At 34.7% G+C, this 63364-nt stretch overlaps 6 protein-coding genes and 1 pseudogene across 7 annotated transcripts in view; 4 read left to right on the top strand and 3 right to left on the bottom strand.

The window, feature by feature from the left end:
* The window catches only part of LOC25488173 (cysteine-tryptophan domain-containing zinc finger protein 3), a 9632-nt gene extending 2657 nt beyond the window's left edge, over positions 1 to 6975 (top strand). For both annotated transcript variants that reach the window (XM_013607840.3, XM_039830447.1), the window contains 8 exons: positions 1 to 20; positions 101 to 1371; positions 1758 to 2167; positions 2276 to 4164; positions 4261 to 4418; positions 5149 to 5309; positions 5434 to 5591; positions 6264 to 6975. The exon at positions 1 to 20 is cut by the window's left edge. In XM_013607840.3, coding sequence (XP_013463294.1) covers positions 1 to 20; positions 101 to 1371; positions 1758 to 2167; positions 2276 to 4164; positions 4261 to 4418; positions 5149 to 5309; positions 5434 to 5591; positions 6264 to 6482 — 4286 coding nt within the window. In that variant the 3' untranslated portion in view covers positions 6483 to 6975. The remainder of the gene's footprint in view (positions 21 to 100; positions 1372 to 1757; positions 2168 to 2275; positions 4165 to 4260; positions 4419 to 5148; positions 5310 to 5433; positions 5592 to 6263) is intronic.
* Positions 6976 to 11152: 4177 nt separating this feature from the next.
* LOC112419349 (uncharacterized) lies at positions 11153 to 11785 on the bottom strand. Its single transcript, XM_024776947.1, has one exon. The coding sequence runs from the start codon at positions 11783 to 11785 to the stop codon at positions 11153 to 11155; it is 633 nt and encodes a 210-aa protein (XP_024632715.1).
* A 5431-nt stretch (positions 11786 to 17216) lies between these two features.
* LOC25488174 (cysteine-tryptophan domain-containing zinc finger protein 3) lies at positions 17217 to 18709 on the top strand. The gene is made up of 2 exons (XM_013607843.3): positions 17217 to 17629; positions 17983 to 18709. Exons 1-2 carry the CDS (start codon positions 17565 to 17567, stop codon positions 18425 to 18427), a joined length of 510 nt encoding a protein of 169 aa, XP_013463297.1. The 5' UTR covers positions 17217 to 17564; the 3' UTR covers positions 18428 to 18709.
* A 3475-nt stretch (positions 18710 to 22184) lies between these two features.
* On the top strand, positions 22185 to 24494 carry LOC25488175 (protein SRG1). Its single transcript, XM_013607844.3, has 4 exons — positions 22185 to 22524; positions 22940 to 23187; positions 23381 to 23708; positions 23950 to 24494. The coding sequence occupies exons 1-4, from the start codon at positions 22273 to 22275 to the stop codon at positions 24211 to 24213; spliced, it is 1092 nt and encodes a 363-aa protein (XP_013463298.1). The 5' UTR covers positions 22185 to 22272; the 3' UTR covers positions 24214 to 24494.
* A 3814-nt stretch (positions 24495 to 28308) lies between these two features.
* LOC25488176 (cullin-1) lies at positions 28309 to 43730 on the bottom strand. Its single transcript, XM_013607846.3, has 20 exons — positions 43575 to 43730; positions 42886 to 43047; positions 42698 to 42797; positions 38849 to 39034; positions 38693 to 38740; positions 38408 to 38611; positions 38257 to 38334; positions 37992 to 38081; positions 37822 to 37902; positions 37654 to 37716; positions 31584 to 31619; positions 31383 to 31469; positions 31161 to 31310; positions 31012 to 31067; positions 30077 to 30197; positions 29816 to 29977; positions 29566 to 29709; positions 29235 to 29453; positions 28956 to 29123; positions 28309 to 28866 (listed from the first exon to the last, which is right to left on the bottom strand). Exons 2-20 carry the CDS (start codon positions 43017 to 43019, stop codon positions 28765 to 28767), a joined length of 2229 nt encoding a protein of 742 aa, XP_013463300.1. The 5' UTR covers positions 43020 to 43047; positions 43575 to 43730; the 3' UTR covers positions 28309 to 28764.
* Positions 43731 to 44337: 607 nt separating this feature from the next.
* Positions 44338 to 44955, top strand: LOC112419350 (uncharacterized). The gene has a single exon (XM_024776948.1). The coding sequence runs from the start codon at positions 44338 to 44340 to the stop codon at positions 44953 to 44955; it is 618 nt and encodes a 205-aa protein (XP_024632716.1).
* A 13332-nt stretch (positions 44956 to 58287) lies between these two features.
* Positions 58288 to 61894, bottom strand: LOC25488178 (heat shock cognate 70 kDa protein-like; annotated as a pseudogene).
* Positions 61895 to 63364: the final 1470 nt, after the last annotated feature.

A 63364-nucleotide genomic window follows, 5' to 3' on the forward strand; every position in this document is an offset into this window, starting at 1 on the left:
CCGAAATCGGCATTATTCAGGTAGAGGACCTTTTCTATTTCTACTGTATAGTTCTGTTAGATAAATTAAATTATTTACTTTTTATTAAATGGTTATGTAGGTTATGACTTCCTTTCCGTTCCCTGGAGGTATCATAACATCACCTCTTCATGAAAGTTTGCTATCCTCAATGAAAAACGAAAAAATCATTGGAGACAGAAGATATATGTCTTCTCGTAATTGTCATCAAGAACCTCGTTCCATGTCTACTGATGAATCAGATTCTTTTGTTGCGGACGGCCATTTGAAGAAGAGGATAGTGAGAATAGTGAGACAAAAGGAAAAGAAGTTGGAAGAGAAGCAAGTGAATGGCACCCTTCCTGAGAAAGATATTGCATTGCATACGAAGAAAAGGTTGGGGAGCAGGACACCAGATTGCAAGGAATTTCTCTCTAATGAATTGAAATCGACACCTATGTCAAGTTCAATTTGTGATGTGGGTGAAACTGCCGAAGTGACTGCTAAAGCTTCTAATGTCTCCAAAAAGTTTAGTGATAATGGGGTGCAAGGCAGAATGGTTTCTGTTGAAGCATTGAAGGAGGAATCATTGGAGTCTATATCTGGTCATGATTTTAAAAAGACTGAAAAGCAAAATGCTGGCAATGGATTAAGGAAAAATGTTTTAGAAGACAAACTGGAAAGTTCCAAAAAGGATAGTTCTACTGACCCTAATAATGACGACAAGTGTAATAATGCTTACATGATTTCCAAAAATGTTGAGCGTGATGCAGTCAAGTGTAAGATTGACAAAATGTATGAGACCCCTCAGAGAGTAAAGGTTGTATCTGATGGGAAGAACAAGTCCAAAGGTGACCGAAGTCCTGGGAAACCTGAGGTTGTTGCAAGAGAAGATAGCGTTGGTGGTACTAATAATCCAACAGTAACTGATAAAGGGAGTGCTGGGTTTAACACAGATAGTAAAAGTAAAATGATCAAAACAAAGTCAGTGAAGGATAATAAGGTCAGACATGGTAGCAAAGGTTCATTGAAAGCAAAACACTTAGATCAGAAAATTGAAGCTTTTCCTGGTAATAGTGCTGTAAAATCTTCTAAGTCCAACGAAAAACAGATTCCATTTGGGGCTAAAGTAAAGGAAAGACCAAGTGGCAATAAAGTGGTAGCCAGGCCATTCCAGACAGATACTTTGGGTTTATCTCCTATGGCTGAAAATAACCCTGCTCCGGAGATGATTCCAACAGCAGTAGCAGCACCTCAACTTATTAATGAAGACTGGGTAGCTTGCGACAGTTGCCAGAAATGGCGGCTTCTACCTACCGGTGTAACACCCGATCAACTGCCAGAGAAATGGTTATGTAGCATGCTTTATTGGCTGTAAGTTGCTTCTTTATGTTGGTTGAAATTATGCAGATCATATTATTTTAGATGTCTATATTGCACCAACACTTCACATTGAAGCCGTGTTCGGTGTCTGACATGTAACACTGACACGGCATTGTCACACATGGTTACATTCAAATAATTTCTTGCCTGAAAATATGACTGTTGTCGGCGTCAGTGTCGTGTCCGATGTTCTTGTTTGTGTCGGTGCTTCCTAGCTGGATGTCCAGTTAGTATGATGTTGTATTATCAACAATAGTTAAGGACTATCTTGAATGATATACCAGTTACCATTTTTTTTCCTTCCATTCTCTCCATTTGTGCTTACTTTTGAGTGCGCTCTATGTTTCATTGCCTCATTGCTCTCCTGAATTTGTTAGGCCTGGGATGAATTCTTGTGACATCAGTGAGGATGAGACAACAAAGGCACTGTATGCTTTATATCAAATGCCAATGTCTGAGGGTCAAAATAATTTGCAAACGCATGCCTCTGAAACAGCATTTGGTGTAAGCTTTACTGATGCTTTGAAGTTTGGACTGAATCAGAAAAATTCCAGTTCTGATGTATTGCCTGATCGAGGAACGAAAAAACATGTTTTTAAGGAAAAGATGATGTCAGGAAAGATCAATGCTCAAGCATCCGGAAAAAATAGAAGCATGAATGACGTGAATCAACATCCTACGGATTCAAAACCAATGAAGACAATGAGTTCTAAACATTCTAGCAGGTTTGACAACATGATCGAAGATAAACATGTGTCTGAAGAGAAAGAAATGCAAATAAGTGGAGGTACCTCATTTAATTTAGAGTTAATATATTGTTATTTCAGATTAATATTTTTGTTTGAAAATTGAAAGTTTATTTAAATATTCCCGTGGTTTCTTCAAACATGCGCAGGTAGTAGAAAGCCTATTAAGTTGAAACGTAAGATGGATGCTGATCAATCTAGTTCGGGAACTCCCAAGAAATCAAAAACTGAACATGTGCCCTATGCTGATAGACAATCAGATCCTGGCATGGGCCTTGGGAAAGTTGTTCTAAATGCAAGAAACAGTGTACCAACAAAAGCTAGCAGGAAGGATGTGGGAAAGTATGATGAGTTTGGTTTACCCGATGATGATGACGAGGACAGCTTACTAGCTCCTGTAAAGAAAGAGAGAGATCAGGTTGAGGTCACTTCTGGTGTTTGCTCCTTGGATGCGAAGAATACCAGTAAAAATGGTGGTTTAACGAGGAAACGGAAATTCAAGGACTGTCCGGATGATGAGACTGAGAAGCATAACAGGTCATCCTCTTTGCATGGTGATAAGCAATGCGGTGGAGGGGGAAACACAAGTAAACTTCGGATGGAAAGTCAGCATAAAATTTTGAAACAAGAGGCAAAATCAGTAGCTGAAGGTGATGATAAATTGAGGAAAGGTGAGATGAGGCGAGTTTCCTTACCAGGCAATCAAGACCAACTGACGGTTGAGACAGAAGGAAGATACACTGACAAAGACCGCCAGCCAATGAAGCGCAGAAAAAATGTTGCATCTCATCAAGCTTTGGACGGTATTTCTCCATTGGGCTTTGGAGGACAACTAGCATTTGCAGCAACTTCAAGCTCTTCAAAGGTTTCAGGTTCTCATAAAGCTAGAACCAACTTCGATGATGTGAAAGGTTCTCCTGTGGAATCTGTTACTTCGTCACCTTTGAGGTCCTCTAACCTAGATAAACGTGTTTCAGCAGCAAGAGACATTTCAGTGAAGGATGATTCTGTAAAAGTCAGTCTGTCTTCAAGGAGAAGTGCAAATAATGGGGAGGGGAAGTTATCATTAAGGTTGAAGGGGAACAAGATTCTGTCTAATGCACATCCTGCGCCACATAAATTATCTTCAGAGTACCAGATTAAGGAAGCTAAAGACAAAATCAGGGTCCAAGCGAAAACTTCCTCTGAAATTAAGGGTAATCGTTTGCTTGGTGTTCCCGTTGAAGAGCATGGCAATTGTGCTAATAGCATGCGTCATGCCGAGAAAGTAAACAAGAACAACCAGAACGAACTTTCTGGGAAGAAACCTGACAAGGTTACATCATTGCACAGCATGGAAATGAACAGAAGGTCCGGTTCTCAGGTTGGTACAGATAAGATGAAGGTTTTGGCATCAGAGAATTGTTATTCCAAGAATGGTGGAAGGCATGATTCAGAAGTTGACCCTAGTCATCGTTCATTTGGTACCGAGACAAGAAATGATGCTAAATACTGTTCTCCTATGTCTAAATGTGAGATTGACAATATAAGTCAGAAGAGTGCTTTAAGACATGGGTCAATCGAAACTGGAAAGCAAACCGAGGTGAAACAAAAAAACTTCGAGAAACCAGTAATGAATATGGATAGTCAACATAGTACTGGTGGTACTAGAAAGACTATCTCCCAGCAGAACGTGACTCAGGATGTTGAGGAACAAAACAAAGTTAATCATGTAAGCACAGAATCAAGAGACAGGAAATCCAAAGCTCTTGGATCTGCTGATGCTGAAATAAAAAGGGAAACATTAACTTTACCTCGGTATCAAAAGGGAGACATGTCTAATGAACATCCAGTCCATGCTGGCAACAGTGGTTTGACCAAGTTAGCGAGATTATCTGCTGATTCTAGCAGCAATGTCTTAGTTAATTGTAGTTCTGGAAGTGTTCCACCTGGTCAACAACTCACTGTGTCAAGTCCTGTGAGAACAAATGCTAACCAAACTTCCGTTGACATTCTGGAAGAAGCCTCAAAGCTAAAAGTCAAAGCAGATACTTATAAGGTTAATTGGATCATTTCAAGATTTTACTTCTTATCTTTGGTTGGATCTACCACCTTTCTTTTTCTAACTGATGATGTAATACTGTTTATTTCATAGAACTCTGGATTTGATTTTGAAAGTAATGAGACCTACTTTGAAGCTGGTTTGAAGTTTCTGCATGGAGCATCTCTTGTAGAAAGTTGTCACAATGAGATTAGCAAGCATGTGGAGATGAGTCAAATGCAAATTTATGCCACTGCAGCCAAACTTTTCAAGTATGCGAAAATATTATGAAGCTATAAGTAAATTTATCATTTTATTTAGATTTGTGGTTAATTTAGTTATTGGTCAAAGTAAATTTTGGAAAAAAAGGTTTGTCAACAAATAAGGTTGAAAGTGACAGATAAGGCTTGGAAGTAATTTGGTTGTGATAGAAGAATGGATTTTAACTTGTTATAGTTATAGATTTTAGTCTATATGCTGAATATAGTAAATTGTATTAAAATATTGGGAAATTATATAGTAGTGAATGTCACTTTTTCTCACTGTATTCTCCTGTCTTTTTAGTGTATTTTAGGATTCTTCTTTTGCAGACAATATGCTCTATAAAATATATGGCAACAATAGTTGCATGATCCTGTGTTAGCAAAATGCTCCTACTTTGCCTAGTTGTTACAATTACTGGAGTGTAAAACTACATTGATTGCTTGTGAAGTTGTGTTTAGTTTTCATTATCTTTAGGTTAGGGAGGGGGTCATATTCATATCTCATTTCGGGAATCACAAAAGCCAATCATCATTTTCAATATGCTTTTCTCAATTTTTATAGAATTGCCTGCTTAGGTCAATTGTTTTTGCTGTTTTCTACTTCTCACAGACTTGCTGTTATTTCATTTGCTTGTCTTGACAACTTGTATAAAATTGTTTCATTATGACATAAAAGTCTGAGTTGGAGCTATTGTCTCAGCATGCCTTCATTCGTAAAATACCTTGTAATGTTTTTCAGGTCATGTGCCTTTGAATATGAAAGTCGTAAGGAAATGGCAGCAGCTGCTTTAGCATATAAATGCATGGAGGTGGCATACATGAGAGTGGTTTACTGTAAACATTCTAGTACAAACAGAGATAGGTGTGAGTTGCAATCAACTCTTCAAATGGTTTCTCAAGGTAACGAAACACGGTTTGATGTCAATATATGCATCTTGAGGCTTATCAGTCAGCATTGTGTGTTTTGTCATCTTCAAGCAATGAATAAACAAAATTAGTGCACTGTTTTTTTTGTTTTTTTTAGGTGAATCTCCTTCATCTTCGGCATCTGATGTTGATAACTTAAACAATCAAGTTGCAATGGATAAGGCTACTTTGCCCAAGGGTACTAACGCCAATGTTGCTAGTAACCATGTCATTTCTGTTCGAACTCGTCCAAGTTTGGTCAGGCTTCTTGATTTTGTAAGTTTAACTTTTTATATACCTCGTGTTTTTATTTGGAAGCCCCATGGATTTCTTGGTTTATCGATAGAAGATATCAGTTGGAAATTTCGTTGTCTTAGATAGAATACAATAACAACCAAGCCTTTTGCCATTAGTTCTTTCCTTGATGAAATGTTTGAGAAAAACAAGTATGATTTGATTGTTAACTGATTTTTCTATGCAAGAGAAGTTCAAAATTGATCCTTGGACAATTTTCTATTGCATGCAAGATCATTGCTAATACTTGAGAATTGAGATTCCTCGAAAGCAATAAGGATAGTTGTCAGGAAAGATATGTAGTGTTGGGTTCAAGTGGTTAATACCTTAAGGTCGAATTGTTTGGGAGAACCCGAGTTCAAATCTGACTAGAGCACTCATTAGTGAGTCTTTACTTACCTCCTTACCGAACTCCAGATTACTAGCCCCCTTTCTCAGGAATTGAAGGGTTTTAGGACAGTAAATAAGGCATGTAGTGTTGAATGTCACTGAAAACTTGTAATGCATGCTTCTTCCCACTTCACCTCAATACTTTGCCGTTAGCATGTACAGTTATTGAGTTTCACTATAGACACTAAAGGTGTATCTTAAGGACTTACTGTGTATCTATATTATTTTATGGAATATTGGGTGATAGTTTTTGTGATATTGCAGACTCAGGATATAAATTTTGCAATGGAGGCTGCTACAAAATGTCAGTGCACATTCGGTGCTGCCAATGCGATGATGGAAGAAACACGGAATAGGGACTGTATAACTTCTATTAGGAGGGTTATTGATTTCAGCTTCCAGGATGTAGATGAGCTTGTACGCCTGGTTCGGAATGCGACAAAAGCCATAAGTGGTGCTGGTCTTGGTGGTGCTAGAGATTAACTTGATCATCATGTATATAATGTATTTTTCTAAGTTGTGCTTCTCCACTGAGATGGCATTCTGAAAGGAAGAGGAAATCTGCTAAGTTGGCTGGTTGCTGGGATATGTTACCTTTGTGTACATTTGTACAAAAAAAATGTGATTGCTCAGAAATTTTGTAAGGAGATTTTAATTAAGGGTTCTTAGTAGGGGCATAACACACCCTTATATTATGAGTTAGAAAGAGGGAAGGGATAATGCATTAGAGTTCAGTGCTACATTCTTTGCTCCACTTAATTGGAGCCCTAGAAAAAAGAATAGAATATGGAGATGTTAGGAGGAAGCAACCATTTTTGAGGGCGTTGAATACTGATATAGTTATAGTAGGTCCAATTTTTTTATGATAAACTCTTTGGTGTTTATGATATCAAAAATTTTGAATGAATAGAAATCCTTGCAGAAAATTAATTTCCTTGTGCTGTGTATGTCATCTAATATAATTCGATGTTAAACATATATTCCGGAGTTGAATATCATTAGCTGGGTTATAATGGTTGTTCTACAATAAACTTTTGATCCTATTTACGATTTTTGTCTTTCTATTTTTAAATTTGAAAATGTAGTTTCCAAGTTTTTTAAGAGATTTTTTTTCACTGCAGAATTTGTGGTTTAGTTTGCAGATGTATCAAGTTAAATAATGAGTTTCTTTCAACAAAAAATGAAAACGGTAAATAATGAGTTGGATAATTAAAAAGAGTTAGATGCTGATTTGAAAATAAAATAGTGTGAGAACCAGTTGATTTGTACACAAAACCATACTATATGATGCTTGAATTTCAAGCCTTCTGCATTTAAAAATTCAAAGCCCTTCTGTTGGCAGGATAAACACGTATAGGTAGACACCACCTAGCATCTCTAGATACTAGTATAACTTATTTCTTTAGGGATATTATCACAAATAACTTCACTTTTAAAAGTTTTGATTTTATGCCACATTGACCTAAATTCGACATTCCATTTATCAATTTTTTTTGGAGAAGGGACAATTATTATTAATAACGGAGACACTAATGATCATTTTACTACTATTTAAGGTGAGATTTGGACCACATTTCTTGAAGTTACAAAGTCAAATTTTATCACTAAGAGCATGATTATCGTCTGTGACATTTTTTTTTTTGGTTACAAAAGCTAAAAAGAAGAGAAAAAAAACAAGACAGGAAAGAAAAAAAACACGCCTAAGCTCTAGGAAACGCAGTTCCCATGGCGTCTAATCTTATCAAAGGAAGAAGATCATAAGGAGGGGCTGTATGTCTTGCAAACTCACCGTTTGAATTTGCACCAATCTTTGCCATGAAATCCGCACATTGATTTCCTTCTCTAAGACAATGTTGTATGGAGAAGTTTGTTGAGAATAGCAAGTCTTGAATGTCTTGAATTAAAACAGCATAAGCATGGAAGCGGAAGCTACTGTTAGTGAGCAGCTTGACTGATAGCAGCGAATCTGTATAGCAGACCATTTCTTCAATTCCATTTTCGATTGCCATGAGTAAGCCTCTGTGAATTGCCGTAAGTTCAGCGAACAAGATGTCCGTGGTTGCTTCGATAAATCCGGAGAAACCTTGAAGGAAAAAGCCTGCTGAGTTACGTAATATACCTCCGTAACCGGCTCGAACTGGAGAACCCAAGCAGCTGCCATCCACATTTAACACGGCACCAGTGTAGTTGGTATTGTTCCAGCGAATCATTCTTTCTGAGAACTGGACAGGCGCGGCTTGGTATGATGCGTTAATAGCAGAGACTGAACTGTGAATATTAAACATAATCCGATGGAGAGACCAAAATTCATGGTTAAGGCACATTAAATTGCGGTGTCTCCACGTCCACCAGAGTGCGGCAAGGAAGAGGGAAGAATGGATTCCAGCAGCGTGCTTTTTAATCCAGTTATGTGGTATAGCTTCATTGAGAAAAACGTTATCAGTAAAACCGAGCTGGTACCAAATAATGGAGGAGAAGCGACAATCCCGAAGGCAATGCATTATGGTTTCTTCGTCTTCTCCACATCTCGAACAGGTAGAAGAGGGAGCCATATGTCGGTGTTGGAGAAGAGATAGAGTCGGGATCGCGTTATGGCAAGCCAGCCAAATCAACAGTTTGAATTTTTCGGGGGATTTTAGCTTCCATATCCAAGACCAAGAGTGGGTAGATGGCGGGTTGATGTCAGTATCCGAGTTGCAAAGTAGCCAAGAATAGCCGCTGTTTGCTGTGTATACCCCATTAATATTGTGTCTCCATATGGTGGTATCTTCAACTCTGTCATTAAATCTGAAGTTGGTGTTATTGATGTAATCTGCAATTGCTGGAGGCAGATTAGTGTAGAGAGCATGAGTGTGTTGGCCGTTATGGGTGAAAACATCTTTAACTGTGAGTTGAATATCATGTATGTCAATGATGGGAACCAGTGAACCAATCAGTCCGTGGGGGCTCCAATTATGAAACCAAAAAGAGGAGTTACCTGAGCCAGCACGCCATAGATAACCATTACGGAGAATATTTTTTGCTTTGATGATGGAAGACCAAGTGGGTGAACTGTTACTACTGCAGGTGGCTTGAAGGATGTTTGACCCTGTGGCGTATTTGTTAGATAGCATGTTAACCCATAATTTGTTTGTTGATTGAACCATGTCCCAAACAAGTTTTCCAAGGAGACAAGTGTTTGCTTCTCTAGCTCTCCTAATTCCCAATCCTCCAGACCGTTTTGGGGTAGTTACTTTCTTCCACTTTACCAAGTTAACTCCTTTGTTGTTTGTGTCTTTCCAAAAGAAATTCCTGGTTGTCTGATCAATACTATCACAAATACTCTGAGGAAGCCAATTAATCTGCATATAGTAAGTGGGTATGGAGGATAAAACATATGTTGCTAAAGTCAGTCTACCTGTTTTATTGAGTAGCCTGTTCTTCCAAGTTGCCAAGCGAGATTTCATTTTTTCAATGATGAAGTTGAAATCGTTCCTCTTGGGGCGTCTATGGAGCATAGGGAAACCCAAATACTTGCCAAGTGAGGTTGTGCTTTGGATTCCGGATATGGCGGTGAGGCTGGTGATTTTTCCATGAGGAGTGCTTGACGAGTAAAAAGCTCTTGACTTAGCAATGTTGATTCTCAACCCCGAGGCTTGACTGAATCTTTCAAACAAATCATGAATAAGATGAACCTGAGAGGTCTTTGCTTCAGTAAAGAGAAGGACATCATCTGCAAATAGGAGATGGGATAAATGCGGCCCCGTAGGAGTGATTTGGATGGGTGCCCATCTTCCTTGGGCAACTGCTGAGTTTATAGCAGCGGATAGCTTTTCCATGCAAAGGATGAAAAAATAAGGGGACAACGGATCACCTTGTTGGAGGCCATGAGAAGGCTTGAAAGGCGGCAACTTGTTCCCATTCCAAAGTATAGAGTAACTCGGAGAAGCTACGCAATGCATGATGAGCTTGATGGTGATGTTAGGAAATCCAAAATCATGGAGGCAGTTGTTTAGGAATTCCCAGTTGACGTTGTCGAATGCTTTCTCCAAATCAAGCTTGAAAGCTACGTATCCCTTCTTCCTCTTAGATCGCTTCATGAAATGAATAATTTCCTGCAAAACAATAGAGTTATCTGCAGTGCCCCTACCAGGCAGAAAACTGCTTTGATAGGGACCAATAATGTTAGTAAGAATAGGCCGAAGCCTGTGAACCAGTACCTTTGTAATAATTTTGTAAGTAATATTACAAAGGCTGATGGGCCTGAAGTCTTTGTAAGTGGTGGGTGGGTCAATTTTTGGGATAAGTGCAATGAGAGTGTTTGAAATCTCTGGATCAAAGTAACCTGTTTGGAAAGCTGTTTGGACCATATGGAAAATGTCATTGCCAATAATATGCTAGTACTGCTTGAAGAAGATGCAATGGAAACCATCTGGACCAGGGGCTTTGTAGGGCTTCATGGAGTTAAGGGCAGCATAAACTTCATTTTTGGTGATTGGTGCGGTTAGGGAGATTTTTCCCTCTTCATCAATGGAAAGGTGGGTACCTTCAGTAAAAGTTCGGTCACAGTTGGCTTGGCTAGCAGTGAAGAAAAGCTTGAAGTAATTTTGTGCTTCTTGCTGGAGAGTATCACTATCGGAGGACCAAGTGCCACAGGGGAGCTGAAGTCTATGTATCCGATTTCTCTTTCTTCTAATTATGGTTTGAGTGTGGAAGAAAGCGGTGTTTTTATCCCCAAATTTCACCCATTTTTCTCTTGATTTTTGGTACCAAAGCATTTCTTCTTGGAAAAGAATATGATTGTATTCTTTTTGGAGCTCTTTTTCAAGGTGGGAGTGCCGGATGGAATCAACCCTTTCAAGATAATTTTGAATTCCTTTGAGTCGGTTTTCAATATGCTTTTTTCTTTGGAAAATGTTGCCGAAGACTTCATGATTGAAAATGGTGGAATTATCTTTGACTTTGTTCAAGGCCGAAATGATGTTTTGGTTGCGGGGTTGCCAAGAATTTTTTACCAATCTCTCGTAGTCGACATGATCAATCCAAGCTGCTTCAAAACGAAAAGGCCGCTCACCTCTAGATAAAGGTAGGCCCCCAAAACGAAGGAGAAGAGGATTGTGGTCAGAATGGAGCCTACAAAGAACCTCAACGAAAGCTTCTGGGAAGTTCATGTGTCAGTTAACATTAGCCAAACCTCTATCAAGCTTTTTGGAGAGAATGCGGATGCCATTATTGTTTCTATGCCAAGTAAACTTTCCGCCCGTGGTTGTGAGGTCAAGGAGATTGCAAGAATTCATAAAATTTGAGAAGGAGGCAGCTCGGCTATGGTTGAAAACGCCACCTCTTTGTTCACTTGGTAGGAGAGTTTCGTTGAAATCACCTATGATCATCCATGGCGCATCAATGGAGTGGTTGAGATTTATTAAATGAGTCCAAAGGGTGGGGCGTTGGGTTGGGTTAGGGCTTGCATAGATGCAAGTGCAAAAGGAGGAAGCATTGCCACGGTTAATGGTGAAGGTTAGGGAGTGATGGTTAGAATCAGTGATAGTAGTTAAAATGTTTGTAGCGGAGTGTTTTAGAAGCCAAATTCCTCCAGAATGGCCATTGGCTTCTATGATGTGAACGGGGGTATAATCAGTGTTAGCCCAGAAAGTGGATAGTCTAAGATAAGGAACATGAGTCTCATAAATTGCTATGAAGGTTGGGTTGTGTTTTCTCATCAAATCTTTAAGGTTTCTTCTTGCATTGTTATTGTGAGCCCCTCTAATATTCCAAGAGAGGATGGTAATATCAAGGAGAGCTTCCATAACAACGTAATCTGAAAAGAACAAGAGAAAAATGATGCTACGTGACCATGTCTTCCTCTTGTGCTTCGTGAGTATCCAGGTTCTGTTGAACAACATCATCATGGTGGTCATCTTCGATGGTTTCACAAGTTTGGTATTTTAAGGAGTTGTTGGCTTCGTGTTCAGTTTGAATGGAGGGAGTAGTGAGCATGAAACTAGGATTGGCCTCAGGTGTTTGATTATTGATAACAATGGGAACATTTTTTTGAGCTTCATTAGTGGTAGTTTGTTTATTTGGTAATTGTTGAGTTGTTTTAGGCACGTGCGGTTCAGGAGTGGCCTTGCGGTTGAGTGGGGGCGACAACATTAAAGGGTTGACATGGGAGAAGTCAAAAATCGGCTCATCAGTGGTGATGTCGTCATGCCTGCGACGTTTTGTGTCTTTAGGAACTTGATGGGTGCGTGTTTGGTCAGTAGTGGGGTAAGGGCGTGGCTGGTTGTTAGGATTGAGTGGGCCAGCTTTGTTTCTAATAGTTAGACTGTTAAGGGCATTGAATTTGTTAATTTTTTATGTAACGGTTTTTTGTGGATTTATGATGGGGTTTTTTGTTGGTTTCTTTTTTCTATTGACAAGTAACCACTCCCCATGTAGCACATGATTATCTCCATCAATGCCAATTAATTGGTCATCATTAGGTAATGATTCTTTAGGAAAAGTAGTAACTGCTTTACCTTTTTGTGCGTTATGAATTAAATGCTCATCGGAGGTGGCTGTTGGCCGTGTTTGCTGGCTGTCGGCGGCTGGTTGGTGGCGTGTTGGTTCGCCGGGGGTGGGTTGTGCCGAATTTGTTGAGCAGTTCCTTCCCAAGTGACCATAGCATCCGCAGTTGGTGCAAATTAGGTGGAGACCCTCATACTGAACTTTGTACCAAAGTCCGTTGACCCAAATTTTCCCTACCACCGGCACAGTCAGATCAATTTCCACACAGACTCTGGCGAATTTACCTCTTTCAATTTTCAGGGTGTTTGTGTCAACTTTGATGGGGCGGCCAAGAGCAGAAGCCATAGCTAACAAGAAACTCTCATCATAGTACACTAAGTTCAGACCTGGGAATCTAACCCAAACAATTGTTTTGTCCACTTTAGCATTCGGAGATGCAAATTCAGGCGACCAGTGGGTGACTGTGAGGCAGTGATCAAAGATTAACCAAGGGCCTCCCGTGATGACTTTTTCTTTGTCTGCAGCTTGATCAAATTTCACCATGTAGAAACCGTTATCATTGTCCATGATTTCAAAACCCCCTTGTGGTCTCCATGTTCGTTGTAGCCTTTCTCTCATGGTGTGGTAGCCGAGATTTTTCCCCAGCAACTTGACAACAATAGCGTCCTTCCATGGCGTGCATAATTCTTGGAAGACAGATGGTTCAAGGTAAACCTTTGGAAGGAGTCGGTTACCATTCTCGTGTTCAATACGAACAAGATTTTTCTCGATCATGTCTTCCTTTTCACGGAACATTGGTTCTTGAGAGGGTCCTAGGAGTTTGTCACGGAAAAAGATCTTTGGGGATGGTGGCTTGTGTGGATCGGGTGGTTTTTTGGTGGCTTGAAGGTTGTGGTCACTCAGAGCAGAGAAAACGAACTCAAAGCTCATTACACTATCCTTCTTCCTATTGGTCGGTTTCCAATAAATTTTGTCAGTATGGCTTTGATATTTGGTATTTATGAGAGTGGCTCTTCTTTGCGTGGTATCTGTGCATTGCAACCGTGTTTTATAGCTTTTCTTTGGCACTTGCTCTTTTTAAATCAATATATATGTCCTTTTATAATTAGAATGAGTGTTATATTATAAGATAGGTGAAGCCCATTTTAGAGTTTTGGAGCAGTGATATGAATATTTAGAAAATGTAGTTGAGTGGTTTAAATAATTGGAAAGTGTGAAATAATATAATGTATTATGTGTGACCATTTATACCACCCATATAGATGCCATAGATGTGGATGCTCTAAGTTAACACCTCTTGAACAACCCTTAAAAATGAGTAAGATGTCATTTTTTTCATTTGGTAACAACTCTGTTGTGCTACCAATCTGCCACTTTGAAATATCGACCACCTCCCATGTGGTATCTCTTTCTCCTCCCACAAGGATTTGAAACCATGACCAAAGGCTTAGTACATGGAACCATACTTATGTTTCACCACGTGAGTTATAAGTGCAATTCAGAAGGTAACAAACTGAGAGGATATTTGATATATTGGAGCGTGCATTTGAACTTGCAATACACTTCTTTATATTTAGTGTGTGTAAGTTTTACCGTTAGATCTGTTGGCAAAAAAATAAGAGTAAGAGAGAACAAAATAAAAGAATTTTCTTTTTAAGAATACGACAGTTGGATGTAGAACCTCATTTCATATTTATTTGGATTTTTTTAAAGATGAAGAATATCAGTGCAAAGTCATTCAAATGCTTGTTAGACTCGAGGGATTATCATGCATAGTAAAGGATTTGGTCGTAGTGAAGTTTAAACTAAAAAGATTCCACAACCACTAACATATGACTAAGAACCAATATGTATTTTTTTTAAGTGTCTTCTTTATGTCTCCTCTCATAAAAATTAAAAAGGGAGCCTTGAAGGATACTACTCATAAAATCAATCTCTTGTATAAAATAAAAAATAGGATTGTCTATAATAAATTCATTAGAGTACTGATATTAAGTGGAACTTCATTGGATTTTTTTTTTTAAGAAAGTCTCAGATTTGAGTTTTGTAGATGAAAAACGTGGTTTGGATATGAGACTTTTTTTAAAAAGGATCGGTCAGAGACTTGGATGAAAATTAGTCATCGACAAAGTTAATAGATACTTCATACGTATAACATAATTCTAAATAAAAAATACAAAATTAGTATGATTTTTCTAGAATTTCCACCGTGGTCAGAATTTCATGACAGCATGTTATTATTATTTTTTCCTTCTCTTTTTGAGGTCAACACATTTCTCCAACCAGTGTTGTTAGAAACAAAGGGCACATATTCGATGATCATAGTACTAAGTTACTTTTGACCTAATTGATATTCTTTTTAGCTAAAAATCATTATGTATGCTTATAAATTTGATTTTGCATGATCTTGATTCTACAAAATTGATTTCAGTATAAATACATTTACATTGTTGCTGGTTACTCTTGGGTCACATTATTGGAGAGTTTCACATAAGAAGTAAGACTTGTAAGTCTAGGATTCTTAAATGCGAAATATTATTATTAAGGAGCTGCCATGCAAATTTTATTAGAATTGATGAGTCATATATTGGATTCTTTCACATAAGAAGTAGAAATTTATGACTTTCCCTTAAGAAGTATGACTTATTAGGTGCCATTTAGCTTGGATCAATTGAAGAATTGGTCCATGATGGATCAATTTTTTTAATGTTTAGATTAGACTATCCATGAAATCTTATCATACTCTATCCACACTAAATCTTAGCCATCATCAACTCTATCTCTTTCATTGTTCTCTCTCTCAACCGGATCCAATCTCTCTACTTCCTCAATTACCCATTCCACTCCTTCAATTCCCCGTCCTTTCACTCTTTAGTATTTTTTCATTTGCTTGTTATTATTTCAAATTTCAAATTAATGAAACGGCAATTTTTATATCAATATTATTCAAGAACTCCCTCTAGTTCCATTGAAATGGCGTAGGTTCAAGATTAGCCGTAGCAATATATAACCAAATCAAAAAATTATTATGGTGATGGATTTAAAGTTGAAATTGATCCCAAGCTTAAATAGAGGAATTTCTTTCTCATGGATTATTCTTCTCACAGTGTAACTTTGATGTTTAAATTGATCTCACAATGCAACTTTGATGTTGATCTCATTAAGGGAAGAAAGTTACCAATACTTAGGAAGGAACTGGTGGTTCAAAAAGTTTATTTTATGTTTTATATGTGAATATGAGCTTCTTCCCAATTTGATAGTGTGTGCAGAGAGATAAAATTGATGTGTTAGATATAATATAAATAGACCATGATAAGTTTATCTGGAGTGCTCTAATCTAACGTTGAAATAAATGGGTCCATTATAGACCAACTTTCCACTTTCTTATGGATTCATTTTATACTCAACCGACTTATTATCCTAGGATTCTTTCACCCAATATACTAATCTTTTGTATATATTCTCCCTTTGGACTTGTGCACAGTGCACATAACAAATTTCATCAGTCATATTATAACACTATTATAGACTCAAACTTATGCGCATTAATTAATATAGTGTTAAACGCGTTGATAAATCATTGGGTTATTTAAATGGACTAATTAATATAGTGTTACACTATTATATTCTGCTCAACGTTTTATGTTCGATTTCCTCTAATGTCAATTTAAGTGGACTAATTTAACTTCTTAAAAAACAAAAAAAAAAATTGAAAAAAAAAGTATGTGCCACTTTTCTTTAAAAAAAGTAAATCATACGTGGTTTGGGTGTTCCTAATAATTTAAGGAGGCATTGAAATATATTCGATGAAATATGAGGAGTTGAGATATTTTAGATTTGGGTCTGTTTGTTTTAGATTATAAAAAAATGAACTTTCCTTTGTATTTTGAAAAATGGTTTTTTTTTATTTTATTTTAAATTTATTCAAAATTAGTAAAAGTTATTTTAAACTCATTTGATATAAGTTAAAAAAGAGATTTTGATATTTACTAACTTAAATATTTATTGTTCGAGATTTTATTTAGTAAAAATCACATATTTTTTCAAAATGATATCTTTTAAAAATGATTTTTATGGAAAGCTATTTGAAACGTTTTTTCTAGATTGCCTTTGAAGAATGGTGGGTAATTTACCCACCAACCAATGAAAATGAGCAATTTGTTGGTGGGGTCAAGATAGTTCATGGATACCACTTAAAAATGTGCTTATGTGGCTAATGTGTATTGGTTGGTGTAAATTACCCACCATTCTTCCATGAGTACCCTAGTTGTCACCTATTTAAAATAGTTTTTTTAGAAATTTTTTCAAAATTTTAGTATAAAAAATTATAACCAAATGATAAAATACTTAGAATGACATTTTAAGATAAACTATTCAAACCGATTTTTCATTTGAAGCTTTCTTTAAAAACTTATTTGTTAAAAAAATTATAACAAAATCACATTAAACTACCAAAATCTATTTTAAAAAAAGCTATAAAAGTCATCCATCCAAGTGGCAATAAAGTGGTAGCCAGGCCATTCCAGACAGATACTTTGGGTTTATCTCCTATGGCTGAAAATAACCCTGCTCCGGAGATGATTCCAACAGCAGTAGCAGCACCTCACCTTATTAATGAAGACTGGGTAGCTTGCGACAGTTGCCAGAAATGGCGGCTTCTACCTACCGGTGTAACACCCGATCAACTGCCAGAGAAATGGTTATGTAGCATGCTTTATTGGCTGTAAGTTGCTTCTTTATGTTGGTTGAAATTATGCAGATCATATTATTTTAGATGTTTATATTGCACCAACACTTCACATTGAAGCCGTGTTCGGTGTCTGACATGTAACACTTGTTGGATTAATTATTTAATTAATCAATTATGGATTGACAATAATCAATTATTATAAATTAATGTTATAATTTATAATATGGTCTATTGTATGTATGATTGGACTATTCTTTTTAAATGGACCGTGATGGGTTGGACCATTTAGCTAAGCTCAATGGGAGGTCCCTGCTCTCAGCCGTTTAGCTATTTAAACGTCATCCCATCAGACGGTTAAATTATTGTGAATTCTTCTAGTACTACACGGAATGAGGGTAGTTATCCCTCTCATCCTTCTGACAACAGCTATCCTTCATGAATCTAAACATACAAGGTACATAATTTCTTATTTCTTCTTTGTTATTACTGATGATATGCTATAATTTGTATCTGTGATCCATGGCTAAACACTAAAATTTACATTGTCACACATGGTTACATTCAAATAATTTCTTGCCTGAAAATATGACTGTTGTCGGCGTCAGTGTCGTGTCCGATGTTCTTGTTTGTGTCGGTGCTTCCTAGCTAGATGTCCAGTTAGTATGATGTTGTATTATCAACAATAGTTAAGGACTATCTTGAATGATATACCAGTTACCATTTTTTTTCCTTCCATTCTCTCCATTTGTGCTTACTTTTGAGTGCACTCTATGTTTCATTGCCTCATTGCTCTCCTGAATTTGTTAGGCCTGGGATGAATTCTTGTGACATCAGTGAGGATGAGACAACAAAGGCACCGTGTGCTTTATATCAAATGCCAATGTCTGAGGGTCAAAATAATTTGCAAACACATGCCTCTGAAACTGCATTTGGTGAGAGCTCTGCTGATGCTTTGAAGTTTGGACTGAATCAGAAAAATTCCAGTTCTGATGTATTGCCTGATCGAGGAATGAAAAAACATGTTGTTAAGGAAAAGATGATGTCAGGAAAGATCAATGCTCAAGCATACGGAAAAAATAGAAGCATGAATGACGTGAATCAACATGCTACGGATTCAAAACCAACGAAGACAATGAGTTCTAGACATTCTAGCAGGTTTGGCAACATTATCGAAGATAAATATCTGTCTGAAGAGAGAGATCAGGTTGAGGTCACTTCTGGTGTTTGCTCTTTGGATGCTGTTGGAGATTGATATTTTTTTGTTTTCTACTTATGTTTTCTGTCATAATTAAAGTGTTGCTTGTTTATGTATAAGTGTCATAATTAGATCGTTGCTTATTTAGTAAGTAAAACAGTCCCTAGGTAATGATGTCTATTGTTGCTAGGTAATAATGACTAGTGCTTAAGAGTAGATTTCGTGCAGATCTTATGTTCAGTTTTACAAGCAAGTTTATGGCTTGGCTCTATATATTTGTAGTGTATGCTTCAGTTTAATGTATCAAAGTATCTTAGTTTTTTTACTTTGTTCCTAAAACATTGTTGTCTTCTCTAATTTTCTGGTTTTTCTTCTTTCTTCTCCACCATTTCCACGTTTAGGTCCTTTTTTCTACATGGTATCAAGAGCCCTATTGATCTTAACGGGTCTATGAGGTTAGAAAATCAGTGTAAAATTTTGAGGGTGAGAGAAAAAAGATCAATTGTTATGATTCAAAAGAGCACATGTGGCAATACATTTGGCAAAGTCGAGCCAGTCGAGAAAAGAATACATGTAAAAAGAATGAGAGTAAAGATCCTTAACCTAAAATACATTGATATGATGTAATTAAATAGAACTTTCTCCCTCTTTAGAATTCACTCTTCCCCTCTTCCTTACGTCTATCCTTTTATTTCCTTGCAATAAGAAATGGAATAACATTACATATTTGAAATGTCATTTTGTATTTCAACTCTATCCAATTAAATATAGAGTTCTTCATTCTCTAAAATTGTTCAATTATCCTATTCTCTCCCAATTATTCACTAAACTTTCATTTGAGAAAATAGAAAATGTGAGTGGATGGATTCATTTGGACTAGGAAGACAAACCTTACATATTTATAAAGGGAAATGTTAATAAGTGTCTCCGAGGCACTCTTTAAGGGTCTTAAATAATAATTTTTTAAAAAAAATTTGTGCATTTAATGTATTGGAAATTGAACTATTTGACTTATTTAAAGAATAATTTTTTAATTTAAAATGCTTAAAAAGTGTCTCAGGTTCATAATTCAATACATGTCAATTGTGGAAAATGAGTCAGGCTAAAATGAACATATTTAATCTCCTTCGACAACAACGAAAAAACATTTATCCAACAATTAGAGTTAGCACAAATAATTCTCCCAAACAAAAAGAGTGCACGTATAATTGGACATTCTGCTCGCACCTAGCAGCTTAGATTCAACTTCAAAGTTCTTCATTTGTTTTGCTTTATTGTACGTAAATTTCATTGTAAATCTTCAAAAAAAAGTTAGTATTCTCTGACTTTACTTTTCCATGTCTTTAGTGGCAGAGTCAAAAAAAAGTATGGATGAACTACCAAAATAAACTACTATAAGATAGAAACACAATTTATGCTATAATAAACATTAAGCATAAAGTTTTTTTTTTTTTGCCACAACATTACATACAAAGTTGATCATAAAAAATTAAAAATATTTTTAATGCATTCTTTGAAATCATCAATAATGACTTAGAGCAGTGGAGGAAGTGTGATTGTAACGCGTACCGAGAGGGAAAATAGGGTGGATCAAAATGTAATATTTTAAAAGTCAATGATATTTTAGTAATTTCCCTCCATAAAAAAATTAATTTTTTTGGTGGGGTGGATGGTCCAACTAGGTCTTAACGTGTCTCCGCTATTGCGTCTCTTAAGTAATCTAAATTTAAATAGATATAAAAAGTCTTCGTGAGTTTAGTTCAGTTGGTAGGGACATTGCATAATTTATGCAGGGGCCAGAGTTCAAACCCCGGACACCCACTTCTCCACAATTAATTGTGTGAGCTCTAGCTACTAGACAAAAAAAAAAGTATAAAAAAGTTTTGTTTTTACAAATTTATCAAAAAAATAAATAAAATAATTTAACCCCTTTTGCATGGAGATATTTCCATAACATTAGATAGTAGTACTAGTAAGCAGCAAGCATGTGCTAAGTACTTTATATCAATCAGAGGCAGAGACCACATAATATTTTGTTTGTTTCCATTTGTATCATTGCCAAGATGAGAAAAAAGAACTTGTGGGGGGTAATTTACAAGTTATGGATGTGTGTGTTGCAACTTATGCATGCTGCCAGCCTTAGCAGTAAAACTAAAACATATTGGAAGACAAAGTAAAGGACGATTTAAGCATGGGAGGGTGGACAACAGCATCATGACAAATAACACTAAATTTAGTTTTCAAAATGGTGGCATTGTTTTTGGACAATTAAGCATGACCCTACTTTACCACTCACATATATAGATACTTAGCAAGTAGGGCAGAATATTATGTACCGCTAGTTATTATTATTATTATCAAGCTTATTCCATTGTTCTTAAATAAACTACAATACAATATACAATTATAAGACCCTGATTTTTTTAGAAGTCCCTTTTTCATGTTGTGGATGGTGATGTAATGCATATTATAGTAACAAAGTAATAGACTACGGAAAAGGGGGTACTTAAGAGAAAAAGTAAAACACAAGTTGGGGGAAAATGAGAAAAAGCTGGTGCCATAATTTTGGGGCTATGATATTGCACAAAGATAGTTTTGTGTTAGGTATATGATTAATTAATTATTTCACAAACCTTCCCAAAAAAAACTTATGTCACAAACCTTGATTAATCATTCCAATTATATATCTCAACCGTTTGATTAATCATTAACATAAGAGATATAATACTCTCATGTATTAGAAGAATCAACAATTAAAATTTGACTGAACATAATATATATATATATATATATAAAACCGTGACACTTTTAGTTTCGTACAAAAGGAAAGACATGGTGTCTTATACACCAACACCACTTACCATTTACAAAAAGTACTCTTAAGTGAAAATTGAAAGTCTACTAATTGTTTATGTAATCGACCTTTTCAATTTTATACATATTTTTAATGCGAGAGTTACTATTTTAAGACCTATTTCAAAGATTGATATCTCGCAATTAATATTTTTTATATACATCAGTTAAAGATTAAATCTCTGATCACATATTTAAAAGACTCGATTGTCTGCTACTCATATCACACCTACTCATATCACACCATATTGTTGTAAGCTTCAAAATAACACTAGACCTGGTCTGCAATATGGTGGCATTTGTTTTTGGACAATTAAGCATGGTCCTACTTTACCACTCACATAGCTCCTTAGCATATATGTAAGGACGAAAAGGACGAATAATATGTACCGCTACTTATTATTATTAAGCTTATTCTATTATACAATTACAAGACCCTAAATTTTTACAAGTCCTTTTTCATGCCGTGGATGGATGTAATGCATATTACAGTAACAAGAGTATAAAATAAGTTGGGGGGGAAACGAGAGTAAAACATGATGGCATAATTTTGTGACTATGGTGGTCTTGCACAAAGATAGTTTTGTGTTATGCATTTGTTTGATTAATTATTTCACTTTGTAAAAAAAGTAAAAAATAATCATTTCTCAGGGTAATTTTAGCCGAGATTCAAGGCAGCACCGAAGAGATTGATCTCTCTCGGTAAATATTTTTTTTCATGTCTATTAATTGAATATCTGATCACATGTTTAAAAGACTCAATTATTTATCAATCGTACCATACCATATGACTGTAAGCGGCATTAAAATAACTATTCACTATTCTATTCACACATTATTTTATCATAATAAAGATTTCACAAAATTCATGTGTGCCTATAATGCACAAGTATTGCGTATGCAACATTATTCTTTTGAATATTTTAATGTAAACGTCACAAGAGCCTATGTTTCAGTTCCACTATAAATAGAACCTTAGTTGAGAGGGTGAAGATATATAATAATCAGTTCCAAGGAAAATTTCAGTTCCAAAAACAGTTCCTGTTTCCATGGCACCTGTACCTATTTCTAGCATCAATGTAGGACACATTGATGATGTACAAGAATTAAGAAGAACTAAGCCAAAGACAGTTCCTCAAAGATTTGTAAGAGACATGACAGAAAGACCAACACTTCTTTCCCCACAAAACAGTGACATGCCTGTCATTGATTTCTCTAAGTTTAGTAAAGGGAACAAAGAGGAAGTTTTCAATGAACTTTCTAAGCTTTCAACTGCTTGTGAGGAGTGGGGATTTTTTCAGGTAAATGTTAATAATCTCTTATGCTACTGTTATTTGATAATTTGTTAAGGTTTGCTAACTTAAGTTCTGGTTGGATAAATAACTTAATTAAGAACTTATACATAAGTTGTTTTGATAACAAAAGATAAAATAAAGTCAAACTGATTTCATATAAGTTATAAGTTGTTTTCACAAGCTATCTTGGTATGCTTATGAAAATAAGGTGAAAACAACCTATGAACATGTCATAAGTTGTTTCCATATATTCTTCTGAAACGTCTCACAAGTGTTTATGGAAGTAAATAAGCTCAAATAAGTATATCAAAGCAGTCCTAGATATGGTTAACTTTTTCAAGAAAAACTTAGTATAGTTAACATAGATTTTTTGAAGACATGCTTGTTCATTGGAATTAATAATGTTAAGTGTTGCCGTTAGGTGATTAATCATGAGATTGACCTTAATCTGATGGAGAACATAGAGGATATGAGTAGGGAGTTTTTCATGCTACCTTTGGATGAGAAACAGAAGTACCCTATGGCTCCAGGAACAGTCCAAGGTTATGGACAAGCTTTTGTTTTCTCAGAGGACCAAAAACTTGATTGGTGCAACATGTTTGCCTTAGGAATTGAACCTCACTATATTAGGAACTCAAATCTTTGGCCAAAGAAGCCAGCAAGACTCAGGTAATGTATATGTAACATTACATATATCTTTTACGAACAAACACGATTTTCGTCCCTACAAACTGGTATAATTAAGCAATCTATAGGTCCGCAAGATGTATTTTGCCTAATATTTTCATAGAGATCCAATAATATATATAATCCTTTTATCTATTTACTTAGTAAAATGATTATCTTTTTCATACTCATGCAGTGAAACAATTGAATTGTACTCAAGAAAAATCAGGAAACTCTGCCAGAATTTGCTGAAATACATAGCATTAGGCCTGAGTTTAGAAGAAGATGTTTTTGAGAAGATGTTTGGTGAAGCAGTACAAGCCATAAGGATGAATTACTATCCAACATGTTCAAGACCTGACCTTGTTTTGGGTTTGAGTCCTCATTCAGATGGCAGTGCCCTTACTGTGTTGCAGCAAGCTAAGGGAAGCCCAGTGGGTCTTCAAATACTTAAAGACAACACATGGGTCCCTGTTGAACCAATTTCAAATGCTCTTGTTATCAACATTGGAGACACAATAGAAGTAAGACTACTATTTTCCTCTTCATTTAATTTTTGAATTTAATTACTATATACCTATGAAGCATTGACACAGACACCAGACACACCTATTATAATTTGAGAAAATGAACTAATTGAATATAATCACATATGTTAATATCCGACACTGACACACCTCAGACGCCGAACACGCTCTCATCACATAGATATTTGTACACCTTCTGTGCATAGTGGTTTAATTTTTCATTTTTTTCATTTTACAGGTTCTTACAAATGGAAAATACAAGAGTGTGGAGCATAGAGCTGTGGCTCATGAGGAAAAAGACAGACTCTCAATTGTGACATTTTATGCTCCTAGCTATGATCTAGAGCTAGGACCAATGCTTGAACTTGTGGATGAAAACCACCCATGCAAGTATAAAAGATACAATCATGGAGAGTATAGTAAACACTATGTAACAAATAAGTTACAAGGAAAGAGGACCCTGGACTTTGCCAAGATGGAAATTATGAATAATACAAACTAGGAAGACTTAGTTCTCCAACTAGCTAGGAGCACTGTGAATCTATGATTAGACAATTAAGTATATATAAAAATTAGTCACATAGAAGTATCAATGTCAAGCTTCTTAATATCTTTTATTGAAAAATAGGTAGAAGAATTAGTGACTCTTGTGATTAATCTTTACAAGAAAATAAAGGTCATTCGTTATTTCTTGTGACTAATTCGTTGGAAACTAACTCTAAATAGTGATTAATCTTTTTTCTCCGAGTGATCATTCCAACGAATGACCTTTATTTCTCGGCTGCAGATTCCTTTTCTATTTCAAAGAACGTTAGGTCATGTGATTGATGTGAAAAACTATTACCAAATAGAGAAACATAAGTAAGCATACAAAATATAAAATACTCTGTATGAGTAAATTGCGGGTAAAAATAGGGTTTTTGTTGATTGATGTTTATAGACAAAATGTTAAAGCCTAACTCCTATCACTCATTATTTTGGTCAACTGCAATTATGCTATAAGCCTACAACTGTATATAAAGCACAAACAACTTTTGATTAAACGTGTCTCCGTTTGCAACATGTGTCGGTGTACGATGTTCGTACGACATGTGTCCGATTATTAAGACAAGTGTCCAAAAACATTTTTTCTTCTTTGCTTTGACAATCCATAGACACATGGGTTAAATATGTGTCTAAGCAATGATGATCAACCGTGAGAGTTAAACACATTTAATTTGTGGTATTAGATGAATGAAGGTGAAAGACAATGATATAGTGCTTTAGAATAATTCGTTTTTGTACTAAAATAAATTGCCCAATTTAGATTTACATAAATACTTTGATTCAAACTTAAAATCTTTTATAAATAATTTTCTATATTATTTAATTACAATAAGTATGTGTATGTATCAATGTCAATGTCTTATATTGTTGTTAACATTTACAATGTTGACGTGTCTATGTTGAAGTATGTGCTTCATTCGAATAATAGTTGAGGAGGATTAATTTGAATATATTGGGTTTGGCTATCCTTAATTTTGTTTACTCCTAATTCTATTGTAGGTCGTATTCGAATAACAACTTAGAATATTTATTTTTTTATCTCTAAACAGTTGGTGTATGAACACTAATGGTCCAAAGCACATAAAAAATGTATAATAATGTAGAATTGAATGAAAGTATATACTTTTTCTCTATGATATTTTATATAAGGAAATAAGTAAGCAATCATATGGAGCACTTCCACACATAATTGATGAAAGAATCAAATAGTAAGGAGACAAAATCTTATTGATTGCCTAATTTGGTCATATGAGGAGAGCTTTTTCTTTGTGATTAGAGAGAAGAGAGGTCCACATACCATTCTTAATGTTTTATTAGTTCATATAATTGGAGGGGCCTGAGAGTAGCACCAAACAAGCAAGTTGTGATGGTTCATAGTGCATGATTCTAAGGTGAAATTCAATTTAGTGCTATAATTAACAATTAAATTAACAAGCTTAAAAAAGCAAAACTCTTTTTCTTACACGCCAATACAAAAATGAGGCACAAAGTGGAAAAAAATGTACTTCAATGAGTGGTTGAAAAAAAAAATGAGATCAAGCCAAAGAATAGATGGACGGTTAGTTCAGTCAAAAAATAGTTAAGAGTTGGGTGGGATTACATATTAATTTCATGAGTGGTGATTGTTGAGCTAAGCAAAGTAACTGTACAAAGTGTGTTGTAGAGCAAAGATTTGAGGCATGGAAAAACTACCCAATAAGGGTGCAACATGAAAATTCGATGAATTTAGTGGAGAGGAAGAAATATCAACAAAAAGTACAGCTTCAAAACTATTTTAAAATGATATATTATTAACTCATTATAAGGATGAAACAAGAGATGAATGTTGAGTGCTTATATGGCCCCTAGTATTATTAGGTCATGAAAGGCTGAAGCCAAAAACTAGATGCCATAAACCATGATCATATGATTCAACTTGTCAATAAAATAAAACTATGAACCAATTTCAAGTTGATCAAGAAACTAATTAATATTCAAATCATATTATTAAATTGACAAGATATTTTAAAAATCAAATTGGAAGGGAGACTTGGTCCAGGATTTGTCTAATTATAAGTGTTTTAGATCATCATCATGGTCTTGATACCGTTGAAAATCATAATCAAATATGATTGATGCGACCTCAATTGTGATCACAAAAACATCCAAAATCATTATATCACGACCAAGATTGCAATTGTAGATTTTTTTTCCTTTTGAAACGCTAAATATTGTAATAAAATTTAGATTACGAGTTAACAAGCTAAACTAACATTTGAGTTGTATTAACGGTCTTAAAAACTTGAGTTGGGCTGATGGTGTTGGCTTGAAACCTTTGAGTGTCCTCCTCAAAATCTCGAGCTCTGATGTCAATTTAAGTGGACTAACTTAACTTGTTCATGAAAAAATAAAACTGCGGTCTTAAAAACGTGATTTCATAATTATATCTGCTCGAAGTTAAGAAATTTTTAATTCGCACATCACGTTAGTTTTGGGTTTTAATTTTAAACAAATCTATCTCCATTCTCTATTAAACCGGGGAACTAGACTAATTATATACACCACCATACCATATGATTTGATTCATGCTAAATTTCGAAACGTGGGGAAGCCAACACCTTGTTTATTATTATTTTTTCCCCCTTAATTTAATTGGTATGAGCATGAGGAAATCATTTACAATTTGACTTGAAGCTACCACCCCATGTATGAGGAACGTGGAAATAATAGAATTGAAGAGCCTATGCTATAGCTGAAAACTTTAAGCCATCCACTGAAAAAATAACCAAGTGCTTACGCAAGGTTTCGTGCTACTAGCATGACATGCTTCAATTTTATACACTACTTTGATTTGAATGTGTCATTGAGAAGTGGAGGGGTTCCCATTGTCCAAAGTTGTGGAAATTTATGCGTCACATAAAGTAACAATGATTGAATTTTTTTGCAGCACGAGGGATTTTTAGATCAAAGTACAACCGTTGGAATGATGAAGTGCTTAAACCCCATAAGGAATATGCACATTCAATAAAGAATGGTTAGTCCTTGCTTGTTAAGTTAGGTAAGTGAATGCAACCGTTTATTTTGCTTTATTAACTCCAACTTGTCACCGATTTGTTCTTTGTATAAATTTGTTAAATTCACATCAAAACTGAAATTGAACCACTTTTTTTATATCTTCTTCCAAAAAGAAGCACATAGAGATCAACCAACCATGGTCTAGTCCGACCTGATCCAATTTAATTCAATTCTATAGAAACTTCACTATGTTGGTTGATGTTAAATACCGACATGTTTACACCTGCATTATATATTGAATTCATAAAAAAATAGCACGTAGAGATCATCCCCATTCTCCCTCTTCTTGTTATTCAACAAGAAACAAAGCAAATTCTTTTCGTATTTCAGGATTATTATAATGAATGGCAAATATTAGTATACGTGCCGGTGTCATGTGGGTGGAAATAGGACATCCAACCTCTTTCACTCCATTTCTTACCACTCCACATTTCAGCACTATTTACTATCGCAATTTGGAATCTTATCTTACGCTTAGTGCATTTGCTGATACACTATAAACACCAAGTTTTCAGACATATTGTCAAGAAAACACATTTGAAACTGAAGTTTCTAAACATACTAGTAACCGTACATACGAAAATATGGTATTTGTGCAGTTGGAAAAATAGAGTTCCTTGAAAGGTCTGGCTAAAAGATGTGTATTTTAACTAGTATATACTCAAAAGTGAATTTTCAAATGCTTTAAATAGTACATCCATAAATTTCACGTTTTTAGATGCATATTCTTGAGTTCCCTGTGAGTAGATCACAAATTGTGATTGCAAATAACGTCGACACACAAAAGGATGAGTAAAGTCTAAACAAGAATTGTTCCACTTCCACCTATACATCAAACTTGTATTCTCCCAATTAATTGCTTAACCGCATAATTTACTTTATCCACCTATGTTTCCTACAGTTCCTTGCTATTTCTAATTTATGGCTTCTCAAGTAGTTTGGACTTGACATATGACAATGCACTAGATGTATCAAAAGTAAAGCAACGAAGAAAATATCAGCTTTGAAAGATAATAATTATAGACAAATAACGCAAAGCACCTGAGTTTTCGATTCAAATGGCATACCCATTCATTTTATGGTTTTTAAGATCACAATCAAAATAAAACTCCACTTAAACTAAAGTAACGCACTTCCTATTTCCAATATGGGGTGGGAGAAATAATTAATGACAGACATCAATTAAGTCATAAGATGGGAATGCAGGTGAAAAAAAACCAAAAAAGGAAAGTACCATCTAGGCCTACTTAAAACTGATCACGCCTTTTCCAACATGAGCACACATTTACAGTAGCCAGCCGATACCTGGATATGGAGGCAAAATTTACAAGCACTTATAGCTCCTTCCTTCAAGGAAATTGAGAGTAACTGATATTCTTTGATTTAAGTATCATCCTTGTCTTGTTTTGCTAACTGCAGTGACAACTTCAGTTGTGAAGTCATCAAGATCACATCAAGCCAAGTACTTGAACAAATTTGCATTATCTTTGTCTCTTTCCAGGTAGTCTCGAGAGATCAAATCTTCAATCCGCTTCTTAATTGCCTTGACATCAGGCTGTGCAAACACATTATCCATATCACAATTCAGGATTATAGCAAAAACTGACCGACAAAAAAATGTCATAAAAGGGGTTAAATATATACCTTAAACATGCGGCCTAACTGCTCAACGCACTCCATCACTAACTGTTGGTAATTTAGAACCTTCCGACTCTTCATAATACGCACAATTGAGGCATCAATAGCATATCTTCTGTCCTTGTCAACATCCTCAATTACTTTTTTCTTCTCATCCACAGGAGGAAGGGGAATCTGCACAATAAATTATGAGTCAATCTAACTCAAGGGTCTGTAAACCACAAAGACTAAGATAATTAAGCAAATACAGAATATATTGAAACAAGTAATTCTTTACAACTGTACCTTGATCCTCCTCATTTTATCTGTAAATTTTGAATTAAATTCAAAAGAGTCAGTAGGTAATATTGCTTTCGTGCTTGGTTCCTTGTTAAGAATCTTGTACTTGGCACATGATAAGGAGTGAAGCAGTCTAATAACATCATCATCGGTCAAGTTCAACTGAGCCATTATCTCAGAATAACTCAGTCTATCTGAGGAATTGAAAAGAAGCAATGCTGAAGCCTATTAAAAAGCAAAAGACAACATCTGGGTAAGTAAAGATAAATCCATACAAGAATTTGTACATACCACAACACACAAAAGATACAAATAAGAGTATGCATGAGAATATAACCTGGTAAGTAGTCACAATCAGTTCCATAGTTTTTGGTTCAAATTTCCCACTTATATTGCAGGTACCCAAGGAATAAATCCAAGTAAGTTTTCTGTGCTTAGTTTTTGTTTGATAAAACTCCTTGAAAACTTCTACACACTTAACCTACAATAAATAAAGAGACAAGTATTCATTATAATACTTTTTATCTAAATCGAGGATAGATACTATCGAATATTTCTGGGTTAATATCAAAAAAATATAAATATACCATTTCTGCAGGAAGATTGAGGTCAAAAGATTTGTAACTAGGCCAGAAACCAGTGGTCAGAACAGTAACTGTCAAGTCAATTCCAGGGTCTACATTAGGATTATTTTTTAAATATTCCTCAAAGCTTGTTTGGTTCTCCTTTGCCAGCGTCAAATCTGTAACCTGATAGAACCCAAATAAACAATGAAATTTTCTTTCATCATTCTACAAAATATAAAACATAGAATATCAGCTCCATCACAAAGTCTTGAAAAGACTGACCATTCCTTCCATCTTTGAAGTAAATTGACCACCACATTGTTGCTTCAATTTTGTTAAAATACTCCTCTCGTGGTCATCATTGGCACTCTTATCAAAAAGAAGTCTTCGAGCAAGCTTTTTCCTGCAAGCAACCAGGCGAGACGTATGATATGACTATTCTTATGAAAGTGAGTTCCATTGAAAAAAGGGGTAATACATAAATGAAAGAGCCACAAAAACTTCACTTCAATGATGGATGGCAACTGTATCATTGACCGTGCCATAAAAATTTAACAATGTCATGTGCATCATAAAATACAAACAAAACTGTAAGGCATGACAAGTAACCGAAGCCCAAAACGGACAAAGCCAAGGAGGATGGATAGGATTGGTATTCCTGGACCTTATATTAATAGAATAGCAAAGACATTTTCCATATACAGTTTTTTTTTTCTTTCCAAAAACTCAAACAATCTGCATTGCATTGAAACGTTTCAAAGAAAAACTATAAAAAAACATATGGTTATAATAGCAAAAATAAAACTTACATTTCCAATTAATTGCAGTTCACTTTCTCTCTCCATTTTCTCTATATACCATCACTATCTCTTTTAGTATCCTTTTTTTTTTATTTAGCCCTTTAAGGATTTCCCCAAAAATAAGTATCAACTTTCCAGTAACATACATGGAAGAAAAAAAAAACGAGTACATGTAAAAAAAAAACATGAAAAAGAGACCGTGGTGGGGGGATAGAAATCTCTTATTGGACAAAATAGTGAAAACTAACGGGTTTATAAGCAAGGTGAAGTGAAGTCCAAATGGTTTAAATCTTTTGGACCATCAACCCCCCAAGACCACTAAAGTCCATTATGCATACACTCCTCCAATTGAGTCTGCTTTAAAACATTCTAACATTAATGATTATCACAGATATTTTCCTTTTCTATGTTGTTTACCTATAAAATTCGGCGAACAAATCTTTGTCACTTATATAGGCAAGTAGCTTGACAACCTGCAAATAGATAAAAAGAAATCTCAACTTTCAAAACCACAATCATCAAATTTATCGAAGCATATGGTAAATCTAGACAGATGCACTGCAGACCTTCTCAAGTGTTTCTTCAATTGCTTCATCACTCAATTTTTCACTTCCGCCTTTCTTGAGAATATTATCACAAAAAGTGGCAAGCAGTTCGGCACTTGAGCTTCCAGCAACACCCTTGTTGCAAAATATCTCAAAAGCCTCCTTAAGAGCCTATAGGAAAAAATCTTTCAGATAACAAATTAATACAGCATAAAATTTTTGAAGTCATTAAATGATCATAACCTTGTGGAATAGAGTGTGATTTTGGAAACAGTCGTTCACATATGCCAGGTACTTGTCATGCAGCTCAATCACTTTTCGAACAAAAACCTGAAGAAAGAGACCAATCTCAGTTTCCATAAATGAATAAATATCAATTGCAGTTAAACTATGGATCAATATCAATAGCAGTTAAACTATAAAATTGGAAAATTCAGACATTACCTGCTCTTGTAACCCAACAATATCCCTTTTCTCCGGCTGCAGACATTTTAATTTAAAAGTAATAAAATGTTAGAATCAACTTAAATTGCCTCAAAAGTAAAACAACAAATCCAACAGAAGAGTAGGTAAATTGTTTGCAAAATGAGGAGACTGAGCTTTGAAAGAATAGTTTGTCCAATACGGAACGTGTATGATCTACTATAAACATAAACTGAATGATGCTAGCTTGACATAAGATTTGGACAATACAAAAGATAGGTCAATAAGTCAATAGGTGATATTCATGTGGCTCCAACTGTTTCTGGAGAAATCACTTGTAATATATATACATTTCCAAGTAATGAATATCAATTTGTACTTCTTTAGTTTGAAACTAGTAAAGATCTCATGCAAGATTGCACGAATATGAGAAAAAATGGTGGGACCACTTCTCATTGGGAGAAGGATTTTCTCCAAGAATAGACGGATAGATGGATGAAATGATCAAGATAAGCCACTTGTAAACCCTTACATTCCTTACATTCCCTTTCCCTCTGAAATTAGAATGTTACAAGTCCCATAATAAGTGTCGCATTTGGAATTTTCTTGTCTCATACTATTTTACATTTTAGAATACCAATGAAGCATTAGTTAATTCTTACCACTAAGATATCTTAATTTATTGTATCTCAACTCAACTAACTTCTCTACTAACTACTATATTAATAAGGTTAAGAAGGGTACTTTAGTAAATAAAACTCATTTTATCATAGATATTAGTACACTCACTCAATCACTTTCTTAAGTGTTCATAGCCTCAAATGGCACTTAACTTTTTTTTTATATGCAAATTGTCAAAATAGGACACGGAGAGAGTACATTCAAGAAATCCGTTACAACATATCTGAACAGAAAAATAATATACACCTAAGTTGAAAATTATAATTTCGTCTTATTTTTTTGTAACAGACCAGTAACAGAATATAATATACACCTAAACCAGAAATAAGGACTATTAGAACTGAAAATATGTTTATTATATCATATTATGTGGTGAGAGTGTACATTTATATAGGTAAGAGTCTCCTAGTTAACCCCTAATTAATAAGGAAGATTAATCAATACAATCAATACAATGGCCAGTGGAGTTGAAACTAAATAGTCAGAACTTTTCAATATCTCCACTAAGTACTTGATTAATTATTCTAACAGTCCCCCTTCAAACGAAGGGTGTCACAAACCCTCAGTTTGTCTCTAAGATAAAGGAATCTGGCAGTGGACAGAGGCTTAGTTAAGACATCTGCCCACTGGTCTTGAGCAGGCACATGCGAGACATTCAGTTCCTTCCTTATAACCTTTTCTCTCACAAAGAAAATATCCAATTCCATGTGCTTGGTTCTTGAGTGCAGGACTGGGTTGTGAGCAAGAGAAACTGCACTGAGATTATCACAATAGACATGAGGAATTTTACTCTTAATTTGCAATTCATTGAGAAGAGATTGGATCCAAATAATCTCAGCCGAAGCTTGTGCAAGGCTTCTATATTCAGCCTCTGCACTAGATCTAGCTACAAGGGTCTGTTTCCTTGCCCACCAGGAAACTAGATTGGGGCCCAGAAATATGCAGGCTCCTGATGTGCTTCTTCTGTCATCAGGATCTGAAGCCCAGTCAGCATCACAAAATCCGGTGATTGCAATAGGTTCAGTAGAGCTGGCAGGTGTAAGCATTAACCCATGGTGTAAAGTACCCTGCAGATATCTAAGTATCCTCTTGACTGCCTTCCAGTGATCTTCAAGGGGATTTGATAAAAACTGGCAAACTTTGTTCACAGAGTAGGATATTTCAGGTCTTGTTATGGTTGCATATTGCAATGCACCAACAATTGACCTGAAAAATGTAGGATCTGAGACTGTACTTGAACCAAATTTAGACAATTTTGTACTAGATGCCATTGGTGAAGGCATGCTATTAGCATTAATCATGTTAGCTTTCTGAAGAAGGTCCTTGATATATTTGGTTTGAGAAAGAAGTAAAGAGCCAGATGGTGAGTGATGCACCTCTATGCCGAGAAAATAATCTAGTATACCCAAATCTTTAAGGGAGAACTCAGAATTGAGCTGATGAACTAGATTCTGAATAGCCAGTTTTGAGTTTCCAGTGATGATAATATCATCAACATAAACCAATATAAAAATGCAGTGAGCTTGAGTGTGCAAAGTAAACAAAGAAGAACAAAGAAGGATCACATCTGCTTGACTTGAACCCAAAGCTAAGTAAAGATGATTTCAATCTCTCAAACCATGCTCTGGGAGCCTGTTTTAACCCATAGAGAGCCTTGTGTAGTTTGCATACAAGGTTCTTGTCAGAAGATTCAAAGCCAGGAGGCTGCACCATGTAGACTTCCTCAGTTAGCACTCCATTTAGGAATGCATTGTTCACATCCAACTGCTGAAGAGTCCAGTTATAAGTAACTGCAAGTGTCAGAACTGTCCTCACTGTAACAGGTTTGACTACAGGGGAAAAAGTCTCATTGTAGTCAAAACCTGCTTGTTGATGAAAACCCTTAGCCACTAAACGTGCCTTGTACTTGTTTACAGTGCCATCTGGATTTTCTTTTACCCTAAATACCCATTTACATCCAATGGCCAGTCTGTTTGCAGGAAGAGATACTAGAGACCATGTCTGATTATGAAGTAAAGCATTATATTCTTCTTGCATTGCTAAATGCCACTTAGGATCCTGAAGAGCAGTTTTGTAAGTAGTGGGCTCAACATGAGTCAAAAGGAGTGTAGGATTAATTCTGGGCTGCACAATTCCATGTTTACCTCTGGTTCTCATTGTGTGAGAGTTTTGAGGATGAATTCTGTGAGGAACAGGAGGAGGAGACTCAGAATTAGTAGACTGAGAGCTAGTAACACTAGCAGATGACTCAGGTGAGGAATTTTGAGATGCAGAGGGAGATAGAATGGTGATGGGTGTGGGATTTAGGACCACATTATTTCTGTGTGAGGACTCGGAGTGATGAGAACTAATAGATGGAGTCTGAGGGGTGTTTGATATGGGAGTAGTAGGAACAGACTCGGAATGAGAAGTTTGGGGAGTAGGTGAGTTAACAATGTGAGGACCAGACTCAGAATGAGAATTTTGGGGAGTATGTGAGTTTACAGTAAAGGTTGTTGAGACAGGAGTGGGAAGAAAAGTGGATAAAGTGGGACCATCTGGTAAAACAGAACACGCTTTCTGAGATGGAAACAAGTCAAGATAAGGAAATTTTACCTCATTAAACACAACATCTTTGGATATAAAAATTCTACCTGAAGCATCTAAACATTTATATCCTTTGTGACTGTTGGAATATCCCAAGAAAACACACTCCTTTGAATGAAAATCAAACTTATGAGAGTTATAGGGTCTCAAAAAGGGAAAACATGCACAACCAAAGCTTTTAAGGAATTTATAGTCTGGAAATTGAAGGTGAAGTAAGAAAAAGGGTGATTTATTTGCTAAAACTGGTGTAGGTAACCTGTTGATAAGGTAAGTTGCAGTTAAAAAGGCATGGTCCCAAAACTTTAATGGCATTTGTGCATGAGATAAAAGAGTGAGACCAGTTTCAACAATATGTCTATGTTTCCTTTCAACTGAGCCATTTTGATGGTGAGTGTGTGGACAAGTGAATCTGTGAGTGATGCCAAGGCTATTGAGATATTTTGTGAAAGGTAAAAACTCACCACCTCCATCAGTTTGGACAGAAGTAATTTTGTGATTTAACTGCAATTCAATCATGGTTTTAAAATTCTGAAATGTAGAAAGTGTGTGAGATTTGAGTTTCAGAGGATATATCCATGTGTATCTAGAATAAGCATCCACACAAGTAAGAAAATAGGTATATCCACAAGAGGATTCAACTGGTGCAGGTCCCCAAAGATCACAGAAAATTAATTCAAGAGGTTTAGTATATGTCATTTGAGATGCAAAAGATGGCAGTCTATGAACCTTACCATGACAACAAGCAGTACAGAAATCTGACAAGCTTTTATTTGGTAATTTTATATTACAAAGTTTGATAATACTTTGGAGCACCTCATGATGAGGATGTCCAAGTCTGCTATGCCAGATACCATACATGGAAGGAAAAGACTGAGTAGAACTAGATGTTGAACTACTAGGTAAATGTTCAACATTATTGCATTGAAAATTATTGAAATTGAAACCAGTTGAGGGACCTAAATGAAAAGAGGCAGAATTATCAGTTTGTGCTGGAACTTTATTGCAAACAGTGTTGACACTAGAATTTTGAGAGATAGGAGCAGTGGTCTTGAATGATTTGGTGTGCTCAAATTGATAGAGACCATCATGTCCTAGAATACCTCTTAAAAGCACCTTAGAAGAATCCTGAGATTTGACAAAACAATGATTAGGATGAAACTCAAAGTAAACATTGTTATCTTTAGCAAATTGACTCACACTAACAAGATTTTTGGTTATAGAGGGAACAAGAAGGAGATTATTTAGTTTTAGAGTAGTTTGAGGATGTAAAGGAGAAGTAAATTGTAAGGAACCAACAGAGGTAATAGCCAAACCTTGTCCATTTCCAATATGGACCTGATCAGAACCTGAAAGAGACGTGGAATCCATGAGGTTGGATGCATCAGGGGTGACATGATGAGTAGCACCTGAGTCAGGGTACCAGGCATTGTTGAATGAATTGTATGGATCTGAGCCAGTTAAGAAGGCCTGGGGAGCTTGACCTCTCTGATTCGCAGCCTGTGTGGGAGGCCTAAGAAACTGTCCAGAATGTTGAGGACGTGACATGTTCTGCATCCATACATTTGGAGGTGCACCATAGCCTCCTGGTGAGCCATAGGGACTGTAGTAATCATTTTGTGGGGCAAAGAAACGGTAGTGACAATAGCTTGCATCATGACCAGTTTTTGAACATATTTGGCATTGAACATTGGATCTTCCACCAAAACGGCCACCACGTCCTCTGAATCTACCACCAAAACGGCCACCACGTCCTCTGAACTGGCCATTTCTTCCTCCAAAATTAGGGTTAGAGTTAGGAAACTGATTGTTTCCGGTGCCATCAGTATAATTGTGGTTTTGAGAATTAGGACCATGAGATTGGGATTCTGAATTTGCAGTTTCAGTGAGATTAACTGAAACAGGTTCACTGATAGCAGCTTTCTTGAACTTCTCCTTTCTAGATTCTTGTGTGAGAAGCTGAGATTCAAGTTCATCTAAAGAAACAACCTCAGATTTTGCATTCACACTAGCAACAATAGGGTCAAACTCTTCAGGAAGTGCTTCAAGAACAACTTCAATTAGGTCCCTGTGAGAGACTGGATCTCCAATTGAAGCAAGAGATTCTGAAATTGCGCGAATTCGAGCAATGAATTCAGCGACAGTGCGTGAACCTTTCGTAATGGATCTAAGTTCAGATCGAAGTTGACGCGAACGCGTCTTCATCTGCGTGAAGCAGTAACTATGGATCTCATCCCAAACCTGCCATGAGTGGCGAAGGAGAACGAATCGCGAAAGTAGCGAAGGCGAAATCGTTGAAAGAATCCAGGTGCAGAGCAATGAATCTTGTTCTTCCCATTCAGTGTAAGCAGGATTCTCCGTTCCAGCTTCGCGCGCTGCATCTGTGAGAAAAACCGGTGGAATATCAGGTGAAATCACAAATTTCACCATCTTCGTTCCGCGAAGAACACCTTCGACTTGTTGCTTCCATTGAAGGTAGTTCGTATCATCAAGCTTAACAGAAACTACTTGTTTGAAGGTTTTGGATGCTGCAGCAGTTACGCGTTGCGCATCAGAGGGAGAAGACGTAGACATGGCTCTGGATCAAGAAGCTCTAGATACCATATTAGAACTGAAAATATGTTTATTATATCATATTATGTGGTGAGAGTGTACATTTATATAGGTAAGAGTCTCCTAGTTAACCCCTAATTAATAAGGAAGATTAATCAATACAATCAATACAATGGCCAGTGGAGTTGAAACTAAATAGTCAGAACTTTTCAATATCTCCACTAAGTACTTGATTAATTATTCTAACAAGGACAACTACAAAATTGAAACATACCTTCTTGTTACTTGCTGCATCTTCAGCCAACTTCACCAACGTCGTACCTTCTTCGGTAACATGCTGCACATAGACAAACCATCAGGAATGAAAGGAGAAATAGACTATGCCCCAATTTTGATCGACATATATAGGAGGAAAATTATAAATATAGGTTTGATGCACAACCTGCTTAAATATACTGGAAACTGGATCCAAGCCTTTGGGTATTTTAGAAAAGAGTCTGAACATCCTTGACAAGTCTTCAACCTAAGCATTTAAAGGAAGCTGTGAGAATAAGTTTCCGCATTATGATATGCTTCAAAAACTTGTGAGCATATTACGCTTAAATATAGTACCTTGTCATCTCTAAGTAATGCATGACATCCAGAATGCTCTTTTTCAAGGAGTTGGTTTGCATACACAGATAAAAGCTCATGTTGAACTTTCTAAAAAATAACATTTCACAAAGAAAAAAAGGCAGAAAAAGTCAGACACTGAAAAAAGAAATCATAGAGAATCACAACAGTTATTCACAATTGTTTTCTACAAGTAATAGTGAAGTACTCTACTTGAGACAGTTTTAGACCAAATAGCAGGAATAATAGCAAGTAAAGAATAAACCTCTAATAACTTTGGCTCGCTGCTAGAGTGCAGGTAATTAGCAACCCTATCTTTCTCCCGTTTCAAGCACTCCTCCGCCTGTAATGAATGCCACAATATTAAACAGAAGCCAAATAATATTGGAGATAAAGAAACCACGAAGGAATAATACCTTGAGCATATAATCAGGACAAGAATCTTCTAGGATCCAGTTTGAAGCCTTTCGAGAATAATATGCAGAAGTATCTTTGAGCATGGCAACTTCAAAATCATTTTCATAGTGATCCATATGCCCCATTCCAATCTCAACAAATATATCTAATACATTTTTTATCAGAGCTCGATCGATCTGCTCTCCTTCACGTTCTTGATCAATCTTTAAACAAAAAAGGATAGGTTATTTAATCTATATTTGTAAACACTGAAAATCTTGAATAATAAGAAAGAAAGAACATACAAGAGAAATCACGGCATCTCTCACTTTCCCATTTACTTCCTTGTAAACCTGGAATTGATAAAAAAAAAAACACAACGGATTTAACTGATGCATCAAGAAAGAACTATTATCTACTGATAGAAATCTTGTATAACACAACGAATTGAAAAAAATTACCAAATCGCGGAAGCAAGTCAGCCCAACTTCATTAAGCGGAGGAAGTGACCTCCGAGCAATAAAGTATCGATCCAAATAGTGAAAGAAACGAGAAAGCCATCTGACCATGATTTTATGGTTAGCCCACCTCCTCACAAGTTCTCGCAACATAAATTCATCATGCTTCTCTCTCAAAGAAGGTAATACCTGAAGCCCAAAAAGTAATTTTCAGTTATGAAAGAAAAGTTGAGAAAGAAAAAGAAAAACTAATAACAGATAAATACTCACAAAGGAAAAAACGGATTTCTAAAATATTATGTCAAAATGCACTAGAAATTAAATGAGCCACATGACACCTCTCACCACCCCACCCCCTAGAAAAATAAACAATTTCATTATAGCATATGTTTTGTATCATTATCAATGATTTGAAATATATGAGTCAAACAGATTTTGCTTTTAGGCAGTAATAAAAAAGGCTACCTTTAAGAGACACGGACCAATCAAATTTTAAGAGACGCATTTATCTTACACACAAAGATTAGAGAGACCAGTCAACTAATGACGCTATAAAAAGCAACTAAAATACCAAGACCAGATCCTTTCCAGCAAATTCAAGGGACTTCAGTATCAATTTGTTGGAAGACATAAACTATTAGTAAGTTAACTAAAGCTAGTTAGAGAGAAAGAGAAATAAGAGAATATAGATAACATAAGAGAAAGATGTAATCAGTCTTATGATTTAAGACAGAATAGGGAAGGAGAATCGGAGTCTTTTGGATACCACGGAGACAGCCATGGCTGATCATGTTTATATTGTGTGTGTGAGTCAGAGTCCACACAAGATCAGGAGGGGATTGAAAGATCGTACTTCGTCGTAATATCCTATTGATAGGAAAATATGCACACACACACACACACATATATAAACGTACATAAAAAATCATAGAGAAAGACAATAACCAATGATTCACAAGATTAAACTGTGCTCATAATTATAAATTCAAAAGTTTGTAACCATACGTTCATGAAGAACATGAAACAGAGGATAATTCTTAAGTTGAAACCATTTACACAATAAGGATACAAAGGTTGAAGTCGCTGAACTGAAACAGAGGATGACAAGGATACAGAGGTTGAAGTCACTGAACTGAAACAGAGGATGAAATAACTAAAACAGAGGAACCACATGCAAGAAACAGAGAAACTAAGGGAAGAGGGAGCATCGCAATTGCTGCCGGAGGAGGGTGTGAGAGGTCGTGTCGCAGTTGTGCTGGCTGAGAGGAAATATGTCTATTTTTTTTCTTTCATTTTAAAACATGGGTTATATTTGTATAACCTGATCCGAGCTGCTTCAATTTACAAAAATAGGATTTTTTTACTAAAAACGCAACCCAGATTAAGAAATAATCCCGTGCAAACCAACTCACGATCCCAACAATTTTTCCACAACATCTCCCAATATTGTTAAATGGCGCTATAGTAGCCGAATTTGGACAAACGACTACTATTCTGCAACATGCTATTTAGTACAAAATGTTGTCAACTAGGGGCTAGGGGCTATAGTGGTGCTTTAGCACTATTGCATAGCGAAATTTTAACAGCCCACTATTTTCAGCTATCCGCAATTGACAAAACTGATCTCACCACGTCCAATCCCAAAGGTATTTAGTGGGTGTTTACTGTCAAAGACTCAAAGTTAGTCACAACTCACAACAGACAGGTGGACTGTTGGATATCTTATTAGAATTGTGTCAGTTTCATTATAATTATAGTAGTTAATTATGCAGTTATGGTTTATTATTATATTATGATTAATAATTAATTAAGTCAGTAGTGGGAGGTTAAGTTTTAAGAATAAATAGGGGAGGGATGGGAAGATTGAGGGGCATCTGAGGATTTGACTGGGAAGGGGCCATTTTGGCAATAGGGAGGTGCAGACCCTCGAAGTTCTGCAATATTATTCTGTAATCAAAGGGATTTTCCCTATTTTATTCTTCTATATCAGTTGATTTCTATCAACTGGTATCAGAGCATCGATCTTGGAGCCGTTGTACCGTTATGGAAGAAATGGAGTTTCGAGTGTTTGATGGCAAAGAAGATGCATACTGGTGGCTGCTATGCATTGAGGAACATTTCAAAAAGAGAGATACACCAGATGAGGAGAAACTGACAGATGCGTTGATGTTACTCAGAGGTCGTACTCGCCAATGGTCACACTGGTGGAATCGACGCCATCAACAGGTTAGTTGGCATATGTTCTCACTTGCATTTATTTGGCGTTTTAAACCGGAATATCGGGATATCATACCTATGTCTGATGAAGAAGAGGAACCTGAAACTGAATTGGAGTGGTTGACGACTCAAGGTTCATTCGATATTCAACCACAAGATATTGACCAGGGCAATCCAAATCCCACCGCGATAGGAGAAGAGAAAGGTTGGGAAGATGTAGAAATGGGGAAAATAGAGAGAGATGTAGAAAATGTCCATATGCATGTCATGATTGTGGAAATGGGACAGGAGAGCAAAACAGATTTGTGCAAACTTCTTTGCAATAAAGAAATGAGTATGGGGTCAGAGATAAGGGGAACTACTGTGGGCACCACGACATCAATCATCCTGTATTTTTTGCTAAAAAATATCACCACAAACAGGGTATATGATCAAGGCATAAGTTTGCATGATTCACACAGTGCTCTGTCATTATACTTCAAGTTATGGGACCCAGGTGGACACTTATGATATCCTTCACCTTGAGGACAAGGTGAATCTTTAGGGGGGGAGTATTGTTGGATATCTTATTAGAATTGTGTCAGTTTCATTATAATTATAGTAGTTAATAATGCAGTTATGGTTTATTATTATATTATGATTAATAATTAATTAAGTCAGTAGTGGGAGGTTAAGTTTTAAGAATAAATAGGGGAGGGATGGGAAGATTGAGGGGCATCTGAGGATTTGACTGGGAAGGGGCCATTTTGGCAATAGGGAGGTGCAGACCCTCGAAGTTCTGCAATATTATTCTGTAATCAAAGGGATTTTCCCTATTTTATTCTTCTATATCAGTTGATTTCTATCATGGACCCATTGAGAAAGTAGTTGGCAGCAAAAAGGGTACACTCAGATCTTGTCTATGGTTTGGAATTTGGATTTCAAAACTGCTTTTCCCCCAAATGTTACATGGTGTATGGTTGTTTGTTCTTGCCTATAGAAGACATGAGACACTGGTCTGGCACATGTATGAATTAGTCAACCAAATGCAAAAAATGTCAGACCATGTTATGTGGTTAGTTGTGTGGCTGCAGCTGTGCTGCATCCTTCACTTCCAAAAGATTCCCTGTGACTACTTACTCAAAAATCAAAACTATAATTATCTAGTCCACATGGAGGTTGAATGTTCCAAAACGTTATTTTGTGGATGACTACTTATACGAACTAGAAACACTAATTAAGCTAGCTTCTAACAACTGCATGATTGATGATAACATTTTCCTTAAAGGAAGAAAATGTGTCACTGATATCGTGTGATAGGTCACAAGGAACATTAAAAACAATCAGAAATCAATTGAATTTTGTTCTTATTCAACCTAAGCCAATAGCCCTATAAAGTAAAAAATAGACATGATAGTATGATACTCGCTAGTAGACAGTGGCAAGTAGTAACTAGTATAATAACCCTAGTAGAAAAGTTGCAAACAAGTAGTGATGACTACATACAAACAACAACAACAATCAAAAGTGGGGTCGGCTACATGGATCAAAGGATGCCATTACGGATCAAATGACTACATAACGCATGAAAATAATTTAAAATACATTCAGACAGGTTATCATCATATATCATATCAAAATAACAGCATTACTCACAGTTGATAAGATGTACTCCTCAAATGCCTCCCTGTACTTATCATACAGCGGTTGGGAATAGTCATTTGGAGGCTTCTGAGTACACATATTATATATAGTTCTGCAATAAAATTCAAGCATAAATAACAATCCCAGAGCTCAAACAAAACCCAATTAATATAAAACTAAAGCATGTCATAGAAAATTACGTGTATAGCATCATATAGTCCTCGGAGCTGAACTGAGGTTCAGGTAACCCTTCCAGAATATTCTTCAGCTTCTGTATTCCCTTCAGCATAAAATCCCATCCTTGTTCTAAATCAATAGTCTTCCGTTCACTCATCGTTAATCCCTAGCCTTAACACCAAAATCTGCAACCAAATTTCCACAAATTCGTTAAAACATAAAATTCTAAATTTCAACCAAAAAATAAAATAATAATAATAAAAGTATCAAATTTTCAACTCAACCAAATGAAAATCACAGTAAACAGCGTTAAACCCTCCTTCCCCCCAAACCTTAATTGTTCCTAAATTTCAACAAAAATGAAAATAAAAAATAAAATTCATATGCAAAAACTAAAATTCAAAATTTCAACTAAACAATGAAAATAAAATAACAAAAATCAAAATTCCAACTCCAACTGAATGAAATTGCAGTAAACAGCATTAAACCCTAATCCCCCAAATTAAATCCTAAATTCTCAAGTCAAATTCCAAAACTCAACTAACCAATAAAATTTATAAATAAATCAAAAAATAAAAAATTTCAACTCCTACGGAATGAAATCACAATAAACCCTAATCCCCAAACTAAACCCTAAATTCTCAGATTTAACCAAATCTAGTTTAACAAAACCATAAGCATAACAAAACAAACCAAAAGAGATAAACGTAACCTTTTTCGGTAAAGGATCGTGCGCGTTGATGGAGTAAGAGAAACCCTGATGAGGGTTTCGGTGAAGGAGAATCGAGAACGAAGAAGAAAATTGTGATGAACAGAAACGAGATGAAGAAAAATATATATTAATGAGAAAAAAAAAATAAAAAAGGAAGGGAAATAAATAAAAGAGAAAATCTCGCACCGAAAATTTCCTTTTTTTTTAGCAAAAGTACCAAAAATTTCTTTAGAATAATAGTATTTGCCTATTTGGGCATGTATTCACATATGTATTTTACGGGAAACAATGATTATTTTTTGAGTAAAGTCCCGCGCAATGATATCTTAGTTGATGTGGACAATGCATAATGATATGCCGAAGTCAGAATTTTAATATCGAACATTTCACTTACTTTCAATCCATCTCTTATGGATGCTTATATTTGGCCTCATCAAAAAAAGGGTATTTACTATTTACTCTACTAAAAGCGGATACGATTGGCTAATTTCTCATCACAGATACTCAAGTTACTGATTCATGGAGCTGGATTTGGAGATTAACAGTACCTGAAAAATTCAAATTCTTGATTTGGTTGGCTTGTCACAACGTTGTCCCCACTTTATCATTGCTCCATCACCGGAACATGGTAAATTGAGCAATTTGCTCTAGATGTGGTGTCCATGAAGAAACTTTATTTCACTGTTTAAGGGACTGTAATTTTTCTGCTGCAATTTGGAACAAAATCGGTTTCTCCTACCAGCCTTTCTTCTCCTCCATTTCGATGTCAGATTTGGTTAAGAGAAGGATCCTCAGCAATAACATCTTCAATTTGGCAGGTTCCATCACTAATGCTTTCTGTAAAGCTGAAGGCGCTGCCCCTTCACCTAGGCTGATCCGCTGGAACAATAACAACAGTCGGTGCACTATTTTGAATGTTGATGGCAGCTGTCTCGGTGTTCCCATTTGCGCAAGTTTTGGAGGTGTCTTTCGCGACAACACAGGAACATACATAGCAGGTTATTCGGGCTACATCAGTCATTCTCAGGATATTCTGTTTGCAGAGCTCACAGCTCTTTATCAAAGGTTAAGGTTGGCGGTCAACTTAAATTGTGAGGAATTGGCGTGCTATTCAGACTCCCTTCTTGCAATCAACCTCATCAAAGATGATTTAAATCATTTTCATGTTTATGTTGTTCTCATTCAAAACATCAAAGACATCATGGTTTCTCGTAATTTCAACCTTCATCACTCACTCAGAGAGGGAAATCAATGTGCAAACTTTATGGCTAAACTTGGAGCATCGAGCGATGTTGAATTGACTCTCCACTCTTCTCCTCTAGAGGACCTGCTGCCTCTGGTTAGGACGGATGAATTAGGAGTCCTCTTTATGAGGCGCTAGCCTCTCTCCTTTTTTCTGTTTTGTTTTAGCCTTGTAACAAAAAAAAAATCAAAAAATTAATAATTTGTATAATATACAAGGGTCGAAGTTCGAACATCGAAAATCTCACTTACTTACCTTAATCAACAAATTAATAATTTATATAAAATATAAATATGAAGGATTGGGATAAATGTCAAAGAATAAATTGACGTACAAAAAAATTATGAAAAGAGAATTGGGGTCTTCACTCTTAATTTTAAAAAGAAAAAGAATAATATTTATATTTTTTAGAAGAGTTCAATTTATATACAATTGAATTTCGTGATATTTTATTATTGAAATAATTAAAATCATTTTTTCCATTTAAAAAATAAATCAAATATATATTTTCAGAAAATTATTTAAGAAAAACTAAAAAAACATTATTTTTAGGAAAAAAAATTATTTTTAATAAGTATTGGTCAAAATGCTAATTTGAATGGGTAATTATTTAATTTTTATTCAAAAAATTATTTAATTTTATTGTCCAAAATTGTTACAATATAAATTTAATGAATGTGACATTTTATTATTTAAATTTATAAACTATAAATACCGGTTATTTTTTAAGTGAACACTCAAATTAGTCTCACATAATTTTTTTCTCAGGTCAATTAGTCTCCGATGAAAAAAGTTAACTCAAGTTAACCATTGACATTTTCATATTGTCAACAATTCGAAATGTTTAATAAAATAAAGTAGATTCAAAAGATCTTTGTTGTGGATATAAATGAAGAAATAAACTTTCTCTTTCAAATAAATGGCTTAGGATGCCACACATTTTACACTTTCATAAAATATTTACTTAAAACCCTATATTAAAATCTCATTAACAAAGTGTCGAGGTTCATCAAACCATATTCAAAGTCAGAGGCAACTAAACGGAATCCAATAGTCATCGAATAATCCATAGAAACTAAACGGAATGTTTTCCTAAAAGATGGAGCCAACACTTATATTACAAAGTGTGCACTAATCTACTATACTGTTTTTTTATAACAAAATCTAGTAGATTTTGTTGTATAAAATAGAATATGTGTGCGTATAAATAACATTTTTAAAACTTACGTGTTTGTCTTTCCGCTTTTTTTACTGCGCCAACATGTGTATATTATCAACGATATTTTATCAAAATTTGCTTGTAAATACAAACAATATTATATAGTTTTTTATATATATTAAAACTATAAGCATGTCTATTTGTGACTTTCAAATGTAACAAACTTAACAACCATATTTATCTTTTCACATTGACAACAATAATATACTAACAAATATAATAAAAAATCTTTTTTTTTTAATAACACCAACAATATAACATTATTATAGGAAAATATGTTTAAGGGTATAATTGGAATAACAGAAAAGTCAGCCTAAAAGAGCGGAAACATGTTATTTTCTTTATATATAGTATTGATACTATAAAATTATGTATATAACTTGCCCCCACAACATAAAATTTATGGATTTGTCACTAGTAAGAAAGACAACTTGTGCGCATAGATCATATGACTATGGATGAACATGGGAATCATTTATAACATGGGAATAATTTATAACATGGAATCACGATGATGCACATTGTCATGTTCATATTAGTCCTAAGATGACATATTATGATGTGTAACACATATTATCACTTAGACAAATTGCATTTGAGACAAGGAGGGATATGTGAGACATTTAGAAAACATGTTATAACATCAAAGAAGTATGCAAAGACACTAAGGACATGTTATTTTTCAAGAGCGTGACATGGCGTTCAAGATACACGACATAGGAAGCATAGTATCAATCTTCCTAACCTATCATGTTATAAAAAAAGTAATGGACATATTAACACATAACAAGTATACACATGTCTACCTCAAAAAAAAAAATATATACACACGGTAATAAGGAAATGCATTACATCATAAAACAATCACATACACACTGGCATGCTTGCTTTATTTCAAGAATTCAAACATAACGTTCACAAAAGTTATGATGCACAAGACATTTTCCCCATGAAAACCTTCACATATTTACTCCCCTTTGATATTTCCTCTCATAAAAGGCAACACCTGATATATTCCTACACATGGGACAACTATGATCATTTGATGCCACTACTCCTAATACTATGTAAGGAATGTGGTATATGCTCATGCATAGATGTGTACTCTTAGATCCACAAAGAATCACTCGACTTACACTAACATCCATTCAGGCGACATGAAAAAGTACGAAAGGGTTTCTTGATAGCTCCTAACAATCAAGTTATCTCCTCGATATCACTTAGGAATTCTTCCCCTTAGCCTGCCCGTGTAGTCTCTTGTGACTTCCCACACATCAGGCATAATATCCACATAGTGTACCGCATCATTAGTCCCAACACACACTAGGTATATAACAACGACGCATAAATGAAACATTCCTCTTTAAGTTAACTTGCGTCGCAACTTCAATGGTTTATTGAGGATTATTAGAAGTTCATTTCTCAAATAAGGATCACCAGTCTTAAGATTGCTTTTATCCCCTCATTAGACTCAACCCATTACTTAGTCCGAGGGCTCTCGCCCACAGAGATTAAAGGGTTTAACAACACTTTCTTTACTATATTTAACAACACGATCTTTGGAAGGATTTAGCACAACCATAAACATGTATTTATTACAATTCAAGAGACGCAAATAGAGTCAACAACATAATAAACACACTATTTCTTACGGAGTAAAAACTTCAGGTAACTCATAGTAAACATAATATTTCAGGTATTCAGACATAAGCACATGATTGCGCAACTTAGGATAACATAAAGCACACAACACCTTAGTATCCTTGCTAAACAATTTTAAAGCTAACTTAGTTAAGTAATAATTTAGTTTATTACTTACGCTTAATAGGCTCGACAATTGGCTTCACCTTGAATGTCATAGTCCTCGTATTTGAATTCGGGTTCAAGTAAGGCTTTTAGAATATTTTTCAACTTCATTATTACCTTGAGCATAGAATCCAATACTTGATATATGTCGATATTTTTGCACGCACTCATCGATAAACTTTAAGTTCAAACACCAAAATCTGCAACCAAATTTCTACAAATTCATGAAGAATAAAAATTAGAAATTCAATTATCGTCAAATGAAATCACAATAAACATTATTGTACCCTAATTCCTAAAGTTAAACCCTAACTATTCCAAAATATAAATAAATTAAAATTTGAAATTATTCTCATATTTGACCATACTACCAGTGAAAAGAAATGTACCTTTCGGAGGTGAAGAAGTGTATGCGTTGATGAGGGAAGAGAAACCCTATTTAGGGTTTTGCTGAAGGAAAATGAAAATAAAAATTGAGAATGAAGAAGATGATGAGCTCCAAAGAGAGCTCCAAAGAGAAACAAGAAGTGATGACCAATAAATAATAAAGAGAAAGGAATAAAAAGGGAAGGAAAATAAATGGTATAGATGAAATCCTAAACTAAATATTTATGAAATATTAAAACCTGTTTTGGTATACGAATTATACAAGAAAGGTTGAATATTTTTATAAGGAAAAGGAATAATATTTACATTTTATTGATAAATTCTATAAGAGTTTAATTTCTATACAATCTAATTTTAATGAATGAGATATTTTATTAAAAAACTATTATTAAATAGTAATTATATTGAAAATACTTTTTTTAATCAAAAGATTGGGGGGCATCAGACTTGACCCAGGTATAATGTAACACCCCGTTTTTTCAACTTAATTTTTTTTTTTTTACAAAAATCAGAGTAAAACAACTAAACATGATGCTATATTTCTTTCAAATATGAATATAGTAAAGTTACTATTTATTTCAATCATCTCATGTCATCAACTTAAATCTTAATGCAGCGGAAAACAATTAAATTCAACATCATGTTGGCACAACGGCCTCAACTTAAACAACTTATTAAATCCAGTCTAAACAAATATTCAACATAAGTTCATAATAAACATGTAACACATGGAAAGACAATCAAGATTCCCCATCCCGTTACGTATCAGAGCGAACCTAAGACGACACGTGAGAGAGTCACTCACTTCAACAACTAACCTTGATTATCTGCAAGTTACCCACGTAGAGGCAACATTTCCAAGCAGAAGGGGTGAAATTTCACTTTCAATAATAATAAGCATATAATTCATCAAATGCATTTAACAACTTAAACATCATCAATTAACAATAATAATTCTTCATTAATAACTCATTGAAAAATGAAAACTTTACGACAACGACAATGCAACATCAACGACCTCAACTCGACAATGCAACTACAACTTCTTAATCATGCATGTGGTACCAAACAGGGCATCAAACCCTCAACATATATAGTATAATTATACTCGCAGGGCATCAAGCCCTCAACATAAAGAGCAAAAGCTCACAAGGCATCAAGCCCCCAACGTAAAGAGCAAATGATCACAGGGCATCAAGCCCTCGACTTCAAATGAGTATGCATGGACTCAGCAACTTACAACTTAGACAACTTCAACTCATATGACTCCAATATCTTGAAACAACAACTTACAACTTGACCAACATATGCAACTTAATGATTAAATAATCAATAACGGCAGAGACATCACATACAACAACTTGAATCATAGCAACATTAATCATAACAACTTGAATGATATAACATCAATATTTTCTATATCATACATTTTCCACATAATTGTATATAGCTCAAATTAACCAACCACATTAACAGCTTAATTCAGACTCTCTGAAACACCTTATAATAGTCAACAACTTTCATTCCTACCCCAAGGACCAACTCAGAACATCATATGCGAAGAGGATCGCAAGAACCCTAAACAAGGTTGTCTGTCACTAAGTAACTGGCGAGGCAAGCCACTCTACTCGCTATGGCGAGTTCAGGAAAAAGGGTGTTCGCTATGGCGAGTAAGCTACTCGCCGTGACGAGCTAAAATTGATTGCTCTCGGGAGTTTGACATTTTTCACTCAAAAATCCCGTCTTTTAACTTCTCTAAGCCCAAATTTAATCTAAAAACTTGCCTAATCATTCCTAAACAGGTTAAGGCACTCAAAACCATCTAAAATTTAACCTCTAACATTATTTCACAAAATCATGTTTCACTCACTGGGTAACTCACTATGGCGAGCGATTCACTCGCAACGGCGAGCGACATCTGGGTTTACTCGCGAGGCGAAGGGACTTACTCGCGAGGCGAGCGATGAAGTTCATCACTCGCGAGACGCGGATCATTACTTGCCAAGGCGAGCGATGAATGTCAGCTCGGGCAGAATTGCAGATTTTCTCAAAACTCATCTAGTTCCATGGTTCTAACCTTAAAACTGATTCTAATCATTGTTCTATGAATAGTCTAAGGTCTGGACACTATTTCTACATCAATTCAACAGGTTTCTACTCTTAATTGGTCAATTCTCCAACTTTAACCCTAATTCTCAAATCTCCCAAACTACAACCTACATCATGTTAAATCCAATTTTCAAAATTAAATTACTTAGAATTATAGAAAGTTAGTCTCACCCTTACCTTAGATTAATCGATTGCAAGCTTCTCCTCTTTGGTTCTTCTCTTATCTTGGTTTCTCCCTTTTTCTCCAAAAACTTGTTTTACGTGAAAACTATTATGACTCTCTTTCTCCTATTTATTTCCTCAACCCTCTTTATCTTATTTCCACTTATTCCACTAAACTCTTCTAAATCTCAAAACAGCCCCCACAACTTAATCTTATATTATTTTCAAATCTTATTCTATTAAATAATAAAATAAGCCACTTAATAAGTCAACAACGCATCACATAATAATATAAATCACATAAGTCATATAAATAGACTCAAAACCCAATAAAATACTCAAATAATTAAATAGGGCGTTACATATAACCTAAACGGTGATACATCGTGATAAATCAAACCAAGTGGACCAACCATAATATATCTTAATAAAAATCCACTAATCACGGGTGCAAACAAGTGAACCCACATACTGGCACGAAACCAGGTTACAAAAAAATATGACAAGCTAACATCTTTGAAGAATAATTAGGGTTTAATTTCGGCGAATGGATCGACCGCAAACATGGTATCAAAATTCAAGTGCCATCAGCTCCATGAACAAAGCAACAAGCATAAAAGCTCTTTCGAGCATGAATTACCAGAGTGTAGGTAGACAAGACACCTTGAAATCTACATATATCAACATACATGGAAATATCACTAAGTTGAAGAAGTCAGGCCACCAAACAGAACATGTTTCATACATACTCGTAAGAACTTAGATCGAGTGATAAGTCCAATACGTTAGTAACTAGACCCTTTCGAGTTAACAGAACGAGACCCTTTGGGTTTTTGAGTCACAAAGCAAAAAACCACTGCAAAATGAGTACAAGTCTAAATCACCAAATCTCGTATCGAACAACAATATAAACACAAAACCAAACCGTCAAAGACATCGAAGAACGACGAAACAAAACACAACTGGTGAACCAAACCAAACAAACAAAAGTAACAACACAACTAAACCACAAACACAGAACAACCTGCGAAACCAACAACACAAACTCAGCAACACCGCAACGGTTAAAATACAATGATTTGTTCTATCATCGAGGAATGCAAAAGAAACCCAAAGGATTCAGGAACATCGATGGATCCACAAACCTACAAGAAGAACATATCTACGCCAAATCTGAGCAACCATACCATAGGACATCGAAGCCCAACACACAAATGGAAAACGTTGGAAGAAACATCATCAGAAGCAACAGAACGCCAAGAACAAGGTCGTAGACGAGAGGTGTTGAGAAACTTGTTCCTTCAAAGAACCACCGCCGAGAGGACAAGGACGGGAGGTGATGCGGACATGGAAAAGGTTTGGATAGGAGGGAAGGCGGCGGGTTGGCTTTCTTAGAGAGAGGTCAGAGACAATTATTTTTAGAGAGAGGAAAAAATATGATCAAGTGAAATCCATGGTAAACCTTGAAAAAGAAATGGCAAAATAAAATGATATTGAAAATATATCATGAATGTGGTCTGTTTTTGTGTGTGAGTTTCTAATGACTATTGTTATTTCGTCTATCTACTAAAAAAACTAATTAATACTATTTATTTCTCTTTGTTATTTATAAAAAATACTTCATAATAGTTCATTTTCAACAAATAGTTAATAATTTTTTAAACATTAAAAATTATAAATAAAAGTAAATAAATAATTTGTATAAATATAAATTAAAAAGTAATCAAAGAAATAAATGAGAGTTGACGTAGCTGAATTTTAAATTATTTTATGAAAAATACAACATTTTAAGAAATAGGTACTTTTGTATTTTTTATTCCTTTTGTACACGGTTGTAGTTTGACTAAAAAAATACTTTAAAATTGACTAAGCAATTGAACTCAAATGGTTAATGAGCTCCCGCAATGACGAATTATTCATAAGAACATGTGTTCAATTCTTGGTCAGACTTTACTTACGTTCCGACCGATTTTCACTGAGAATCGGTTGGTTAACACAAAAAATACATTATAAATTTTAAATATAATGCAAAACTATTTTTAATAATTCATATAAAATAATCTAATTTATATGTAAAGACAATAATATAGCATTAATAGGTGTGATATTGTATTATTTAAAATTACTAAAAGTAAATAAAAAATAGTTTTTGTGCACATTAAAATATTTTTAAAAAATTTCTGCAATATTAGATATGTCTTTGATGAGATGATAAGACATTTCTTCAAGCTTAACAATGGTTTGGGTTTAAATCCTACCCACTTTTATACACAATTTACACACACAAAATAAAAAAGATACGGCTCAAGTTTTTTTAGATTATTTTATAAAAATAAATCACCTTCTTATAAAATATTTATTTATTCCTTGAAAAAAATATAAAATTGAAAAATAATGGGGATCAAAAAGCTTATCGGCGTGGCATATGAGATTTATGATTGTTATCGATCGGGGCTTCACCACTATTGTACCTCCACAAAGAATTGTTGCAAGATCCTTTGAAATGATTTTGAACTCCCCTTTTATATTAGCAGGAAAGTGGGCATTTGTCAACCCATGAGATAAAAAGATATCAAAGCAACTATGATCATATTTAAAACCTAATTATCTAATATGTACAGTAAATTGGGGTGTTTTCATATGTTTTCTTGGAAAACAAGTTAAAAAGTTTCATGAAGATATATTGAAAACTACGTAAATTTGACACTTATCAACTCCCCAACTTCAAATTTAGTTTATCCTCAAACAAAAGTCCCATCAAAACAACGTAAACCAAGGTTCGAATATCAATTATTCACAAATAATATTTAAGGTTCGTAATAAATCAAAAACTTTTAACTTCATTTCAAATTTGCATGAATCATGAAATGCAAGTTAAAAGAACTAATAGCATCCCCTAAAAAAAATTCAAAATATGCTTATGAAACAAGTGTTAAATCAAAGTGTAGTTTTAAACATTTCAATCAACAATCAATTCAATTATTCATAATCACAATACTCCCAAATGTGTATCACTCAAGAAGGTTATGCATTTCACTTAATTCGTGCACTGTGTTCACAACAATAAAATTTTGATATTCATCTTAACATAATTACAAAACGTAATCAATCATGGATCACTCAAATCTTTCTTTAGGTTGTAATGTGATTAGACTAAAAAAAAATTCTAATTTTTATGGTGACAACTAGGGTACCCATAGAAGAATGGTGGGTAATTTACCCCGACCAATACACATTAGCTACATAAGCACATTTTTAAGTGGTATCCATGAACTATCTTGATCACACCAACAAATTGCTCATTTTCATTAGTTGGTGGGTAAATTACCCACCATTCTTCAAAAGTAATCTAAAAAAAACCTATTTTTATAGGAATTCAAAAGGCCTAGAAATAAAAGAACATTATTCTACTATATACACACTTTCTCTTATTACCACATTTAACCCTTTTGGTGATTTTATTGCTTGTTCTCCTAACTTTTTCCTTATCTTCTTGTTTTTTTTTTTGCACATTTTTCATTCTTTTAATTTTGATTGTCAATATAAATATTTTTAATTTTATTTTTCTTTACATCATTGTCACCATTCTTTCCACTTGACTTTTCATACTCCCTTTGTTTCAAAATGAGTGTCGTTTTAGCAAAAAAAAATTGTTTCAAAATGAATGTCGCTTTACATTTTCAATGCAACTTTAATTTTTTTCTTCCAACTTTTCTCTCTCACACAATTTTCAATACAACTTTAAGTTTGTATTTTTCTTATAAAGTAAGGTTATTTTAGTAAAATTGCTATGACATTTGACTACTTTATTCAATTTCTTAATCTGTGTGCAATTGGCTAAAGCGACACTCATTTTGAAACGAAGGGAGTAATATATAATGAGGCTAATTGTATCTTTAGGGAATCCAGATGCTTCTTCTTGTGGAGGAACTGTATTGGCTGCTTCTCTGAGCCTTTGGGAGTCTCAACGTCTTATCTGGCAGAATTGCAAGGTGCCTTAAGAACCATAGAAATAGCAAAGGAAAGAAACTGGTTGAACCTTTGGTTGGAAACTGATTCATCTTTAGTGGCGCAAGCTTTCAAGTCTTCAAACATTATTCCTTGGCAAATCAGAAATAGATGTGTTGAAATTTGACTTCAAAATTGTGGTTTGAGAAACAGAGAAAAACGTGACACGATTTCCTCATCGTGACACAATTTTCTAGGCAGTGAGCATGATTTTCTGGATGTTCATTCGTATCACGATTTTGGGAAAACGTGACACGATTTTCAACTTGTTGGGCACATTTTCAGGATAAGGTTGGTCGTACCTTGGGTCGTACGCACCAACCATTTCACGATTTGGACAAACGTGACACGATTTTGATAGTTGAAGACTGCTATATAAGTGTTCTTGTGTAGATTTTGAAGGAGAGCTTTTAGAGAGAGAAACTTGGATTACAAAGGAGGTAACTTTAGGGTTGAGTGTCTTTGTAGTGAGGATCTCTCGGGTTGGGAAACATTGTAAACACCTTGGGTAGTGAGATTTCACTATTGGAAGGATCAAAAAGCTTCCTTTTGTGTTTTCTCTTAGGATTCATTGAGAGTGTGGGTGACACAAAATGGGTAGAAATTAGGTCTTGTTCTTGTGTAAGCTTATAAGCTAATTTCTTGTAACTCTTTTGTAACCTTTCATCATAGTGGATTGGAGGGCTGCTCTCTCCCCCAGATTAGGTCATATTGGACCGAACTGGGTCAACAATCTTGGTGTGTTTGTTCCTTTCTTTCATTGCTTTGATTATGCTTGTGGTGTTGCTCTACACTTAGATTTAGGTCTGCTTTTTGTTGTTGTTGTTGCTTGGAGACACTTTATCTATTGATTACCACTTCCTTTGCTCCACACATCATTGATATTCATTGATGTGTTTTTTGTCCGAATTCACAACAAGATGGATCAATGCCTTGGTCATGCGAAGAAATATGAATTGTATAGTTACTTATATCTATAGGGAAGGGAATCAAGTAGCAGATTCCCTTGCAAACTTTGGTTTAACTTCAAATCAGAAACTAATTCATCCCTTGCAAACTTTTTTGTACATCTACTTTCTTTTAATTTATTTTGAGGGTTGGCTCTTGCCACATCCCTATTTAAAAATAAAAAATTTGTTGTTTATAGTCCTTGTCAATTGTCATTACATCTCTAACAGAAATTAAATGGATATCCATAGACGCAAATAGTATGACATCCGTATCCGTTCCATTGGATAAATATGATATCCATGCCCTTTTTATATCCGCACGAATATCCATTAAGCAGACATTTTATGGATTTTGACTGAGGTATCCGTGGATATATACAAATATCTATGGATAACATATTTAAAAAAAAATAGTTTTTACAATTACCTAAAATTAACAAAAAAAAAAGTTCAAACACATTCATTTTGTTCTTTTTACCAAAATATAATAATATCCATACATCACAATAGCAATATTCATACATAGTAATATCCATAGATTTCATTTCAAACAAATAATAATAATAATAATAATAATCACCGTTAACAAAAACAAAGTCTCTTAATTCAATAAAACATAAATAAAGGGTAATATTATGGGTTTGTTTTAGAGAGAATTGAAGCATCGTGTAGTAATATTGTATAGTTTTAAAGTTGTTTTTACTAAAATTTAAAGGGTAGTAAGATTATTTATGTAATTGATAAGTGCTCAAAAGTGATCTAATTCTTGTGTTAGTTTAGGCATTTTAGTGATTTGTTTTACAAGTTATTGATGGAAAAGCTTCCTTCTTCAAAAAAATTGATGGAAAAGCTTCAATTATGTGCATTAATGTCATTTATGCTTTACATGTCTTACTCAACCCTTTTTGTGCAGGAAAATGCAAGCAAGGATAAAATTGTACCAAGTTCACAAGATTTCGCCATTAGCGAAATGTTGGCAAAGTTCCAGTGAGGTTTCGCCATCAGCGAAGTTGTGGGCGAAGATCAGAAGCAGAAGGCCAAATTTCGCCATTAGCGAATATTTCACCATTAGTGAAGTTGCATCATAAAGATTTCGCCATCAGCGAATTTCAGGAAAGTCAAGTGGATAAGGGACACGTGGAGCAACTCCGTTGGTGCAGAGGCATATTTCATACATTTCGCTAATAGCGAAATATTTGGCTATTAGCGAAATTTTGCAGAAGTGACCCATATAAATACTTTTCTCTTCTCTTTCCAACCACTCCACTACTGTTTTATTCATTTTTTCTGCATACTTAGAGAGAGACTAGGGCTTTTATAGAGAGAAAAACACAAAGCAAGGTAGTTAAGAGTAGATTCAACCCAAGATTTGTTGAGACATCTTGAGTCTAGGCAAGGAAACTTCATATTTTCTTCATCCTTTGCAAAGCTATCATAGACATATGTAGTTACATCTACCCTTGTGGGTTTTGAGGTATTCAAACTAACTATTATGTAAACTTTTGATCTTTTAATATATGGTTCTAGCTTATTTATTCAATATTGTTGTTGTTCTTGTATTTAATGCTTTATTGAGATTCAAAATGATATTGAGAAATACTTTTGGATCTAAGAAATAGAATAACAATCTATCTTAAGTTATCACTCTAGACATAGATGTTAATATTTGATAATCACTTTTAATCTAGAACTTAATATTTTTAGGTCGTTTAATAGGTTGGGAAATCGTCGATTAAACGATCCAATCGACTTTGTGATTGTTTAAATGTTTGGAAAATCGACATTTAAACGATCCCTTAGAAATAACGATATCTTTTAGACACGAATGATATTGTCGAGTGATTGTGATAATATCGTCTAAAAAGCTAGAATCCGTTTATTGATCGAGAGATTGCAGCTGTTACGCTTGGTTGATATTTCTAACCCCAAGCGAAATAGCTCTATCTTGTCTCGTTTTACTTTTATGTCGAATAGTTAAAATAGTTTTACACAAACAAACAATTTATACTCAAACACTCAATGTGATAAATATTATGAAAATGCTTATGAAATACGCAACTCCCTGCGGAAACGATCCAATTATACTTACGTGTAAATAGTTTTATGACATGTAAAAATATTACATCAATAATTTACTTAGTTTAATAACGGGTATAAATATCCACGAGTGTGGATACCATCAAATCCGCATCCGTATCCATCAAATCACGGATAGTTGAAATGTCCGTTTATTTTATCCATGAATATCTATTAAGATATCTGCCCCATGTCCATGACATATTTTTTTCGTAGATATCCGTGGGTGCGGATTTTTTTTTTCATCCCTAATCTCTGGCCATCTTTGCATTCTCACTGCTAGATTTTCAAGTTTCAACAATACACAATTAATTTATTTTTATTTAGTTGCTTCACTTTTGGCATCACATTTTCTTCACCAGCTCGATTGAATATTGATATTCTAAAAATTCATAATTTGTCAAGTATATTCAAACATAGCATAAAAATATAACAGAAATTAGGAAGAAAAAGATTCTTTTGCAAATAACATTATCATTAGATCTAACTGTTAGATAGTCTAAAAACATTAGTACAGAAATGAATATGAATCACACTTTAAACAGATAGGTTTAAATAAATACTACCAAGAACAGTTCAGAAGTTAAGCATCATGCAAAACTTCATCTTGGAAACATTCAATTGACATTTCAAGTTTTAACAGATGGTAGTAATCTTCTAGAAAGGAAAAAAAAACTAATATATAGTCTAATGTAACAAGATATGTAATCAAATGCAAGGAGAATAAACTATGGTTTGATTCATCTGTGCTTAAGTCAAGCAAATCAACCAACCGATTATGCAGCAGATTAAAATCTTGGAGAAGACTCAAAAGAAACTTATAAACTAATAAAATAAAATCTAAGTTAATCATAATGGAAACATGAGTGACTGCATCATGGTTTCAGAAACTTAACAAACCTTACTTAACTATAAGATAATGCTTTCTAAATAGCAAGACAATACTTAAAATCTTAATTGAGAAAACCTAAACAGTCTTAGCTATAATGTGTTCCATGCTATTATTAAGCCTCTTCAAATGATCCTCCAGAACATCTATTTCAACCTGCTGGTTATTCTCATCAATCAAATTTGTGGCCACAGCAATTGACAATTCAATCTTCTTAATTTCCAATGAGGTGAGCTTTATATTAATATCCTTTTTCTTCAAAGCGTTTCTCATTTTGTAAATGAAGTAATCCAATTCATTCACCACTTTGGCCTTCCTTAGGAATTTCATGTCTTCAATATGGTAATTCTCAGCTTCTTGAATAGCCTTTTAATTTCCAAACTTGACAACCTTTCTTTGTGATTGGTTATCGTAAGCACGTCCGAACTTCCAGAAGCATTATTCTTAGCTGAAATAGTCAAAATACCATTTTCATCAATAGCAAAACAGACTTCTGAAAGATCACTGCCGCGAGGAGCCGGGGGAATTCCATAAAGATGAAAAGAACCAATCAAATTATTGTCACTGGCTCTTGTTCTCTCACCCTCATAAATCTCAATCAAGTCATAAGATTGATTATCTCTAGTTGTGATATATCGTTTTGTCTTTTTGACAGGAATGCAAGTGTTCCTAGGAATCACCACATCCATGATACCTCCGAATAATTCCCTACCTAGAGACAAAGGTGTAATATCCTGAAGCACCAACTTCGGAACATTCTTGACGTCTTCACTCAACAAAGCAGCCTGAACAGCTGCCCCATAAGCTACAGCTTCATCAGGGTTAATGCTGTTGCACAACTCCTTCCCCTGGAAAAAGTCCTGTAATAATTGCTGTACTTTGGGAATCCGAGAAGACCCACCGACAAGAACAACATCATCTACTCTACTCTTGTCCATCTTAGCATCAATAAGACAACTCTCAACAATCTTCACACACTCATTAAAAAAGTCCATATTCATTTCTTCAAACTTGGCCCTATTGATCGATGAAGAAAAGTCAATGCATTGAAATAAAGCATCTACCTCAATAGTGGCGACAACTTGGAAAGAAAGTGTTCTTTTTGCCCTCTCGCAAGCGGTTCTCAAGCTCCTTAAGGCTTTTGGATTTCCACTAATGTCCAATCTGTTTTTTCTCTTGAACTCTTGAACAAAGTAGTTCACCATTCTGTTATCGAAGTCCTCTCCCCCGAGGTGAGTGTTTCCAGCAGTAGCCTTAATTTGGAAGACGGTGCCCTTAATTGTTAGGAGAGACACGTCAAAAGTACCACCACCAAGATCAAAGACAAATATATTACGTTCTCCACCATAATCAGTTCTCTTGTCAAGGCCATATGCAATAGCTGCAGCTGTAGGTTCATTCATTACCCTCATAACATTGAGGCCGGCAATAACACCAGCATCCATAGTGGCTTTTCTTTGAGAATCACTAAAATAAGCAGGCACCGTAACAACTGCATTCTTAACAGTTGACTCTAAATATGTCTCAGCAATTTCTCGCATCTTCACCAGTACCATAGATGATACTTCTTCGGCATAGAGCTTCTTCTCCTGATCCTTGTACTTAACCGTAATCATGGGTTTGTCATCGACTCCAGCAGTGACCTTAAATGGCCATAAAAGTATATCATCTTGAACAATAGGATCGCTAAACTTCCTTCCCAACAACCTCTTAGCATCTGAAAAATAATAAAAAATAGAGAAAATAGTCACTTTAGTCCCTGATTCATAGGTCCCTGACTCAGGATTAAATACAAATAAGTCCCTCACTCTGCACTTCCGTTATCACTTTAGTCCCTGACGTTAAAAAATATGTTAAGTGATGATGTGGCGCATATGAGGTGTCACAGGGACCAAAGTGAAAGTAGAAAATAGTCACTTTGGTCCATGAACCAAAAATCAATATCCCCAAATTGAATATCAAATCCCTAAATCTTAAATCCTTAAATGTCATCTAATTATATTTTTTGTTCAAAATCAATCTTCCATTAAACACCAACCTATTGTTAGTTCCCTACTGTGCATACTTACTATCAGTTAGGTATAAACACGAAATTTCACTAAAGTCCTTGGCTATTAGGGACCTTTTTGGCTTGAAAGCTGATCTTGAGGCAATGATATGTTGGGCTAAGGTCTGAAGTTTTATAGTAGTGTCATAGTGTTGTGGTTCGGTTACCTCTTTCTCCCTTTAGTATACAATGACATCAAGATTACATATATAGAGAAATGAATTATGAACGGTGTGTTTAATTATAATCCATGTAAGTATTTTAAAGTCATAGCTTAATTTTTGATGTATCTTTCAACAACAATATCCAATTTTTGGTGGTTTGAAACTTTGAATAACTAACGCATAAATTCACTTACTAAAATACACAGGATTGAAGTTGCCTGTTGTGATTATTATTACCATAGTTTAAGACATTGTGCATAGACAATGACATTCAGATTTGTACAAGAAGGTGTTGATTCAATAGTATCAAATATCATATTCATGCTATTAAGTTACATGAAAGATTTATGCTTTAGTTGCTTTAGCTTCTAATGAAAGAAAAAATTAAAGTGAGAAATTTAATAATAAACTTGGAACATAAACAACTTATGTTAGATGTAGCACTAGTATCTACTAAGGAGAACAAATTTTGAATTAGAAATTATGTTAAAAGAAATTCTATATAAATGAATTATCATTTGAATATATCTTGATTATTGTATGCTCAGACCTACGGGGTAGAGATATGAATTATCATGTGAATATAACAATAATCAAGAGTAATGGATTTCCTAATTCATCGTCAGAAACCTATGTGACAGCGAGGTGCAGAGTCCGGGACCAAAGTGACTATTTGCTCTAAAAAATATGAACAAGTTTTAATTACTCGGCTGGTCCCTAAACTAATATGAAACTTTAAAATAGATCCATGAACTAATAAATTTGATTTTAGGGCCTTCCACTCTTGAACAATTTGTACTTAGGTTTTCAAATTTTTAAAGATAGTAATGAACAGATCCATGGACTTGTAAATTTGGCCGAGAGAAAATTGTGAGAGACTAAATTGGATATTCAGCGGATTTTTAAAATTTGAAAGGACAAAAAGAATAGCAAAGAAATACCAAAGACAGTGTTTCGAGGGTTGGCAGCAGCTTGATTCTTAGCAGCATCACCAATCAACCGCTGATTTTCGGTGAAAGCAACAAAAGAAGGAGTTGTTCTATTGCCTTGATCGTTGTGAATGATTTCAACTCGATAATGTTGTTCCTGCCATACTGCAACACATGAGTACGTTGTACCAAGGTCTATTCCCACAGCACATCCTTCGCGTCTTCTTTTCATCTTAACTTGCTAGGTTTTCTTCTTGTTTTCCACTCACTTCCAAAGGAATGACTTTGCGGTTAATGAAAACTCCCCGTATTCTTGCACCAATAAAGTAACTGATTCGAGAAACAAAGGTTCTAAACGAGGAACGGAAAGAGCAAATTATATGGGAGTTAGTGGGAATTAATATGTCACACATCTATATTTGTATATAAAAAAAGGTCACAAAAGTGAACCAACCTAAAAGTATAAACATTTCCAATAAAAATAAAATAGCCGCCGACTTTTTCTCTTTAAAGATTACTCTTTAACTTTCAATACAAACTCAATGCTTATATGTCCACGATATATCCATTTTTTTACTTTAAAAAAACTATATTAAGTATATCTTCTATTCTATAATATATTTATCTATACTAGGTTTTCTTCAAAAAAAAAAAAAATAGGCTTAAAATAATCGATTTTAGGCTGACTTTTTCATTATCTATTTTACCCTTAATTAAAATATTTTATTTACTATTTTATCCTTTAATATATTATTTTAAATTTTAATTAAAAAATTAAATTTCATGAAAATAGAAAATATCTCACTACAATATAAACAATGTTACTATATGAAGGAGATTGAGATTTTGGGCTGAATTTTTTATAATTCCAATTAAATTGTTAGGGTATTAAAGAAGATAATGATTTATATTGTATTTGTTAAATTACTGTTGTTATTGAAAAAGATAAAACTGATTTTTTGGGTTTGTTAAAGTTTGAAAGTTGCAAATATTTATACTAATAATTTTAATTAAAATTAAAATTTCATATAAAATACCGTGATAATTTACACACGTTAGCGCAATAAAAAGAGCGGAAAGACGGACACATGAAATTTATACAATTTTAAATTTTAATCATAACTTGTAAAAAAAAATAATTAATCATTAAAACATTAAATCTCATCAAAATAGGAATATTCCACCACAATAGAAACAATATTATATATATATATATATATATATATATATATATATATATATATATATATATATATATATATAACGGGGATATGGATTTTGAACTGACTTTTTTATTATTTCAACTATACCCTTAAATATTTTTCTTATATTCTATTTTTTTTTAATAAATGTTATATTGTTAGTCTTATAAAAAAAAAATCATATTTGTTAAATTATTGTTCTCATTGTACATGATTTATTATTAATAATTATTGCTGTCATTGTACAAAATTTATTAGTATGGTTGGACAAAATAATTCTATTTTGAAATGGTTTGTTGGGTTTGTTACAATTTAAAACTCACAAATACTTGTGCTTATAATTTTAAACAAAATTAAAATTTCATATAAAGTATCATTCATAATTGGGTTTTTCTATCATGTGCAAATTTACACATGTTAGTGCGATAAAAAAGCGGAAAGGCAAACACGTGAGTATCCATCTTTCCGCTAGTCGGAAATAATGAGTTTTTAAATATTGAGGAGAAAAATCCTTAAAAAGAAAATATTGAGGAGAAAAAAGGGAACTATGGTGGGGTGAATCTCACGTGGCAACTCTGAAGAGCCAACATGTGAACTCT

This window comes from Medicago truncatula, chromosome 2 (assembly GCF_003473485.1).
Source record: "Medicago truncatula cultivar Jemalong A17 chromosome 2, MtrunA17r5.0-ANR, whole genome shotgun sequence".
NCBI lineage: Eukaryota > Viridiplantae > Streptophyta > Magnoliopsida > Fabales > Fabaceae > Medicago > Medicago truncatula.

Coding starts and splice junctions, on each gene's coding strand:
- LOC112419349 (XM_024776947.1), bottom strand. CDS start 11,785: ATGGAAGCTCTCCTTGATATTACCATCCTCTCTTGGAATATTAGAGGG.
- LOC25488174 (XM_013607843.3), top strand. CDS start 17,565: ATGAGGGTAGTTATCCCTCTCATCCTTCTGACAACAGCTATCCTTCAT. Junction 17,630..17,982: donor CATGAATCTAAACATACAAG/GTACATAATTTC, acceptor TGAATTTGTTAG/GCCTGGGATGAATTCTTGTG.
- LOC25488175 (XM_013607844.3), top strand. CDS start 22,273: ATGGCACCTGTACCTATTTCTAGCATCAATGTAGGACACATTGATGAT. Junction 22,525..22,939: donor AGGAGTGGGGATTTTTTCAG/GTAAATGTTAAT, acceptor TGTTGCCGTTAG/GTGATTAATCATGAGATTGA. Junction 23,709..23,949: donor ACATTGGAGACACAATAGAA/GTAAGACTACTA, acceptor TTCATTTTACAG/GTTCTTACAAATGGAAAATA.
- LOC25488176 (XM_013607846.3), bottom strand. CDS start 43,019: ATGAGTGAACGGAAGACTATTGATTTAGAACAAGGATGGGATTTTATG. Junction 31,470..31,583: donor TTGTTGGGTTACAAGAGCAG/GTAATGTCTGAA, acceptor CTCTTTCTTCAG/GTTTTTGTTCGAAAAGTGAT. Junction 31,311..31,382: donor ATCACACTCTATTCCACAAG/GTTATGATCATT, acceptor TTTTTCCTATAG/GCTCTTAAGGAGGCTTTTGA.
- LOC112419350 (XM_024776948.1), top strand. CDS start 44,338: ATGTCAGATTTGGTTAAGAGAAGGATCCTCAGCAATAACATCTTCAAT.